This window comes from Peromyscus leucopus, chromosome 5 (assembly GCF_004664715.2).
Source record: "Peromyscus leucopus breed LL Stock chromosome 5, UCI_PerLeu_2.1, whole genome shotgun sequence".
Taxonomy (NCBI): Eukaryota; Metazoa; Chordata; class Mammalia; order Rodentia; family Cricetidae; genus Peromyscus; species Peromyscus leucopus.
Genome location: NC_051067.1, coordinates 30,444,393 through 30,516,097, shown reverse-complemented (window position 1 = coordinate 30,516,097; position 71,705 = coordinate 30,444,393). Strand labels below are relative to the sequence as shown.

General features: G+C 43.0%; 2 protein-coding genes across 5 annotated transcripts; both read left to right on the top strand.

Moving 5' to 3' along the window:
- Positions 1-16,101: 16,101 nt before the first annotated feature.
- LOC114701909 (serpin B6-like) lies at positions 16,102-38,428 on the top strand. 4 transcript variants are annotated; one of them, XM_037205838.1, is made up of 10 exons: positions 16,102-16,384; positions 17,030-17,145; positions 22,541-22,715; positions 25,444-25,596; positions 27,311-27,428; positions 29,990-30,132; positions 34,651-34,806; positions 35,100-35,381; positions 37,802-37,900; positions 38,327-38,428. In XM_037205838.1, exons 3-10 carry the CDS (start codon positions 22,551-22,553, stop codon positions 38,393-38,395), a joined length of 1,185 nt encoding a protein of 394 aa, XP_037061733.1. In that variant the 5' UTR covers positions 16,102-16,384; positions 17,030-17,145; positions 22,541-22,550; the 3' UTR covers positions 38,396-38,428. The 4 variants fall into 4 exon arrangements, with proteins under 4 accessions (XP_037061733.1, XP_037061732.1, XP_028737953.2 ...); XM_037205837.1 differs by lacking the exon at positions 17,030-17,145; XM_028882120.2 differs by lacking the exons at positions 17,030-17,145; positions 38,327-38,428 and adding an exon at positions 35,976-36,087 and having other exon boundaries at positions 16,103-16,384; positions 37,802-37,889.
- A 9,990-nt stretch (positions 38,429-48,418) lies between these two features.
- LOC114701244 (serpin B9-like) lies at positions 48,419-58,126 on the top strand. The gene is made up of 7 exons (XM_028881272.2): positions 48,419-48,487; positions 50,256-50,433; positions 51,131-51,268; positions 51,728-51,845; positions 53,674-53,816; positions 55,511-55,666; positions 57,013-58,126. Exons 2-7 carry the CDS (start codon positions 50,266-50,268, stop codon positions 57,415-57,417), a joined length of 1,128 nt encoding a protein of 375 aa, XP_028737105.1. The 5' UTR covers positions 48,419-48,487; positions 50,256-50,265; the 3' UTR covers positions 57,418-58,126.
- Positions 58,127-71,705: the final 13,579 nt, after the last annotated feature.

The following is a 71,705-nucleotide window of genomic DNA, read 5'->3' as shown; positions in this document are numbered from 1 at the left end:
CTTCCACATCACAGTTCATCATGGAAGTCAGGACAGGAACTCCAAAAGGGCAGGAACCTGGGGCAGGAGCTGATGCAGAAGCCATGGAGGGGTGCTGCTTACTAGTTTGCTCCTTGTGGCTTGCTGAGCCTGCTTCCTTATAGAACAGAAGACCACCAAGCCAGGAATGGCACTACTCACAGTGGCCTGAGCCCCCCTTATCAATCACTAATTAAGAAAATGCCTTACAGTCAGATCTTATTGAGGCATTTTCTCAATTGATGCTTTTTCCTTTCAGATAATTCTAGACTGTGTCAAATTGACATAATGCTAGCCTGCACAGCTGGACACTAGGACAACTTTCTGTTTAATTTAAAGATCTTTTTCCAGGTTTCTAAGGCCAATGTGCCACTTCACACTCTCACAGAGACATCTTTCTTACACATATTATTTTTTTTTTTTTTTTTTTGTTTTTCGAGACAGGGTTTCTCTGTGTAGCTTTGCGCCTTTCCTGGGACTCACTTGGTAGCCCAGGCTGGCCTCGAACTCACAGAGATCCGCCTGGCTCTGCCTCCCGAGTGCTGGGATTAAAGGCGTGCGCCACCACTGCCCGGCTCTTACACATATTATTATTTGTCTTCCTCCACTCCTTACCCCATTTTCTTTTTAAGTTAGCATTATACAGAGCATTATATTGCACCATGATGAATACAATGCATTAGATATCATTATGTTCTTTTCAGCAAAGTTTGAATAGATTCACCTCCTCCCCATCTCCTCCACTTCTCTCACCATTCTCCTTACAACGTTCCTCCAGTTTCCTTTATGCTTTCTCATCACAAGTGTCCTTGGGGCCCCACCTCCTTAGCACCTCTTTTTATCTGCTTCCTTATCTCTTTTTGTTTTGTTTTTGTTTTCTGGATTTACCCACATTTAAACCTATTTATATACATAAGCATTCATATTTCAAGCTAGGAACAACATATGAGAAGGAATATGTTTCTGTTTTTCTGAGACTGGATCACCTTGCTTAATACAGTGGTTTTGAGCCTTGTTGGAAGAAGTGTATCACTTTGATTAAGCTTTGCATTTTCAAAAATCCATGCTAGGCCTGGTCTCTCTCTCTCTCTCTCTCTCTCTCTCTCTCTCTCTCTCTCTCTCTCTCTCTCTCTGTGTGTGTGTGTGTGTGTGTGTGTATGTGTATGTGTGTGTGTGTGTGTCTGTCTGTCTCTCTCTCTGTTTGTCTCTCTTTCTCTGTCTCTCTCTACTTGGTGGTTTGAATGTAAATGGCCACCATAGGCCCATATGGGGTAGCATGTTTAGGAGGTGTGGTCATGTTGGAGGAAGTATGTCCCTGTGGGTGGACTTTGAGGTTTCAGATGCTCAAGCCAGGCCCAGTGTCACTCTCTCTTCATGCTACCTGCCAGTCCAGATGTAGAACTCTCAGCTACCTCCCTATACCATGTTTACCTGCATGCCATAATGCTTCCCACAATGACAATAATGGACTAAATGTTGAACTGTAAGTCAGCCCCTATTTAAATTTTTTCCTTTATAAGAGTTGCTGTGGTCATGGTGTCTTTTCACAGCAATAGGAACCCCAACTAAAACACTCTTCCTGCCTGCAACCTGTGAATCAGATGTGAGCTCTCAGCTACTTTTCCAGCAGCATGCCAGCCTGTCTGCTGCTATGATCCTCACCCTGATGATCATGGACTAACCCTCTGAATCTGTAAGCAAGCTCCCAATTCAGTATTTGATTTTTTTCTGTAAATTACCTTTGTCTTGGGTCTTTTTACAGCAACAGAATAGTAAATAAGACAGAAGATGGTACCAGAGACTGTGATATTGCTGTGACAAGTCTGTCCATAGTTTGTTGGAGAATATGGAAGTCTTTGAGACTTTGGACTAGAAAAGCAGTAGAATGCTTTAAGTAGGCCTTAATGTGTCATCTTAGTAAGAACATGGAAGAATGGAAGGCAGTAGTGCTGAGAGCAAATTTGGGTTATGGAGGCTCAGCTCAAGAGGTTTCAGAAGGGATGGAGATTAACAAGTGACCTGAAGACCATTCTTGAGATATTTTGGCCAAAAAAAATGTTTTTGCCCTTGTCCTAAGAATCTGCAGGAGGCTAAATTGAAGACTTTAGTTTGGACTAATGTCATTGGCTGAAGAGATTTCAAAACAGCCTACATTGATCGTGTCACGTGGTTATTAGTCATCACACTTATGCCGATCTCCACTGAAAAGCTTCAAGGAGGGAAAAGAGAAATAACAAATTTTACAGATTGCAGAGAAAAGTAGAACCAGAAAATTACATGTTGGATCCCAGTCTTGTACTCCCAGAAATGAAAAGTTTAAAGAAAGGCCTGACTCAAAATAGAATAAAGGAAATGGTGTCCTCAGGGTATGACCCACCCAGCTAAGCTTCCAAATTGTGAAAGAGAAGTAAAGGAAAACTTAAGTAGCAAAGGAAACATGGACAAGGGAAAGTTTATAGAAATATAATACAAGGGGTGGGGTGGGCAGGTTCCAGCTGCAGCAGTCAGCAGAATTGGGCAGCTTTGACCACAAGGTTCTAGATTTAAGCATACAGGAGTAAAGCCGTTGTGGAAATTTCCTCCTGGGCAAAGTAAAGCCACTGAGGGAAGAGTATTACATTCAGCAAATCTGGAAGAGGAGAGCTGTCTGATGAACTCTTGAACATCACAGGTGGAGTTGCAGAATGGAAATTGCCCCTCTAGTTTTCATTATTGCTTTGGTCCAGTATTTCTTCACTATACCTGTTTTATGTACTGGTTGTGTAGATGTAACCAACCGTCTTATTAAATAAGAAACACAGAACCAATGTAAAAGTTAAGGCCAAAAGATCAGAACTCAGAGCTAAAATCTCACCCTTCCTCCTGCGGTGGTCTTAGCTTCCCGAAAAAGAGCTATTTCCCTGTGTGTAAGTCGTTTCATAGTCATTCTGTCTTCTCATTGGTTGTAAACCCAAACATGTGACTGCCTCGTCACTGTCTGTATGTACAGCCCCCTAGGTCTTAAAGGCATATGTCTCCAATGCTGGCTGTATCCCTGAACACACAGAGATCTATGGGATTAAAGGCGTGTGCCACCACCGCCACATTCTGTCTATGGCTCTAATAGCTCTGACCCCCGGGCAACTTTATTTATTAACATACAATCAAAATCACACTTCAGTACAATTAGAATACCACCACAGGTTTGAATTGGAATGCCCCCCCTCCAGGTTAAAACACCATATTTTCATTATCCACTAATCTGTTGATGGCCATAGATACTGACCCTCATTTCCTTGCTATTAGGAATAGAACATTAACCTTTTAACATCCTACATGGTGTTGCAGAATTGGCATTTGTCCCACTTGGTTTCATTTTTGCTTTTGTCTAGTACTTCTTCATTATATTTCCTTTTGGGCTGGTAATTTGTATTCTATGTCATTATATGCATGAAGTATGTGATTTGCTTTTTTGCTTTGTTTTACAAAGTGTTGTAGTTTACAGATTTCCTTGAGTCCCAGAGACATGTACTTTGGACTTTGAAACAATATGGATGCTGTGAAAGACTTTGGGAAATTTTGAAGTTAGACTAAATGCATTTTGCATTATAATATGGTCATGAGCCTATGGTTGCCTAGGAGCAGAATGTGGTGGTTTGAATGAGAATGGTAGTCATAGGGTCATCTGTCTGAATGCTTGGTCTCCAGTTAATGGTATTGTTTGGGTATTGTTAGAGTAGGTGCAGGCTTGTTGGAGGTGGTGTGTCACTGGAGTGTAGTCGAAAGTTTTCTTCGGTCCCACCCAGCCCCATGAAACTGCAGCCACTTATAAAATAATCACTCAGAGGTTAAATATTATTCATAAACTGTATGGGTTATGACAGGCCTCTTGCTAGATAGCTCTTATATCTTAAAATTAACCCATTTCTATTAATCTATGTTTTGCCATGTGTTCCGTGGCTTTACTTGTCTGTTGGCATGTTGTTCCTTCTTGGGCGGCAGGCTGGCATCTCCCCAGACTCCACCTTTCTCTTTCCTATATCTCTCCTTGGATTTCCTGTCTGCCTCTAAGCTGCCTTGCCATAGGCCAAAGCAGCTTATTTATTTACCAATGGCAACAACATATATTCATAGCATACTGAAAGATATCCCCCAGCACTGGAGATTGGCTTTGAGGTTTCAGAACCCTATGCCAGTCACAGCCCCCTCTGCCTGCAACTTGTGAACTACATGTGAGCTCTCAGCTACCTTTCCAGCACCATGCCTCCCAGCCTGCTGCCATGCTTCCTGCCATGATAATCATGGGCTAATCCTCTGGAGTTGCAAGTAAACCCCCGATCAAATGTTCTTCCCCCTAAAAGTTGCCTCGGTCATGATGTCTCCTCACACCAATAAAACAGTAATTAAGACACAATATTTTCATTATTTAATTCACCTGTTGATTGTAGCTAGAGTTTTCCTGCCTTGCCCACAGTCAGGACAAATCTTTATCACCCTCCAGTCCCACAGCCGCTCAGACCCAACCAAGTAAACATAGAGACTTATATTGCATACAAACTGTATGGCCGTGGCAGGCTTCTTGCTAACTGTTCTTATAGCTTAAATTAATCCATTTCCATAAATCTATACCTTGCCATGTGGCTGGTGGCTTACCGGCGTCTTCATATGCTGCTGGTCATGGTGGCGGCTGGCTGTGTCTCTGCCTCAGCCTTCTGCTTCCCAGTATTCTCCTCTCTCCTTGTCCCACCTACTTCCTGCCTGGCCACTGGCCAATCAGTGTTTTATTTATTGACCAATCAGAGCAACAGACTTGACATACAGACCATCCCACAGCAGTTGATGGCCATTGAGACTGATCCCATTTCATTCCTATTAGGAATAAAACATTTGGGATATATACATTAAAACTACTTGAAGACACCACCTCATCCCAGTCAGAACGGCAATCTTAAAGAAACAGGAACTAGAGAGATGGCTCAGCAGTGAAGGGCATTATTGCTCTTGCAGAGAACCCAGGTTTGGTTTCCAGCACCTACATGGTAGCACATATCACCTCTAACTATATTCCAGGAAATTCAGTGGCTTCTTTTGACCACCTTGGCCTTAAGCATATATGTGGTATACATATTTACACTTAAGCATGCACATATACACATAAAATAAAATGAATTAGTAAAATGAAAAAAAATCTAATAATGAATGCTGACTCAGAAAAGAAGAGCCTTTATTCACCACTGATGGAAGTACAAACTAGTACAGCAATTATGAAAATCAGTTCAGAGGTTTATTTAAAAAAAACACACCTAAAAATAGAACTATCTATCATATGACGCAGCTATACAACCCCTGAGCAAATTCCTGTTGGGGATATTTTGGAAAATAGAAGAATTTTACTCATGACCCTAAAAACTGTTTTTCTCTATGATGATATATTCTGTCTTTTTTTCCCTCTCTCCCTCCCTCCCTCCTTCCCTCCCTCGCTCCTTCCCCCTCCCTCCCCTAACACACACACATTTGCTCAAAAATATCTAAGCCAAATAAGATATATATGTTCCAAAGCATTATCTTGTTGTACACCTGTAATCCCATGAAGCAGAAAAAGGCAAAAGGATTGTAAGTCCAAGGCTAACCTGGAGCACATAGTGAGATCCTGTCTCAAATAAACCGAAGGCTGGGATGTACCTCTGTGATAGAGTGTTTGTGTAGCATGCATTATGTGTGATTCTCCAGAGCCACAATATATACAGAGATCTGTTTTATATTAAATATTTATAATATAGAATATAAATATATAAAAACTTGGAAAATTAGAAATTAAGAAATGATGCCCAGAATACATTTTCCCTTTTATAAGTAGATGAATCATCATCTGATTTTTTTTTTATCTTTTAGATTGTTTACCAGTGAACCACAAAGTTTCCTGTCATATTTCTTTGAAGCTGGCCTTCATGATGTCCTGGCAGGCATTTTAGATCCCTCAAGGGCACACTGTGAGGAAGATCTTATGATGTGAGTATAAGGGGTTTACTGTTAGCTGCTAGACAAGGCTGTCGCCGTCAGGAGCAAAGTTCTACATATATGTACCTTCAAAGTGTCCTTTTGTTTATTTTCAGCAGAGCAGGAGAGACCCCGAGTAGCAATGGGGTAGGGTTTTTAAAGCGAAGGGGGCTTGAGGACAAATCCCAGGCTTTGTCCTTGAGCTGCCATGGAGGCTGGTTGACCTAGCACATACTGACTGTGGGGGCTGCTCAGTGGCCCAGGCTTTGTCCTTGACTCATGCACGTAGCTCTAGGTTGGTGAGGGGTCCCAGACAGTAAACAACTGGCTGAACCTTGAGCAGTCAGAGTACGTGCAGAAAGGGAGCTACTGCAAGGACTATATGTCTTTTGTTCACAGTCCTCCCAGAAACTGCTTACTCAAATCTCAGGAAACTGAAATTGAGGCCTGATCTCTGAGAGCAGCCTGTTATGGCATCTGCTTGGTCCTTTCAGTGCCCGTTGTGAGATAATTAACCTCTTTCTCTGGCTTTTATAATCTTGCTTGTTGCTGTGCTACAAAGAGTCAGACAGCTTCTCTATGTAGCCCCTTTATCGCTGTGTACAGAAGGAAGACAGCCCCCTTACCACTGTGTACAGGAGGAGGACAGCTCCCTTACCACTGTGTGCAGGAGGACAGCTCCCTTACCACTGTGTACAGGAGGACAGCTCCCTTACCACTGTGTACAGAAGGAGGACAGCTCCCTTACCACTGTGTACAGGAGGAGGACAGCTCCCTTACCACTGTGTACAGGAGGAGGACAGCTCCCTTACCACTGTGTACAGGAGGAGGACAGCTCCCTTACTACTGTGTACAGAAGGAGGACAGCTCTCTTACTACTGTGTGCAGGAGGAGGACAGCTCCCTTACCACTGTGTACAGGAGGACAGTTCCCTTACCACTGTGTGCAGGAGGAGGGCAGCCCCTTCATCAGTCTGTGCAGAGGACAGGGGCAGCTTCTCATGTAGCTGAGGGAAGTGAAGTAGTTTCTCCTGCAGCTGCCAGTTCCACAGAAAAGAAAACCCTTCCCCAGTCCCTCCGGGGTGGCAACCCTCCCATGTGGTTTTAAGGCTCTCACCCTGCTAGGAGTATTAATAAACACACCCAATTATAATTTGGATTGAGTCGTGGTCTTTTCCTTGTGGTTTTTAACTCCATAACATAACAAACAGTTCATTCTGGAACAAAAATGTTTAAAATGTATTTGCTATTGTGAAAGCCAAAAATCACATTTTATGTTTTAATTACAAACCTTAGCGACCCATGAAATAAAAATGTGTCTGATCTCTTCTTCAAGGACAGATAGTTCCTGAAATGCTGGAGGCTATTGTTTATGAGATAACAAACTACATGTTTTTCAGTCCTATAACAAGTTTATTTGACCCATCTGCACTGGATGTACTTGATCACATGTGGGCAGGAGGTTTACAGGTAAGAATATGTCAGGATGTGTGCTTATCCCTGATTGGATATAGGCTGGAGGTGCACCAGGATGTATGCTTACCCCTGATTGGATATAGGCTGGAGGCATACCAGGATGTGTGCTTGTCCCTGATTTGGCCTGATGGGAAATGCAATGAATTATGGGTTTTCCTTCTTAAGTCCTTGCCATACTTGATTCTGGGCCATTTCCCAGGAATCTGGGTATGGACCTGGCCAGAACCCATCCACTTGGCCCACATGTAAGTAAAGCTTGCTTAGAATTGGGCTTTAAATTGTGGTAGTGGTCTTATTCTTGATTAGCTGGATTAACGCTATCACTTCATAACTCCTGAAAGTCAGGTCTCTCTGCCCTTGCTCAATCTCCAGTCTCACCTCACACTTGAGAAAGGTAAAAGCATTAAAAGCTAGGGGTCAAGCAAGGCTATTTAAACAGCAGCCACTGGACCCAACAGAAGACCAGAAGATGATGGCAGAAATAAAAGAGACCCAAGTAAAGAGAACTTAGTACAATTTTGATCATAGTCACACCAGTAAAACTTAAATGTGTCGACTCTGAGAGTGAGGGCTTTGCCATTCAGGTGAGTCAGGCTTAAACCTGGGCTGGTATATACATGAGAGAGAATGTGTGTATGGATATGTATTATGTATTATATGTGAATGTGTATATGTGTGTGATTGTGTGTGTATGGGTATGTATGTGTGTGCTGTATGTGAATGTGTACATGTGTGTATATGGGCCTGTATGTGTGTGCCGCACGTGAATGTGTATGAATGTGTGTGCTGTTGGTTAAACGGTGCACTGCTCCTCGTGGCTGGCCGCTATGAAGGAGAGTACTGGAGGAAGAATCACAGCCATGGTTATCTTTTAGAGCTTTATTGGGAGAGAAGTGGGGGGGAGAGGGAGAGAGGGGGAGGAGGAGAGGAGGAGAGCGAGAGAGGGGGAGAGGGAGAGAAGAGAGAGAGAGAGAGAGAGAGAGAGAGAGAGAGAGAGAGAGAGAGAACAGACGGAAGGAGAGAGCGGAAAGGGAAGAGAGGCACACAGAGGGCCCACCCACTTTTTAGGCTGGGACACCATCGCAGGCTGATGATGTAATTAAGGACAGAATCCTTACATGTGCTGTATATGAATATGTACATGTGTGTATATGGATCTGTATGTGTGTGCTGCATGTAAATGTGTATGAATGTGTTTGTATGGCTATGTATGTGTGTGTTGTATGTGAATGTGTACATCTGTGTGAATGTGTGTGTATGTGCAAAAGCACATCATTGACAGTCTGTTAATTCTAATGTTCCTTCTTACTTTGGTACCTTCACTGTGGATTCCAGGATTGCAGACAGACTGCCTGTAATTGTCCCTCAGCTGGCCAGATAGTAGCAAGTTTGGAGGAAATTGGGGTTAGGTCCCTCCCTCCGAATCAGCAGACAGGCAGGCAGACAGACAGACAGACAGACACAGACAGACACAGACACACACACACAGACACACACACACAGAGTGTGTGCCTTTTGAGTCCCAGCTCACATTGATAGATTGGGCTTACACATGATAATGTTTCTGGAGTGTTAGGACAAATAGCACAGGTTTAGGAATTATTATAATAAGTGAACTAAGGAAGACACAGTCATGGTGAAACACAGAAAAATGGAGATTTAATCAAAGTGGCTCACTGTGGGAGGAACAGAGAAGGGGCTCCAGTGACCTCAAGTTCCTCTTCAGGGGACTGCCATGAATCCTGGTTAAGCAGGAGGAACTGTTTAAGCAGAGAACAAGAGGTCCACATACTTTATCAGTTCCGGTCTAGGTGTGTCCGGTTGATCTTTATCTCCAGTCTGCTTCTGAAGCTGCCTCCAGGAAGTCCTCATGGCTTTAGGCAGCGCCTCAGCTCCAGGCGCTGCCTCACAGGCATGGGGAATTGAGTGCTCTGTCTTCTGAGGCTCAAGATTGGTCGGGGGTGGCTTTAGTCACTTGTCCGGAAGATGTTTAGCCATCCTGCTGTTTCTGGAATCCAAGGTAACTGCAGATTTGAGACAATGACTAAAGGTCTTCAGGGGCCTTTTGGAGTTCTAGAGCAGGGCATTCTAAACGCTCACAGTAAGTCCCTGCAGTTGACATAGCTGGAGACTGTCGTCACGAAGTACTCCGTGTATTCCGTTTCAGCTGGAGACTGTCACCATGAAGTACTCCGTGTATTCCGTTTCAGCTGGAGACTGTCACCATGAAGTACTCCGTGTATTCTGTTTCATTGACTCTCTATGGTAGAAGTACCTCAAGCTAACCAATTGCACCATTGGACTTCCTCGAGTCTCTGCTGTATACAGGATGTGTGCTCCTTAGGATTGTTAATGGGAAGGCTTTTACTGTAGATGTGAGAAAGAGAACAGCCATAGGTATCCAGGAGAGCCCAAAGGAGCAATAAAGTAGTAGACTGAACACAAACACCAGACTGGGCCTAGCCATGAGAGAAGAGAGACAGAGAGAGGGAGAGTACAGGAAAGCAGAGAGAGAGAGACAGACAGAGAGAGAGACACAGAGACAGAGACACAGAGACAGAGACACAGAGAGACAGAGACAGAAAGGAAGATAGAGAGGATGTATGCAAAGATAGAGTATAGCTGAAAAACCAGAGATTAAGGGAAATGAGTAGCTGGGGTGAGGGAAGCTCCTGAGCTGGAGGGAATTTAGGGTAGGGGAGGAGGGGAAAAGAGCTGAGAAGAGCCAGGATGCCAGCATGGACTTGGAAATGTGTAACAGGTACTTGTGATACTGAGGGAGCCTGGAGGCCAGCATGCACTTTGGTATGCTAATAGGTACCACAGATAGTCATTTATCCCTTTTACCTTTTGACATTTGGGGAAATGAAATTTCCTTTTGGTTCAGCTAGAGTGACTACTGTCTCCTGTTGGTTTTTATGTCTTATTTTGGCCTATCTCTTGGTCAGTCCCTCCCACAGATAACTCCATGTTCATCACAAACAAGGCTAGAGACCATCACTTATCTGCCCTTGCAGAAAGACAAGAAAGTCAGTCTAGAAAGCCAGTGTAGCTAGAGTTTTTCTGCCTTGCTCACAGTCAGGGCAAATCTTTGTCACCCGCCAGTTCCACAGCCGCTCAGACCCAACCAAGTAAACACAGAGACTTATATTGCTTACAAACTGTATGGCCGTGGCAGGCTTCTTGCTAATTGTTCTTTTATCTTAAATTAATCCATTTCTATAAATCTATACCTTGCCATGTGGCTGGTGGCTTACCAGAGTTTTCACATGCTGCTTCTCCTGGCGGTGGCTGCAGTGTCTCTCCCCTCAGCCTTCCGCTTCCTAGAATTCTCCTCTCTCCTTGTCCCACCTACTTCCTGCCTGGCAACTTACTTCCTGCCTGGTCACTGGCCATCAGTGTTTTATTTATATAGAGCAATATCCACAGCACTTCCCCTTTTTTTCTTTTTTTAAAAAGGAAGGTTTTAACTTTAACATGGTAAAATTACATATAACAAAACAATTACCGAGCAAGAATTATAGTTACAATATTAAAGAAGATGTCCTATCTATCTTATATTTGTGAGTTTAAGGTTTTATATCTAACTTATCTTTTATCATAACTGAGGAAATTACAACTATCTAGTTTTTAACCACATCAAAGACCTGAGAAGGAACATAATGATACCTGAGAAATGGTAGATGGATGCAAGCAACTTTTGGGAATCTTGCAAAAGTAGACCAAGACAGCTGGCAGCCTGGACAGTCACCTAATGTTTCTCAGCATTGTTGCTACATTTAAATTGGCTACAGGCCTAGAGTATCTGACAGACCATTTTTAGAAGCAGGAATTCTGAGAGACCATCTTACCCTGTCTTGGCAGAGTACAGTGGTCGCTTTCCTTGTGTCCCGCTTGTCCAGGAAGAACAGCATTATATTTGTACTGTCAGCCATCAAGGCAAGGGCAGTTCTTTGCCCAGTAGGCCATTTTGTGCCAAGAAGACAAACTTCCAAATGGAAATGTCTTAGAAGCCCAACATTCTCTGTTTGAAGATTACCTGTCCATCTGACCTATGTATCTGTAAATCTGGATAACCTAACTAACGTAACTATAGAGATGACAGGCATAGGCGACTATAAATCTATAAATCTTATCTACCGAAATAACCTAAGGACTAAGGCTTCACGTAAATAAGGTAAACAGTCTATAAGCAAATGTATGGTGAAGAACGATGACTTCAAAATTGTGACAATACACAAGATATTTATAACAGAGGTAGGAATATATAGTGCGATATGCAATATGACAATAATCTTAAATATATATCAATATACCAAATATCCTAACAGAAGTAGAACATATATAAAGTATGACAGATATAAATTTACATTTGTATCAATATAAAAATGTTTCAAATAAGAGTAGAAATATATGTACATTATAACAAATATAGTTCTGTATTTGTATCAATATACAAATTATCTTAAACAGGAGTATAAAAATAGTTTACATTTGTATCAACATATAAGAACTATAACAGTACAAATTACAGTGCAAATTGTCTAAGGTTGCTATTTTACTAAGTTTGTTTACTAGTATATACAATGATTTACCATCATATCTTATACCTATCTGTTCCATTTCTTCTCCCCCCCATTATTATTTTTTTTTTTACAATACTGAGTTAATATTTTCTTCCACCCCCAACCCTATAACCGTCATCCATAACCCTGAGAATTATGAAACCTAAGGGAGAAGGGGCGTCGTTTTCTTAGAATTGCTTCCTGCCGTTTAGGGGGTGATGTTATCTCTGTTGGGTACTGTGAGAAAGCTCAGATAGTTAAATCTCAGTTAGACTAACTGTAGGTTCTGCAGCAAGTTTTAGAGTAATGAGTAAGATTGTCTGAAATTCTGGCAAGAAGTGTAATATGATGATGATTACCATGGCATCATTCTGGATTGGGTAGAGTTGTTGTTGTTGGGGCCCCATCTTCCTTCTGGAGACTTCTGAGATTGCTATTGGAAAAACTTATTTGTTATCAAAAATGGGAGGCTGGAGAGATGGCTCAGAGGTTAAGAGCACCGACTGTTCTTCCAGAGGTCCTGAGTTCAATTCCCAGCACCCATATGGTGACTCACAACCATCTGTAATGAGATCTGGTACCCTCTTCTGTGTACATAATAAATAAATAAATAAATAAATAAATAAATAAATAAATAAATAAAATTTTAACTAAAAAAAATGGGATTGAAGACTAGCAGTTATAGTTACAACTTAGTATATATAATATCTTAGATAGAACACATTAAGTATTAGATTCAGGTTCTTTAGGATAGGACACCTTTGAATGATCTTTATAACATGCCGTTTACCTATGCTCTATACTTCTCTAGATTTTAGAATGTGTTTCTTGCTTGATATTGTTTGCACTGGTTGTAGTTACATCTTATCTAGGTCATTATCCCTCATTATTTCTGGACAATATTTGATAACCATTCCTTTGTATATAGTCTTGTATTAGTTTAGAACCTTCTTATTTAGACAAAAAGGGGGAGATGTAGTGGGTAGCCATTCCAGCTTGGATCTGGAAGTTCCAACCCCCATTGAGACTCTGGCAACGGTCACGCCTACGAGGCGGGGCGAGGGGAGGTGCTGGAAACCCGAGAGCTGGATGGGCGAGCGCTCTCTCTGGGCGCGCTCTCTGCGCCTGGACCCTGGACAGTGGAGATTGACTGTGCAGAGCTCCAGAGAACACCGCTGGATTGCGATACACCTTCCCCAGACCCCCGCAACCTATCCATTCCTTCATTTGTAAGTCATCCACTAAATAAATCTTCCTTTTAACTACGTGGAGTGGCCTTTATAATTTTCCCCAATAAGCCAGCTCTGCTTTGAAGCATAGGCCACTCCTTCTCTTGGGGAATGGGGAGGCCAGCAGAACCCAGGCTCTAGCCCACTTCCCATGCACACTCCTTAGACAGCTATTCAAAGGGCACTTGTGTTACAGAGGGTTAAGTGGAGGTGCCCCAGGATCAAATGGGAAGCTCTCAGTGAGGGGACCTCACATCAATATTTCCTCGGGAGCCAGCTGCCTGCTCACACGGTGTAGCAAAAGCCACTAGATACTGAGCTGGGGGAGAAGCTTGTGTGGCTTCCTCTGAGCATGGCTATTGTGGTGAGGCCAGATGGGAAGCTGCAGACTGCTCAGCCTCTTAGGCAGGAAGATAAAAGCTGAACTGGTCCATCCATAGATCGCTGTCACAGACCACAGTCTAGACCACTGTCACAGAGCGGCAGTTGCCGGAAAGACAGTGTAGGAGAGGTAGGAAATGGGATGGTGTGATCAAGCTGTGCCACCATACCTTGTCCATGATGGATCACCACTTTCAAGTGGTGTCTTGTCCTAGGTTACTCCCTTTCAGGAAGCAGCAGTTGGATCCATGTTAGTTGCAGCAACTGAGACAGAATGACTCTGTCTTGTGTGTGTCGGTAGATACCACATTGTTTCCAGATCTCATGCTGGCCTTCCCTCAGCTCTGTGTTCCATCATGTTACAGGCCTGTAATCCCTGCACTTGGGAGATACCAGCAGGTAAATCAGAGGTTCAAGGTCAGACCCAGCTACAAAGCACATTTAAATTCAGCCAGGGCTACTTGACATTATCCTGGGCTTTGTGAATCCCTATAAAACACACACACACACACACACACACACACACACACACACACACACACACGGTGATGGAGGAGGGACACAACACAGAGAAAGACACACAGAGAGAAAGAAGGAGGGAGGGGGATAGAGAGAGATACAGAAACAGAGATACAGAGAGAGACAGAGAAACAGTGAAAGACAGAAATCTGAAAACCTAAAGAAAAACTAAGCAACCAACCAACCAAAAAATTCCTGTAAATTATTTGAGAAGATACAGTATTCTGTCATTAATTATTCTGAATTATTTGTAACATGAAAACCATTACTAAGGATCATCAGAATTAGCAATGGGGGTAAAGTGTCAGGAGACAGAGATTGGGACTCTGTTCCCAGTACATCATGTAACCTATAGCAGAAGAGTAGGTGGCTGATGGTAGGTGGAAAATTGCTGGAAGGGAACACCAGAGACAAAGGGCATCCTGGCTTCTGCTGAAGACAGGCCAGGGCGATCCGACGCTGTCTGGGAAAGCATGGTAGCTGATTAGATATCAAGACTGATCAGATATTGAAGTGTGTTCTGGTTAGCTTACAAAAATTCTTGTAAAAGTTTGATTTTACAGGTGGGCATGATGGTTTATGACTGAAGTGTCAACAATGGGGAGGTAGAGGCAGGAGGTCAGAGTTTGAGGCTCTTCTAGTTTATAGAGTGAGACTTTATTTAAAACAACAACAACAAAAATATGGATTTCTACCAGGATGTACATAGATAAGCTTGGCTGGAGGTAGTACCAGCAGGGAACCTCAGTCAGGTACTGTGCCTATGGAGGGGGATTCCATAACTAACCAAAAGATCTCTGTATTTGTTATTGTATGCCAATTGTCTTTTTAGGAATTTGTATTCATTCCAGGATATTTTTCCTTTTCAGAACTCACTTAATTGGAATGCACACACTGACACCCTCGTGGATAACTGTGTGAATCAACATTAATGGATGCTTGCTAGGTGTTAGTTATGATAGCATTTAAAATGATGTAAAATGTAAGCATCAATCAAAATGCACACAAAAGGATATGGGAATCCAGGAAGGGGAATAAAAGAGTTCTGTGCAGGATTTTAGAGAGTTCATCAAAATATTTTTAATAGCAGCTTGTAGATCTGTGGTAGCCAACAGAGAGAATGCTACCTTTTGACGGTAAGTAGGAAACCAGAGCTACACAGAGAACTCTAATATGCACATGTACACAGACTATACACACTGTAATTTTGCAAAGGGTGGGCTGGAAGGATAAGCCAGAAGCAATGAAGCTGCACTGGGAAGCTTGAAAGGGTTAAAGGGAGGAGACTACTGGGAGCATTCCTTTGTGTTTTCCAGCGTCAAGAGTGAAATCTCACAGCTGGTGGGGTGGCCTGGTTTGCTACTGACATGCTGAGGGGCCAGGGCACTGCTAGACATTCTATAAGTCGTGGCAGCCTCCACAGCCAAGACACATCTAACTCAAGTGTTTGTAAGGTCAATGTTGGGAATCCTTGGCCTAGGGTGAGGGTGAAGGAGGCAGAAAAGAATCTGAGGTTTCCAGGACTGACCAGTCTTTTAAACCTGGCCAGCATTCTCCCCACCAGGTCATCTTGCTGTTCCCTGGAAGAGATGTGAGATGTAGGAGTTTTCACTGACATTTATATAAAATGTCAATACCTGAGAGCTGGAAGAGTAGTGGAGTCTCGGACACAGCATTAACCACAGTGGCTTCTGTTTTTTTGTTTTGTTTTGTTTTGTTTTGCTTTGTTTTGTTTTGTTTTGTTTTGTTTTGTTTTGTTTTGTGCATGCTAGGCAGGCACGACTTCTTGCCGTAATCCTAAAATCCTCCTCCTTGCTTTAAAAATTCCTGTTCAGAACTGTCTAATTTATTCCCATTAAGAGCTGGCACATTTCCCCCTAGCGGACATCGTCCTAAAAAGCTCCCTCCTTGGTTTTGTAGAGCTTGTATAGTCAGAGCAGTTGGACCCCTAGTCTAACTACACTGACCTGAAGCTAGCCGCTGGCCCGGACTGGAAATTACGGTCAAAGAGCAGAGATAACCTCTCCTCTGTCCTCCTTCCTGCTGTTCCTTCTCACCTCGACAGCCCATGGCCACCTCTGACACCTCCGCTCCCCTCCCCCGCGCCCAGGGGGACTTCCTGCTCAGACCTCCCAGCCCTGTGGGTACTTGCGGCCAGGGCGCCTGCCCTTCCTCCTCTCGGTTCTGCTCTCTGCGGGCCGAGCCGGAACCTAGGATCGGGGTGAGCTCTACTGTGGTCCGGCTGTGGGGCGGGGCGCTGGGGGCACCAGAAGTGGATGGAAGGAGTTGGCATGGACAGAGGAGTGAGCCCAGAGGTCCCTGCTTCTGTTCCCTGTGCTGGGAGCAGCCCCGTGGCTGACAGGCATCAGAATCCCGGAGGGATGGGAGCCAAGAGGGACCTAGGGATCTGCTCAGGGCAGCAGGATCTGCTACCTCAGTGGCTGGCTCTTACTGGCGGCTGTGCCCTAGTCTGAGAGACAGGGTTGGGCTGTTTTCAGGTCGCCCAGACCCTCAGCACTTGTAAGTGCTTATAAATTCACATGTTTGAGAGGATTGACACCCTGAGGACAATTCCAGATTTTTTTTTTTTAATTAAGCGCATGTCGGGGAAATGTTGCAAGATTCGATGCCTGCGGGGCTAGTAGGACATAGCCAAAGTTTTGACCATGTTTCTGTGCCAGATGAGATTGGAATCTATGTTCGTTTTTCCTCCCATCCTCTTCGTTTTGTTGATGGACCGCCAGCTTTTTTCTACCGGACACGTGCTCAGCCCCTCCACCCCACCCCCACCCCAGCCCAGGCTTGCTCTTCATCCTTCCTCCTTGGATCTGTTTTGAGACATTAAAAGTATGAAAATCTGCCATAGGAGTGGTGTCAGGAAGCTGGGTGAGGTCTGGTTCTGCATTGTTTTGAGAGATCCTGTGAACAGTTGCTGTTGATAGTGCTGTACCCAAGGCTGTCCGCTTCCTCCTGTGGTTTTAGGTATGTGGTGTGGGGTCGGTAACATTTGACTTGTTCTTATGAGCAACGCTGAGGCTCAGTAATATGCATGGGGTTACAGGAAAGGCTGATGTTTGAGTACTACCCCGAGCAATGGCATCTACCATGGCTTCTGTCATCACACAGAGAGGGTGTGTTGGGTTCACAGTTGGCTCCTTAAACCAAGTTCCCTTGGCTCCCCATGTCCACTTACATGGATTTCACACTTAGCCAACGTGATTCAGCAGACAAAAATCAACAGCAGAAGGGAACTACTGAGGGAAAAGCCAGGCCTAGTGCTGGTAATCTAAGCATCCAGGAAGATAGGAGGAAGAAGGCAGGAAGATAGGAGATGGAGGTCAGCCTGGGGGTGGGGGTGGGCTATGGTCTACCCAATTCAAACATGGGTAGACTGTTTTTCCTTTTCTTCTTCTCTAAACAGTATGGTATGCAGGCATCATTTATATGGCATTTACACTGTATTGGGTAATGTAGGTTATGGCCAGACAATTTAAAGAATATGGAAACATGTATATCAGTTATATCGAATACTATGCTATTTTATTTTTAATTTAAATATTTTGTATATCATGTGGTTTCTTGAGTGGGGACATGGGGGGGGGGGCGGCTATTTATGTGTACATGTGCATGTGAGTCTCAAGGTTGATGTCTGGCATCTTCTTTATTATGCTTTCTCCGCTGTATACTTCCAGGCAGGGTCTCTTAGTAAACACAGGCTGGGCATTTTGGCTATTCTGGCTGGCTACCTTGCGCAGGGGATTCACTGTCTCTTCCTCCAGCGGGTTGGCAGAGGATGCTGCATCTGTCTTGGTTTTACGTGGGTTCTTGGGATCCAAACTCCTGACTTCCTGCTTGTGAGGCAAGCACCTTACTCTCTAACAGTCTGCCCCGCCTTCTATGTTACTGTAAGGGATTGAGCGCCTGAGGATTTTGTATCTTCAGATTTTAACTAATGGTCTTCAGACACCCAGGAATGACTATTTAAATGTATTCCAGGCCTAGTCCACTCCACTGTATCAGTGGATCACAGCTAGCTCATTGCAGAAACAGCAGATGAAATCAGAGCAGGGTTTGGAATCAACAGTTTTCCCAATATCTGACATAAGGATGTTGTCAGAGGAGCAGCAGGTGCCAATTGTGATTGGGGGCTCACCAGGAAACAAAACCCTGATGGGTGAATCTCAGATAGGCAAGGCCCAAGAGCCTGGGCCCCAGATGTTTCTTGCTACTACTGTGTCTTTACATGTTTGCTGCTACCATTTCCCCCCGGTATCTGGCATGCTATGACTGGGCATGGGGAGATCCCCACTGCTCTTGATGTAGTCTTGGAAATATTCTGTTCTACTGGGCATTTTTACCTGTAGATTATTATGAAGATGATTTTCTCCTAAGCTGTATGTATTGTTTAACTGAAGCCAGGATTTTATACAATAATAGTGTCAGTTTAAATAGGATTTTGATGATTGAGAATTTTTAATAAATATAGCAAGGGAATATGATAGAGATTATTTTAGTGGGAAAATTAACATAGGTAAAGGGAGGACAAAATGTTGCCCCTGCCTCTGATAAAGCAAAGGCTGCAGAGGATAAAAAATAAGACAAGGAAGTGTCACACAGTCAGAACATATGAGTTTCTATTGAGGAGCCATATAGACTGTGGCTTAGGTTAATGATTAAGAAAAACAGCTGAGTCCCAGTAGACCAGATAGCTTAAGTTCTTTTAATCTTAATGTTGGGAGATGTGTTCACAGGTTTTGGAGTGCATCACAGCTGAAACAAAGCTTTGAAAGTTTGAAAATAACAAGGTTAGACTAAGATGTCTTTGTCAAAGAGCTTTGAGGTGAAAAACCCAAAAAGACAATCTAAAGTTTTAGAAAGGCACATAGCTGAGCGAGGGACTCGTTAAGGCCAGGGAACAAGAACAAAGCAGTCCAATTATTATTAGCTGACATGGCTTTCTTGCTAGGATTAGTTGGTGATCAAAGATGATGATTAATTCCTTGTACCAATTTCTACCCCCAACTGCCTCTTATAAAAAAAACTGTTGATGAATGGGTATGCACCCTAAATATTTAAAGTAGAACTGACTGTTTTTCATATATAAAAGTTTAAGTCTGTGCTTCTTTTAAGATTTCTTGTAAGATTACCTTTCAAGATAAGTAATAAAGTGATTGATTCTTTCTTTGTAAATGCAATATGCAGCCTGCCAGTAAAAGAACTGACTGAGAAAAATACCCTGCTTGCTCACACTCTGTTAATCTATTACAAATTACTTAGATGTGAATGTACGTGGATTCTTGGGATGATTTTGTTTTAATCATGTAAGGGAAATGGGAAATATGTTTTTTTTTAATCTGTATTCATTATAATCATTCACTTGAAAAATAGAATGGAACCACATTGTAATTTTTATATTGTCTGAAAGATTTTATTGAGATGTATGAGCTGTAAAGAAAAAATAAGAACTAAGAAGATGTGTGAGATATATATATATATATATATATATATATATATATATATATATATATATAGAGAGAGAGAGAGAGAGAGAGAGAGAGAGAGAGATTTCCCTCTCTTGCAGGCCCTAGAGTTAATTTTAGCCCCCCCCCCTGCCCCACCGGCCGGCCGGCCTCAGAGAATTAAGTTTTACTCCCTCAGATAGAAAAGTTCTGGAAAGATGGCTCAGCTGTTCTGCACTTCCAGAGGTCCTGAGTTCAATTCCCAGCAACCACATGGCAGCTCACCACCAACCGTAATGAGATCTGGTGCCCTCTTCTGGTGTGCAGGTGTACATGCAGGCAGAACATTGTATGCATAGTAAATATATAAATCTTAAAAAAAAAAAAAAAGTCCAGGTCCGTGGACTCAGTAGGCTCCCCCTCAAGCCCTGTGCTGCTGGAGGCTGGTCCTCATGGCAGCCACAGGGTGTGCAAGTGCATGTTGCACACTCTCACTGAAGACTGCACCCCCTGTTTCCTAACTTGCTAGACTTAGGCCAAGAAGATGTTAGAAAAGACAACAGTGTATAACTCCTATGTTTACTAGTCCACCTTCCTCCCCTTGTATAGGAAAAGAAAGGAGGAAGCACACAAGGGCCTAAGCGTCCATTAAACCAGCATTTGAACGATCAAAGTTTGTGAGAAAATAAAGGCATCCTTAAGGAGGTCAAGAAGCACAGTTAAGTGGAGACTCCTGACTTACAGCTTACTAAGCCTTATGCAATGAACTCAGTGCCCAAGGGTGGTAATGATGCTGCCCATGGAAATGATTCTGAAATCAACTCATTAGGCTGCTTTCAACAGTGCAGAAAACTGCAGTACTAACACATTAATAACATGTTTTATGTCCCTGACTAAAAACTGTTTTCATTTCTTAAAAGTAATGTAGTTTTTATTGTGCAGTGCAAGCTTTGACCCAAGAGTCTGAAATGTCCCAGGGAAGTGCTTTACTACTAATCGGTGTTGCCAGCTCCAGGAATAGTATTTATACTGCAAAGTGAAAGTGAAAATTGCTTCATTGTTATGTAACAGGTTATTTTCAAATTTATGGCTATAGACAATTGAGGATTTTACTCAAGTTTTTGACAAATTTCACCAAAAAAGTGGGGACTAAGGGGAAATAAAAATATATGGATTTTTAGACATTCAAGGATTTAGTTATTCTGATGACAGAAATAGTTTGTCCTGTGTATTTTATCTCTTTGTTCTCAGAGCATGCTAAACTAACAGTCGAGAAGACCATTTTAAATCATCAGAACAAGGTCAGGACAAGAAAGGGATGAACGGGACTTGGACAGGACAGGCCTGCAGATGTTTGGAGTGAGCAGGTTGCTAGAGGAAGTTCTCAGTGTCCGCAGAGGGAAGAAGAGCTCAGAAAGGGCCACAGATGCAGTCTTGGAGGGACAAGTCCCTCAGAGTCAGGGGTGAGGTCAGGACGAGGGAAGGAGAGAAAATGATCCAGGGTCAAATGTCATCAGACATTTACAGCAAAGCTGACGGCTGTAAACAGTTAGGCAAAGGCTCCAAGATTCAGATGTAAAAACCACATCCAACCTATTATAGATCTTGCTAAAGTCTCTGTGGAATGGAAGTACAATGCTCATGCCAGAAAATCAGTAAATTGAAATAGCTGTTTGGACAGCGTGTGGCATCAGAGTGAGGGAGTGACGCAGGACGCAGCACGCTCTTTGGGCCCAGAACAGATGTTACTGGTGTTGGACCCCAAAATTTAGGGTCTCAAGTAGGCGCCCCTGGTGAAGGGGTATGAGCTGTGCAGCCCTTACAGCACAAGCAGCTACAGTGGAGTCTTGTGGATAATGTGGTCTATGAACACCAGATGGTGTAACACATCTGCATAATGCAACAGAAGAACAGAGTGCGGAGCCCAGGTGAATGCCTCCAAGTGCCACTGTGTCTCAGAAGGGTCGAGGGTATGGGAACTTCCAAGATGGCCTTTACTGCACCGTCCATTTGGGTTGTGAGGGGAAGTGTGTCTCCCAGCTTGATGCTGGTGTGCTTAATAGCATTAGCCGGGTTTTTCACTCAGTTCTGTCGTTCCAGCTGCACTCACAGCCCTTCTATCACCAGAAGCCAGGAGGTGAGCGATATGTCCCTGGACTAGAGATGTTGGCACAGCCTATAAGGATCCTTTGTTGCCAGAGAGCCAGGATGTGTGAGACCAAAAGCTCAGGGCAAAGTAACCAGTTTAAAAAGATCCTCACTAGACAAAAAGGGACAGTTCTGAGCATCAAGAATAAAAGCAAAAACAAAAATACCAGTTAGCTGAAATACTTGGAGTGCGTAAGTTCAAGGGTTGAAACCTCCATCTATACCGTCTATACTGTTGTCAGCATGCTTTCCATTCTGACATCAGCTCTAACAGGCAGGTGGCCTGCTGGTAGGTACGTGCTTTACCCTTTTCTTGTTCTACCTGCTCTCACACACTGTTCAGGGGAGTCATCGGAAGCCTCTGAGAATGATCAGGCTGTCAGGCTGCAGAAACAGGACTTTGGTAACTGTTTGTGAGTGACGTCAGAGCAGACAGGCCCTGCTCCTGCAGTCTCGTGCTTCCAGGCTCCTCCGCTGCATCTGTAGATTCATAGGCTGGTGACTCTACTGCTGCCTCTTGGCCTCTCACATGACCCCTGGCTCTTCATGTAAGGAATGACTTCTTGCACAGTAGAAAGGCAAGGCACTGGGCCTGAGTTAGCCTGTCTGCTCCCAGCAGGACTGTATCATTTAATGTATGTGACCTTCACCTTTCATGTTGTGGGTGCTGTGTTCACTGAGCCACAGCATCACTGTGTGAGCGAGACTGAAGATGCAGCTAACCCAACAGCCTGGATTTATATGACGTTGATTTTAATCCCCCATTCCAGGCTCATCATCATGGATCCTCTGCTGGAAGCCAATGGCACCTTCGCCTTAAACCTTTTGAAAACACTAGGTGAAGACAGCTCGAAAAATGTATTTTTCTCACCCATGAGCATCTCCTCATCCCTGGCCATGGTCTTCATGGGGGCAAAGGGAGACACTGCAAACCAGATGATTCAGGTAACCAGCACCATTTCACAGCAGATACATACCATGGACTGTCAGTTGAGCTGGTCCAAATCTCAAAGTGACTGCTCTTGATGAACAACTGCTGGTGACATTAGAGTGTCGGTGTGTATGATGGCAAGTATCTGCTACCCCTGCTGGGACACTGGGATGAGCACCTTGATCCACTAGTGCTGGTGGGGTGAACGCTGGTTATATTAATGGGAAGGTTGGAGATCCCTTGGGCCAGGAACACCAAAGGTTTGGCAACCCTTACCCCATTATCTGTTTTTTTCAGTCCTCAGCCTTCCTTGAAGCAAAGTACACTGGGCTGATCTGTGGTGATATTTTGTTTGTGCTCTTACAAATAAAGCTTGCCTGAAGCTCAGAGTGTGGAGCTAGCTACTAGTTAACCACAGATGATGCCAGGCAGTGCTGGCACACACCTTTGATCCCAGTATTTGGGATCTTATGTTTTTGATCTCAGTACTTGGGAGTCACACACCTTTAATCCCAGCCCTGGGGAGGTGGAGACAGGAAGTGATATGGCTGAGCAGAGAGAGGAATATAAAGTGGGAGGAGACAGGGGCTTGTCCCTTTTCGGACTAAGGAGTTGGCAGGGTAAGAAGTGGCTGTGGTTGGCTCCTTTACTTCTCTGATCTTTCAGCATTTACCCCAATATCTGGCTCCAGGTTTTTATTATTAAGACCAATTAGAATTCGCACTATACTGATCCTTCCCATGACCCTGAAGTTCTTTCCCACATTAGGTCAGGTGTGGCAGGGAGTCCAGAAACAGAACTAACTACGGCTCCTGCTGGATACAGTGTTTTAGGTGCAGAGGTATGTGAGTTACAAAGACAACCTGCCCAGAATAACATGGGGAGACAGGGATGAGTCCATTGCAGAAATGGGGAAGGGGACATGTGTTAGTCAGGTACATCTGTGAGATAGACCACACTGGCTGGGTGATTTAAATAATACACAGTTTTATTTTTACTGTTCTATAAGCTGAAATCTAAAACCAAGGGGTTGACATTTTGGTTTTCCGTGTCTTATAGATAGCAGCTACCGCTGTGTTCTCATTGTGTGTTTCCTGTTTGCTGTGATCCGATCTCCTTTCTTATAATGACATTCATCAGACTGGATTAGAGTTCACCCTTATGACCTCATTTCAACTTTACTGTTCCCTTACAGGCCTGTTTCCTAATATGGTCACAATTATTTAGACAGATACCAGAGGTCACAGGGACAATGTCTCATGTGTCTTGTCACCACAAACAAGTACTTCTGCCCACAGACGCCACACCACAGACCCTGTTCTCCAGACCCCAGTAAACACTATTTCACTCTCCTGCCTTGCCAGCTGTTAAGTCCAAAGCCAACACCATGCATTAGAGCTCATCAATTTTTTTTTAGAACAAGCCATCCTGATATGCAGTGGATAGAAGCAACACTGACAATGTTTCTCAGAATCTGGGTTCTGATGAGGAGGAGTTCCTCTGCTCATTATGAAACCAGATCAGCTGAGGTCACCATGGGCTCTTTTAGCAGCGTAGGATGATCCAGTGAATCTGATCTCGTGTCTGAGGTGCCAGCTATTGGCTAGGGCTTTGGTTCTCTTCCAAATCACTTTGTGTGGTAGTGCTGACTCCAAAGGTTTCCATGTTGCCAGCAGCAGGATAGCTTGGTCTTCCTTCTATGAGGTTGGCTGGACACAAACATGGCACTAGGTCTTCAAAGGCCCAGGCCTGGAGCCGTATTACTTCTGAATACTCTTGGTCAATGCCTTAGAGTTACCACTGCTGTGATGAAACACCATAATAAAGAACAACTTGGGGAGGAAAGGGTTTATTTCAGCTCACAGATCCATGTAACAGTTCATCATCAAAAGCAGTAAAAGCAGGAACTCACACAGGGCAGGATCCTGGAGGCAAGAGCTGATACAGAGGCCTTGAAGGCGTGCTGCTTACTGACTTGCTCATCATGACTTGCTCAGCCTGCTTTCTTACAGAACCCAGGACCTCCTTCCTGCCCAGGGATGGCACCACCCACAATGGGCTGGGCACAACCTGCAATACCCTTTCACATCAATCACTAAAAAAATGTCCTACAAGCTTGCCTACAGCCCAATTTTATGGGGCCATTTTTTCCTTTTTGTTTTCTAGACAGGGTTTCTCTATGTTGCCCTGGCAGTCCTGGAACTCACTTTATAGACCAGTCTGGTCTCAAACTCATAGAGATCCACCTTCCTCTGCCTCCTGGGTGCTAGGATTAAAGGTGGGTGTGTGCCACCTCTGCCTGGTTTAGAGGCAATTGATTGACTGAGGTTCCCTTCTTTTTGATGTCTTTACCTTGTGTCAAGTTGACATAAAACCATCTAGCACAGTTAGGCAGTGGCAGCACCAGCCTACTCAAGGGCAGAAGAGAGACTATGGAGGTCTAAGGTCAGGAGCTGCCTGCTTTGAGCCAGTGGAGTTTGGGTTGGCAGCCATGGTTTTAGCAAGATAATAGGTAGTGAGCATGAGGAGTTGATGATTTTGGAGGTCCATTTCTGCTCAGTCCAGGGCTGACAGGGTCTCAGAAAGGACCCTAGAGATGGAGCTTTCAAAACAACTTTGTCTTTTTAGGTAATTATTTGAGCGACAGCAGGGATCTGTAAAATTCTGAGCAGGAGCTTAGTGTTTACCCATTTCCTAAAGCTGCACTTACTGGAAATCTGTTTTTAATCTGTTTGATTTCAGGCACTCTCTTTGGATAAATGCAGCGGCAGTGGAGGTGGAAATGTCCACCAGGGCTTCCAGGCACTTCTCACAGAAGTGAACAAGACTGGAACACAGTACATGCTCAAAACAGCCAACAGGCTCTTCGGGGAAAAGACTTTCGATATTTTAGCAGGAAGTTTTTCCAGTTTTCGTGAAGCACAGTGAGAGAGGAATTATGTGGTACAGCAGGGAGTGTGTGAGCTGGGAGTTTCCCCAACTATGTGGGCATCAGTGCAACTCTCGTGTATGTGCGTGTGCATTTGTGTTGTTTTGAATTGTACAGAGTACAAATTAAGTCAGCAAAGCATGGGCCCTCCTCACCCTACTTCCCAATCTCCATGTTAGCTGGAATAAGAGGGTCTACAGAGTTGATGCTTGTCTTCCTGCATATACAGAAAATTATTTGTGAATATCTTCTCTGCATATAGCCATCAGAATACACATACTGTTTCACAATTTGTTTCTTTCATTCTTTGTATTTATGTTGTACTACAGTTTATCATGTCATTATTGATTATTATCCTACTATTACTTTATTGTTATGGTTGATGTTGGGGTTGGAATAATTGCCTCACACATGCCAAGCATACACTCAAACACTGAGCTAAATCCTGGGGCCTGCTCACTATGATTAGCCATCCTCCAATAGTCCTGAGTACACATGGTTCATGGCATGGAAAACCATTTTCCCATGGAGGGATTTTAACTTACACCCTGTCTGGGCCATTGCCAACCATATGTTATTGAATATGATTTTGCACATTGGTTTTTTTTTTTTTTTTTTTTTTTTTTTTTTTTTTTTTTGCTCCCGAGTGTATTTGTAGAAAGAAGAAAGTGAAGCTTTGAGATTGTAATATGTATTATTAATTGTTCTCCCACTGGACCGACAGGGACTCTCTGAGGTAAAGCCATGGCCGTCTCCTTACACCTAAGCAGAATTGTGAAGTTGTATTATAAAAGTAGTTCCCAGAAAACAAATGAAATATGTATCCGTGAGCTGTTTGAAAGACAGACTATGGAATCACTCCTCATGCTGTCAAAATAATGCATGTTTCAGCCCATTTGTGCACATCAGTTTCTGTTCTAATGTGGCAGATGCGGGCAACCGTTAACACTACTGCCATCTCATCGGCTGTGTCAGCAATGGGATTTGAACATCTGTTTGTGCTGCTGGAAATCAAACCCAGGACCTTGTGCATGCTGGGCCAGCCTCTCACCACCAAACTGTTCACTAGACTATGTCCCCAGCCCTGATGGCTTTTCTGTAAGTTGTTCACATCTGAAGCTGAGCTACCCAGTGTGGCAAGCGCCAAATACACGCAGCTATTCACAATCCAAACCATCAGTTAAGATAAAATAAATTTTGTCACCTCACCTGTTGTATTCAGGCAGTCTGAGGCCATAAGTGACACCATGTTTGAATAGTGCCAATTTCTGCTTCTGTCCTCACAGGAAGCTGTGTGGAAGGCTGGTACAGAATGACCTTCCATGTCCTGTGTTTCCTGTGACACTGTGTAGCCTTGTTGTAGGTCTTGTGAGGCTGTCACTCTGCATACCCTAGAGTTACTGCATCTGAGGATCTTCCCAGTGACCTCAGTCAGTCACAGCTACTGCCTGGAGGATTTGCAGTTTATGGCATTTTAAGACCACCCTCTTACCTTGCTCAAAAACTAAAATTCAAGAGTTGAATACAGAGAAGAAGTTTATTTTTGATTTCTCCTCCTTTTTAATAGTAAGTGCATCTGTACGTCATTGAATTCTTGCTTCTCTGCTTTTGATCATCGAGGAAGGAGGCTGTTGGTGCTAATCTCTCTCATGGCTGTGTAGTTATGTTGCTATGTCTCAGTCTTTTAAAGATTCCTGCCGCAAGTTCTATGAAGCAGAGATGGAAGAGCTGGACTTTAAGGGAGATACAGAGCAGTCCCGACAGCACATCAACACCTGGGTGGCCAAAAAGACAGAAGGTGAACACAGAGTCGATCTGTTCTGTGTGTTTGTTTGGTTTTGGTGCTGGGAATTGAACCCAGGGCCTTGAACATGCTCAGCAGGTTCTCTATTATTGAGTTATTTCCTAGTCACTGTTAGCCAGTTAGTCTATTTTTAATAGTCTTATTGATTATCTTATTCAGAAGAACATCGACTGTGAAGGGGAATATCTCTTCGCTTTTTAAGGTGATTGTCTCAGTTAGGGTTTCTATTGCTGTGAAGAGACACCATGACCACAGCAACTCTTGTTTCAGGTAGCATGAATTAGTGTTATAGGAATGACAAGATGCATAGTGCAATGTGCATATGTGTGTTCAAAACCATGGCCGCAGAGAACTCATATGATGCAATGCAGTCCATTAATGCCAGGAGCACCTCAGGCTGATTAAATGTTTGATTTCAAAGTAATTTTTGGCTGTTGTGCATTCAAATACCTTTTACGGTTGCCCATTATTTTCGCTACTGCCTCATTCAGTTACATGGTGGGACATGACCCCCTTTTTAAGAAGACTTCCTCTATGGGCAGGTATAGTGGTGCAGGCTTTTATTCCCAGTATTTGGGAGGCAGAGACAGAGACAGAGGGATCTTTGTGAGTTAGAGGTCAATTTTGTCTACAGACTTGTTCTACATATAGTGAGTTCTTGGCTAACCAGGGCAACATGGCGAGAATCGGTCTCAAGCGGGGAAAAAGAAAGAAGTGGCTTTGTTCTAAATTAATTCAACCTTTACAGTTCTGCCTTTGATAAATTAACAGTGTCTGACATGTTTTCTAGCTTTATCCTGCTCTAACCCACCTATCTGTGATGTCTGTCAGTATCTTGGATAGCTTTTCCAGAGCCCATTTCCCTCCCTTCCTACCTGTCTACCTGTCTGCCTGCCTTCTTCCCTTCCTTCCTTTCTTTTAGTCTCTTCATGAATAGAGTGAAGAACAGTTTGTACTCTGAGTGGGAGCGCCCTGCTCTGATGTGGCTCAGATTCTACAGTTCTGGTGTATCCCTCAGTCCTTTACCTGCAGTTGTGAGCTCTGCCTTATATTTGTAAGGAACACTGTATAGTTGCTTATCTACTTTCAAAGTTAATTTTTAAATCCTGATACAGGAAATTATGCATATGTTTGGGGCTCTGTGTTATTTTCAACACATATAATCTTCCTCAGATAGGGGGTTAATATTCTTAATGATCCAAATATTATTGTGTATATGTGTGTGCATGTGCAGGTCCATTTGTGTGTTCATGTGTGGGTATGTATGCATATATGTTTCTCTGTATGTGGAGGCCAGAGGATATTGGCTATTGTTTCTCAGGCACTATCCACTGGAGCATTTATCTAATTACTCTTTATCAATAAAAAATCGGAAGTCAGATATTGGGGTAAAAATCTGAATGATCAGACCTTCTACATCTTCCATTCCTCCCTCCAAAAGTCCCAAGATCCTCCCTCAGCCCCGACTTACTACTTCCTGTCTCCTATCTATCCTCAGTTTCCTGTTGAGAACAGTTAGAAGGTAAATCATTCCCAACAGATGTTTCTAGTGTTTATTCCATGACATAAAAGTACCTATGGTTACTTTTGTAACCTCTATGGTTAATTTTGATCAGCTAGTGGCTAGCTCCACCCTCTAACTCAAAGCAAACTTTATTGTCAGAATTTGATCAAAATATCACACAATAGTCCATCTCATCATCATTCCATTTTTTTTCCAAGTCAAGGTCTCTCACTGGACTGGAACTCACCAATAAAATATGCTAGATGTTCAATAAGTTCCACCAATTCATCTGAGTCTACCTCCAAAGTGTTGAGATTACAAACATGCTTGATCATATCTACTTGTTTTGATTTGCTTGTTTATGTGGGCTCTGGGAGTTGAACTCAGGTCTTTGGGCTTGCAAAGTACACAATGACTGAATTATCTCCTTAGCCCTAGTTTTTAAATTTGAGTTTATATCCAAACTATTTTTTAAAGATTTATTTTTCAATTATGTGTGTGTATATGACTGTTTGTCTATTTTTGAGTATTTTTACCTGTGGGGGTCAGAAGAGGGCATCAAACTTCCTGTAGTTTGAATCACAGGTATTTGGGAGCCACTTGACATGGAAGAAGGAAGGGTCCTTTGCTAGAGCAGTAAGCACTCTTAACCCCTGAACCATCTTTCTAGCACTTTCTCCATTTTTTTAAAAAATTCTTTAAATTCCTTCTTTAAGTTTAAGATACTAGCTACCTCTTTCTAGCTCACATGTTAAGGATTCACACTGAATGTACTGGCATTGACTCATACATTTTATGTATTCATTGGAACAATGATGTTTTTATTTCATGAACAATTTCTTTTGTTTAATTTTTTTTCTTCTCAGAACATTTGAAAAATTTTCCCTTTTCTTTGTAATGATGGTTGTGTTGCTTTAAGGACAAATATTTGACTTATATTTAATGGACAGTGAAATCCCTTAAATGTGTACTTGACCATTCAAGTAGGTGGTCATTCTGCATGTATCAGCCAACTCTCTTAGCTAACTGGTTTTTTAATTCTTCCTTTCAGATAAAATTACAGAGTTGCTGTGTCCAGGTGCAGTGAATTCAGACACTCTGCTGGTGCTTGTGAATGCCATCTACTTCAAAGGAAACTGGAAGAAGCAGTTTAACAAAGAGGACACCCGAGAGATGTCTTTCAAAGTCACCATGGTGAGTGCTGAATGGTCCCCTGTTTACACTGGCCTCTAAAACACACAAGAAGGCTGACTCGTGCAGTCTGTGCTTCATGTGGCTTTGGGTAGCTTGGCAAGGACTTCCCACTAACCTCCAGGGCTTTCTCTTCTTTTCTTCTTGTATCGTACCACACAGATACCTGCTTGCTCCCCAGTTTCTTGCCTGGACCCTGCTTCTGTGATCTGTTATGCTCTTGCTAGTGTCTGCATACGGGACAAATCTACGGCACTGCTCTCCGTTTACTTTATTTGGATCTTTGGCATTTCTCAACTTTTGAGATAAAGTTCAAAAATCTACATACAGTATATAAGGCCATTTGGGCCCCTGGATCTAGCCCATCTTTCCTGATTTCCTTTTTTTCCAGTGCTGTCTTCCACAAAACTCCATCCATTGTGTACCCTCATTCTCCAAGCTGTTACCATGCTCCTCGCTGGTCTCTACAAGACAACACAGCAATCTTTTGTCACCTTGCTGTAAAAGCAAGAGGGAGACACTTGTTTTATAGTGGCTAGTTTATGATTAGTGCTCAGTAGACAGTAAATCAGTCAGTGAAATTCAGTTTGTTTGATGGGACAGGTACAGATTTTTGCTTACAGACAAGAAAACAAAGGCATGTGTATACAGGATAGACTCTGAGTATAACAACCTCCACCTTGGAGGATATCACTTGCTGATGAATCTCTCCTGTTGTTCTGCTACCCTCAGCATAGGACCTTAGCTTTTTTATATACATAGTTAACATTTTTATTTCATGTGCATGAGTGTTTGCCTGCCTGCATGTATGTGCATTTGTCTTAAGCCCATGGTGGTCCGAGAGGATGGCATTGGGCGCTCCAAAATGGATAGTTGTGAGCCAGCATGTGGGTTTGCGAATTGAAACTAGATCCTCTGCATGAGCAACAAGTGCTCTTAAGTGTTAAGCCATCTCTCCAGTTCCAAGAGAGTCTTCCTCATCATGCTCACATCATGGCTTGGACCTTGATGCTATATGAACGTGGAAAAGGACAGAGGGAGGAAGGAGAGCAGGCAGCATCTCATTTGAGTTCCTGCCCTTTCATCCAGAGGGAAATCTTTCTCATACATTGTATTCTCTCTTCATTTCTTATCTCTGCAGTAGAGAAAGATGTGGCTGTGGCTGAGTGTCAGCTGCAAGCCATATATGTATGTCCCTGGTCTGTTGAATGAGCTATAATAACCATATTTTTTTCTTTTTTGAATGGGTGAGTTTATTAAGTACAGACAGTTAAAGTAAAAGAATAAAAAACAAGCGATAGATGTAGATGGATGAATGGATGCATGGATGGATGGCCACCATCCAATCAGGAATTCAAAACATCATGTAGTAGTTGATTGGGAAAGTGCCATTAAATAAAGCAATCAGCTGGCACTCCCAAGACAGAAAGCCCCAGGTGGAGCAGAGTGTCTGCTCTGATGAGGCTCCAGATAAAAGAACAAGAAACAGAAAGGTAACATCATCCAACCCTGGTCTAACAAACACTCAGCAAACCAGCCGAGGATGCCGCATAAGACAGCCAACTAGAGCTCCCCATTGAGAGTCCCAGACGGAACAGAGGCTGTCTGTGAGGCTTTAAAGTAAACCTGAAGAACAACAGATGGCGACGACACCATCAGACTGGAGCTGACAACACCCATAGAAACCTACTGGGAAGCTGAGGCAGTCATCAGAACCCCAGCTGAGCTTTCTCTCCCTGGCTGAGGTTCCCATGGCAGAATTTCCAGCTTTTCTTTCCCACTGTAGGTACTTTCATGTCATGGAATAAACACTAGAAACATCTGTTGGAAATGATTTACCTTCTAACTGTTTTCAAAGACAGTATTTATACTCTTAGACTGTTTTGAATTTCCTGTCAGAGTTGGGAGGAGGGGGGCAGCTGATCCTAGACCAGGAGCCTAGGAGAACATTTGATATAAACATGTTTGATTTGGAAACATGTGTGGAGAGGAGAGGAAACCTCTCTTCCAGAGAGAGCTTCTCAGTAAACTCAAACAATACAGGACACTTAGCAGTAGAATGTACTTGTGGTAGCTGGGGGTCCAAAACCACAAGGTTTTTGTGTTGATACAGACTTTTATTTAAATTCCATATTACTAAATGGATAGGAATTACAGACACGAATCAGTAAACTATTAAATTACTAAGAGTGGGTCTTTTTATATTACATGATTGGATGCTTTGGGTGCTGGAGACATATTGGGAGAAATTGCTCAAGGCAGAAAGCAAACCTTGCGGATTGTGCCCAAAAGTCAGCCCAGGCCCGTTTTCCCAGACAGAGTTTCTTGAGGACACACTCCTGCTTGTTATTGACAGACGCTCCAGCAGCAGAACAGCACAGTTGTGACCAAGTGTGTGGGCCACAGGCTCAAGAATCCAAACATCCTGGTCTGGCTAAAGCATCCTAGTCATGGGCCGGAGACATGCCTGAAGAGACGAGGCCAGGAAGCTGCTTGACTTGGGACTAGTTTAGGCAGACATGACGCCGTGAAGACGGGCCAGGACGACAGAAAGGTCTTCCTTTTGCCCCACTTGATTGAGAATGGTGTACTGGGCAGATAACTGCGACTGCAAAGGGCCTTTTGCTGTGTTGGTCACAAGACACTCAATACATTCTGCAGTAGCTTCTAGCATTAAAACCACAAGACCGGTCAGGAGCCCGGGAAGATGGTTAGAGAGGAAGCGCGCACACGGTGGCTCCTGGCTAGGGCTGTGCCGGCCACAGCTACAGTTCTTTTCTAGTAGGGTGTTCATTGTGCCTAGCCCTCGGTATCGCGGCTCCCTCGTTTGTCTCTAATGTAGTCAGCAGGTGTGGTTTGAGAGTCTGCTGTGCTCCGGGCACTAACTGGCTGAGTGTGCACGCATACATGAAGTTCTTGTTCCTGAGGCAGAGCAGTACGAGATAAACATAGGAAGAGCACTGTGGTTGGTGGAAGGGCTCCAGAGACATACAATGGAGCTACTAGGATGCTGTACATGGGCTGTCTACTGGCTTGCTTCCCCTGACTTGCTCAGCCTGCTTTCTTACAGAACCCAGGATCACCAACCCAGGCATGAAACCACTCACAATAGGCTGGGCCCTCCCCCACTGATCACTAATTAAGAAAATGCCTTACAGCTGGATCTTATGAAGACATTTTCTCAATTGAGGCCTCCCTCCTCTCTGACGACTCTAGCTTGTGTTAGGTTGACATCACACTAGCTAGTACAGGGTGTGGTTTTATGGACGGAAGATACCAAGGAAGCCTTCCTCGGAAGATGGGATGTAAGCAGACACCAGGACATAATGATCTGAGGACCAGTTTGTTGGGAAGAAAGAAGTGGAACTAGTTTGCCACCGAGCCACACAGTGCCCCATGACTCTGGTGGAACAGTGAAGGGAAAGTGGTCCCGGTGAGGGGGAGTAGAAGCTGGGCAGGCTCCTGTTGTGATTCTGAGTTGTACTAAGGTCATCAGCTTTTGCTCCTGCTAGAGCAGTGGTTCTCAACCTTTCCAATGCCATGACCCTTTAATTCGGCTGCCCATGTTGTGGTGACCCCCAACCATAAGTTTTAAAAAAGGTCAGATTTTGATTATATTTCAAAGGGACAGATGATATAATATGGTAATGAGGCAAATGCAGGCTATGAGAAAGGAATGATCTCTGCATATCAGATATTTACATTATGATGTCAGAAGTTCTTTGTTTCATAAGACAATCAAAGAAAGAAGGTCACTCCAAGATGAACTTTAGGACTTGGCAGCAGGTAGGAGCAGCCTCTGATGACTGAACCTCGAACAGCCGTTCAAAGGCATATTTATTGATGGTTACACAAAGTTGTTTTGGGGATGAACAAGTTCCTCATACAAAAGTCCCTGATCTAATCTGTATGTTTTTCTGAAGGAAAACATCACACCCTTTAATCTTTATTGTGTACTGTTTGTAGTACCCAATAATCCAAGAGATCCAGGTGTGCCAGAAGTATCTGGCACGCAGCTTTCTGACACTGTATTAACAGATATGGAGGTAATCAGCTTAAGAAGAGAACAGGTTCATTGGACTCATTTTTAGGGCTTCCAGTTTTCGATGAGATGACTCTATGATTTAGGCCTGTTATGGCGGTGTTAACTGGTGATGGTGGGGTCAGATGAGGAGCAAAACTGTTCATCTCAAGGCCAGAAAGTGAAAGAAAGGAAAAAGAGGCCAGGGTCCTAAAATCCCTTTCAAGGATGCATCCCAATGACCTAAACACCCCCTACTAGGCCCTACATCTTCAAGATTCTACCCCCTCTCAAAACCGTACTCTGAAGACCAAGCCTTAAAAAAAAAAATGGGTCTTTGAGGCACAGGTAAGTTCTAAATCACTCCAGAGGCTGAGGGGCTGATGGAATGTTCAGGGAAGTTTAATCAAAGTGCTCCTAGAGGCAGAGAGTGGCTGCCTCTGTTGCTCAAAGTATTCCTTGTATCTTGTTTTGACTTAATATTTATCCATCTCTCACAGAATGAGGAGAAACCTGTGCAAATGATGTTTCAGAAGTCTACCGTTAACATGACCTATATTGGAGAGATATCCACCACGATTCTGTTGCTTCCCTATGCTGGCAATGAGCTGAACATGATCATCATGCTTCCAGATGACCACGTTGAACTAAGAACGGTAAGGAGCGTGGGGCCTTGATGGGGCTGTGAGAGAAAAATTGAGTGGCACTTGGGTTTCTGCTGGGGCAGCCTCCTAGGCTCCCATGATCATGTTTTTGTCTTCCATTCATTTGTGAGCCTGGGCTGGAACCCAGGGTCTGGAGCCTGCCTGACAAACACCACTGAGCTGTACTCACCCCTATCAGGTACTATATTAACTTACAGCCGCCCTTCCCCATGCAGTGTAGAGCCTCCCCATCATCTCAAGTGCCCTGTGACAACACTGTCCTGAAGTCTTCAACTCTCTTCTAGGTGGAAAAGGAAATAACTTATGAGAAATTCATAGAGTGGACAAGGCTGGACAAGATGGACGAAGAAGAGGTGGAGGTTTTCCTCCCGCGGTTTAAACTGGAGGAGAATTATGACATGAAGGAATTCCTGTGCAAGCTGGGCATGACTGATGCCTTTGAGAACAGGGCAGACTTTTCTGGAATAGCATCTAAAGAAGGCTTGTTTCTGTCCAAGGTCCTTCACAAGTCCTTTGTGGAGGTCAATGAGGAGGGCACCGAGGCTGCGGCTGCCACTGCCGCCAATGTATGTTTTAAGTGTATGTCCCCCTACTTCTGTGCCGACCACCCCTTCCTTTTCTTCATCCAGCACTGCAAGACCAAGGGGCTGGTGTTCTGTGGCCGGTTCTCCTCTCCCTGAGAAAGGGTGTTGCTGGGTCAGCCACGACCTTTGCCTATCTCCCCTCCCATGATCCTTGATTTATCTGTGGATTAATAAATGTTGTGACAAGTCTGTGCTTGGTGCCACATAACTGTAAATCCAGCCCTTAGCTGATGAAGTTGAAAAGATCAGAATTCAAGCAAGGGCAGTCTTAGGTAAATAGCAAATTCAAAGCAAGCCTGGGCTACATTAGACTATTAAAAACAAAAACAAAAACAAAAAAAACAAAATGAAACAAAAAGAGAAGAAAATACCTGAGTCTGGACGCTTTATAAAAAAGAAGTGTTTAGTTGACAGTTCTGGAAGCTGTAGAAAATAGTTGGGGCTTCTGTACTGCCCTAGTGAGGCCCCCTGGTGGATGGCAGTGCACAACAGTTTGTGAGGTTCAGATTTGTTACTAATAAGCCATTCTCACAGGACTGATCCAGTCCATTGATACCTACATTAATCCTTTCCTAGACCGTGACCTTCATGACCAAAGTGACATGGGAAACCACACTTCAGCCTGTGAACCCTCAGAGGACAAACTAAATCCAAGTCAGCACCTCTCATCCTCTCTGTAGCACTCCTGGTATTTTAATTTTTGGTTATTGATTGAGGGATTGGTTTTTACAGTACTGGAGATTTACTATATGGCCTTACATATACTAGGCATATGCTCTACATTTAACTATATCTACAAACCCCCTTTTAGAAATGTTTTTTCCTTTGAGAAAGGGTCTCATTGAGTTGCCCAAGCTGGCCTTAAACTCTTTCTGTAGCTCAGGGGCATCTTGAATTTGAGACTTTTCTACTCAGCCACATGTGTAGCTAGGATTACAGGTCTTTGCCACCATATCTAATGTTCCTGGTATTTTGTAAAACATTTGGGACAAGGAGATTCTGGGTAGAGCAACTGGTTTACAAGGCAATTCTGCTGCAGGGAGTGCCTTTGAGATCTACAAGCCTGAGGTCTACTTCCCAGGGAATTCTAGTAGTCCCCAACAGTCCCCTGATGCACCTGATTGAGCACTCAGGCCCTGAGGAAGGAGGGCAGCCCCAGACCCCTGCTTTCCAAGCCTGAGGCAACCTTGAATTGTAACTCTACTCCTGTCTGGTGCCTTTCTGACTTCTACCACCCCTATCTCGCATTTGGAGGACTCCTAACAATAAGCTAATTAGTGTAAGGGCTACTTACTAATTATATGGCATGGAACCTTTCCTCATGCCCTACCCCCACACCACACTCAGCTCCAAAAAAAATTCCTATAGCAGCAAGGGATTCCTTTGTTTCAGAGGACTGGATGCTTTCCTTTAGAGCCCCATCTCTCTCTCTCTCTCTCTCTCTCTCTCTCTCTCTCTCTCTCTCTCTCTCTCTCTCTCTCACACACACACACACACACACACACACACATACACACACACACACTCTGTATGCATGTGCATGTGTGTGTCTGTGCCTTGAAGTGATGCTAATTACTCCCCCACAAACCTCTCAAATAAAACATTTAGGAGGTGGGACCTAGTAGAAGAAACTTTGATAACTTGGGCATGCACTTGACGTTATGGAACACCTTTTTTTTTGAGCTCTCTCTCTCTTTGTCCCCCTCCCCTCCCCTCCTTGAGGTGAACTGAGCACCTTCCTCTACTTTGTGCTGCACCATGATTCTGTGTCCCAGCTGATCATAGACTGAGACCTCTAAACCATGAACCAGAACAAGCTTTTGTCTTAAAGGTGACTGCCTCAGGTATTTTGTCACAGTGAGAGGATGCTAACTAATGCACTTATATACAGTAATCTCAGCCTTGACAATCCAAGGATCATATAAAAAGTGTGAGTTATACAACTGATACAACATGATGAAATCAATGTCATATTTCTGTTTTACAGAATAAAAGCTCAAATCATTTGATTAATTTAACGGATGTCAAAACAGCTCTCTCACCCTAAAGAACTCTGTGGTTGACAGACATACAATAGGGGCACTTATTTTATTTTAATTAATTAAGTAGGAGCTAATTCTATAGCTGCTTTACCCACCTGTGTTCCTTCAGGGTGACATTCCTTTAAGATTTCCCAGGGTGAGGACCTTCACATACCCCTGACACATTAAAGATGACTCCCAGAAATTGCTTCTGATGCTCCCACCTGAGTGCCTGCATCCATCTACAGTTCCTAGGTGGTCTCTCTCTTTTTCCGAGCACAGCAGCGTAGACATTGGGGTTGGTGGTACACGGGTTCAGACCACATCTTGACTCTTTGGTCATCTACACAGGTGTCAATGGCATCACTTCCTATATTACAGAGCTGCGTGCTGGTGAACTTGCCATCCAGAGAAAGAGAGGAGAGAGCAGAGAAAGAGAGGAGAGAACAGAGAAAGAGAGGAGAGAACAGAGAAAAAGAGGTATGCCAGGTTGCATGGTGCTAATGGTAAATACTGGGAGAGGGAAGAGACCCAAGATGGGCATGGAGAAAGCGAAGGAGGTTTGCTGTCCTGCACAAGACTAGCCAGGAGAGCAGCTGGTGACATGAGTACTCAGTTGGTTTTTTTCTGTCACAGAGGAGTGAGTTATTGGCTCCTTTTCCAGAGACTCACTGGCTTTCCTCTCATATTTTGACCTTTTCAGTTAAAAAAAATACCATCTTTAATGTTGGATATTTGGCTGATAGATCACTAGCCTGGCTTGTGCAGGGCACTGAGTTTGAACACTAGCACTGCAACAAATACCCCCTTCCCTCCAAATCTTTCACTTTCCTTCTTACTAGCCTCCCTGTTCAACCTTGAAACCTGTTTCTGCACTCGGTTGACCTTGGTTCTCATGTTTTCCAGGCTCTGTCGCTGTGCCGGTGGCCCACATACACCATGTCTACCTGCCTGCCACCATGCTTCCCACCATGATGACAATGGACTAAACCTCTGAAAATATAAGCAAGCCCCAGTTAAATGCTCCTTTGTAAGAGTTGCCATGGTCATGGTTTCTTTTCACATCAATAGAACACTAACTAAGACAAATACCAACTTCACTTAACACTGAAATAATGTGGGGATTTAATAAGGCAACTCCACGTAGTTAAAAGGAGGTTTATTTTGGGGTAACTTACAGCCAGTAAAGGGGTTGATTACAGGATCCGGGAGAGGTGAGGTGCAGTACAGAGGGGTTCTCTGGAAGGCAAGTAATCTCGTGTCTTAAGGGTTCCTGTCTCGGCCACACCCCAAGGGCAGGTCTTAGTTAGGTGTTGCAGTTACTGGCTGCCTCACTGGGGTGGTGCTTCAAGGTCAAAGCTGGAACAGCTACCCACCACACTGAAATTGTGTGGTCATGACCTTTATCAGCCCTTTTTTTAAAAAAAATTTAATCACTAATATTAATTCAGATCACACATTACACTATATGAGATATTTGTGTATGTTAGAGTGGCTACAGATAGGTTAAAGAGACTGAAAAGTTAGTAATATTAAAAATCGCTGAATCACAGCATGTGGTTAAAAGAGGTATTAAGAAGCCCAACTGGAAAGATGAGGTGTCCTTAGTCACAGAGGCTTGGAAAGATTCACAGCCTGTTTGATCCAGGAAAGTGGAGAGAGAGGGTCAGCTGGTCATTTCTCTGCTGCTTTCCTGATCTGTCAGGTTTGTACCCCAATACCTGACTCCAAGTTTTTATTAATAATAGGACAATATAAGTAAACACTTCAGCTGGCATCCAACATGTGGCACAAGCCACTGTGGCTTTTAAAGTTGCAGCTAGTGTTGGTTACGTGGTGATGCTCCTGGCTGGCCACCTGGGGCGGCCATGCCGACGGAAGAGAGCACTGGATGCTGCGGTGGCAGAAGAATCATGAGCCATGGTTACCTTTCGAGAGCTTGATTAGGAGGGAGAGGGAGAGGGAGAGGGAGACGGAACTGAGAGGAGAGAATACGGAAGGAGAGAGAGAGTACAGAAAGAGGGAGCACAGAGAGGACACACCCGCTTTTTAGGCTGGGTTGCAGGCTGGTGACATAATAAGGACATAATCCTTACATTCCAGACTTTCATTTATTATAAAAAAGCAGGTAGATGGGAATAGGGGCGCTGTTTCTCTCAAAAACTGCTTCCAGCTGACTGTTGGACGTCGGTTGGCTCTTGGGGGAATGAGGAAGGGGAGTCTTCTGAGGTAGACAGGCGTTGTGGGATACTGTCTGCCATCCAATGTTCTGGAGACATGTATCCCTCTTGGCTGTGGCTGGGAACCTTCTGTCTGACAAGATGTTGGTGACACAGAAAAAAAAGCTTAGAGAGAAAAAGAATCATTATTATTTTATGTTGGCACTTATCTGAGGTAGATCCAGCCTGTCCAGATGGATTTTGAAACATGTTAAGCTTTATCAGAGAGATTATTTTTTAAAGCACCTGTTTCTTTTACTAGTTTGGCATCCAGGAGACAGGTGATCAATTATTAAAAGCATCTCACAGTAATAGATGTTTGCATTTAAGTCTTTTTTGTAGCACCAAGACACTTTTGGGTTTGGGGGGATGAATACCTTTTAGATGTTACAGTTTCTTATTTGATGATCTCTGGACTACGGTTCTGGGGTGGTCCTGTGTCATTGGCTGAACAGTGAGTTAGAACAGGGAACTGGGATAAGAAAGGCTTGTGGTGCATGAGAATTTACTTTTTTGAATTAGGGACAAGGCAAAGATTAGGGCTCTGTTTGCACGTGAGAAACACAGGCAGTAGATCTGGAGTGAGACAATGAAATAAAAGCTCCTATCTTAGCTGGAAATCTTTTTCCATTAAGTAACTCTGAAAGTGTAATTAAATCTGGTGAGGTGGGTAAGGCTGTCCTCTGTACCTGACAATAGGGAAACGAGGAGAGGTGACATCCCCAAACTCCCAGGACTGAGTCAGTGGTTTTGGTGTCCAGAAGGAAAGAAATGGATTGCTTCCCTGCTCTGTTCTGGGTTCCCTGCCATGTCTGTAGCCAAGTCTAGGTCTGCTGGAGGTGTTAGCTTGATGTACCCATGCATGGATATTAAATCCATGCCTTACCATCTACATTATCTCTGTGTTCTTTTCTCCCTTGTCATGCTGTTCTGTCCTACAGAAAATGCCTGTTCCTTCTTCCCCTCACCACATGGCCACATGGTTCCCTGCCTCCTCAGGAAAGTTGCTCTACCTTCCACCTTGATGTGTAAAAACCTCTTTTGTTCTCAGTCAGTTGCTCTGGAGAGCCACTAGACCTCAAGGCAAGGGAATGGTCTGAGCTTCCTTTGTACAAGAAGCAAAACTATGCATCTCCAGTCAGCTTGTCTCCTAGGCTGGGGGTGGTGGGGGGAGTTAGTTACCTAGAAGTTCAGCAGGTCTGAGGAGCTGAACTGTTTGCCAATTGGTCTGGGAATATTTGGGCACGCAAGAATTTCATAGCAGAAGACAGATGAAATATTAAAAGCTGGATAACACCAAATATTCATAATAAATGGCTTGCCTTTTGACAGACCCTTAGCTAGTCAAAGTATAGCTTTAATACATAGCTGAATCTCTATAATATATTCTTGTGGCCCGCCACACTAACTGGAGACCAAGCATTCAGACAGATGACCCTATGACTACCATTCTCATTCAAACCACCACATTCTGCTCCTAGGCACCCATAGGCTCATGGCCATATTATAACACAAAATGCATTTAGTCTAACTTCAAAATTTCCCAGTCTTTCACAGTCTCCATACTGTTTTGAAGTCCAAAGTACATATCTCTTCTGAAACTCAAGGAAATCTGTAAACTACAACCCTTTGTAAAACAAAGCAAAAAGCAAATCACATACTTCACACATATAATGACATAGAATACAAATTACCAGCCCAAAAGGGAGCATGATGAAGAAGTACTAGGCAAAAGCAAAATTGAAACCAAGTGGGAAAAATGCCAATTCTGCAACACCATGTAGGATGTTAAAAGGTTAATGCTCTATTCCTAATAACAAGGAAATGGGGTCAGTATCTATGACCATCAACAGATTAGTGGATACTGAAATTGGTATCTTAGCCTAAGAGGCCATTCCCATTCAAACCCTCACATATGTCAGGAGTGATGCAATGAGCTATTGTGGGCCATGACACAGTTACAGCAGTTAGCAATTGATAATTCAGATGTCAACCCACTAGACGAATGGTTCTCTGATGGAGGAACCCTGTCTAGCAAGGCTTGCAAGGGCCACAGACTCTGAAAAAAACTGTTGCTTCTGTCTGCAATTTCACTTGTGTAAAAACAGCGGTGGTATCTCCCCATTACCACACATTTTCATGTAATGTGTATATGTAATCTCATGATTACATCTCAATCTTATGGGCACACATCTTTGTGGATGGTCAGGAGGATGGCTTCTCCTTACACTGTGTTACTCGCGTAAATAAAACAAGCTCTCATAGTTCAGCCTTTGTTCCACATTATGGTGAGAGATTTAGAAGCCTGTTCTCTATCATTAGCCCCACTGACAGGACAATTTAGCTAGATGTCATCTCTTTATGGATAGATCACAAGCAGTACTTTCACAGATTTTACTCAATGAGTGGAATTGCAGGTGTCTGGCATTGTTGTATCAAAGTCCTTCAGTGATCAATAGCGACCTATATTGCCCTAAGCTTCCTCTGCTGGTCCTGCCTTATCAGAACCGCAGCACCTACCCGTTCTGACTCAAAAAAGCAATTAATAGTTTGTATATACTTTCATGCCAGTTTTTGATGCAAGATTTTAGGCTCAGTAGACTGATTCATGTGACTAATAGAAATGAAAAGTCTGTTTACTGACTAACCGTGTCTGGATATTATTAGTTACACTTAAGAAATGTTAAATAGTACATGTATTCCTTGCCTTCTCCTTGGATCTCTCAATGGTTTAGCTTCTTCCCTTTGTAACCCTTATAACTGCCCCTTTAAGAAATAAGCCAGAACTTTTATAGCTGCAGCTGCTGCCAAGTAAGCTGACAAGATATTGCTATGTGTGACTCTTTTCATATCTACAAAGAATGCTTGTGACCCTGAGAAATAACCATGTTGCCTTTTTTATTACACACAAGTTGCTAGTGAGTGGATATATATGCTTGGGAATTTGTAATAGAGGGAAGAAAAAAGAACAGAAGAATAAAGAGCACAAAGAATAAAGACCATTTGCCTGTGTGTGAAGTTATTATAGAAATCTTTTTGTTCCTGCTTCTGAGAAGCATTTCTGTGAGTAGCCCTGGAACAGTTCTGGGAGCTGGCCTCCTGGGCTGCAAAACACATAAAGGGAGCATAATGAGGAAATACAGAACCAAAAAATAAAGAAACCAAGTGGGACAAACTCAAAATTCTGTAACTCCATGTGTGATGTTCAAGGGTTTATTAGATGGCTCTTCCCTTCCAGGTTTGTTGAATGCAATACATTTCCCTCAGTGGATTCACTTAGCCCAGGAGGAACTTTGCACAATCATTGTATTCCAGTATGCTTAAATCCAGAACCATGTGGTCAAAGCTGTCAAGTTCTGCTTCCTGCTGTGATTTTAACTTGGACCCTCCCCCATCCCCTTGTGTTACATTTGCCAAAACTTCCCCTGTGCATGGCTTCCTTTGCTACTTAAGCTTTCCTTTAATTCCTTTTACAAGTTGGAAGCTTAGCTGGGTGGGCACCATTTCCTTTATTCCCTTTTGAATCAGGCCTTTTTTTAAACTTTGCATTTCTGGGAGCACAAGACTGGGATCCAATATGTAATTTTCTGGTTCTCTTTTTCTCTGCAATCTGTAAATTTTTTATTTCTCTTTGCCTTGCTTGTTCCTTTTCATTGGAGATTTGCATAAGAGTGACCACTAATAACCATGTGACATAATCTGTAGTAGAATATTATTTTAAGGTGTGTTACTTTTGTTTATGTTGCATTTGTTTAATTCTGTGAAGCTGTGTTACTGTGCCTGTCTAAAACACCTGATGGTCTAATAAAGAGCTGAATGACCAATAGTGAGACAGGAGAGAGAAATAGGCAGGTCTGGCAGGCAGGGAGGATAAATAGAAGGACAACTCTGGGAGAAGAGGGAACAAGTAGCTAGAGAAGGAGGACGACTCCAGGGGCCAGTCACCCAGCTACACAGTAAGCCACAGAGTAAGAGTAAGATTTAAAGAAGTAAGAGAACAGGAAAAACCCAAGGGAAAAGGTAGATGGGATAAGTTAAATTAAGGAAAGCTGGCAAGAAACAGGCCAAGCTAAGACTGGGCATTCATAATTAAGAATAAGTCTTTATATGATCTGATCTATGTTTTGGAACATCATGAACATATCCCTGCTTACTGAATTCTGTATAAATAAAGAAGAACTCTGGCTGCTAGTCAGTCAGGCTGCACCATGGTCTGGCTCACTTCCTTCCCCCACCAACTCCTTACATCCTCTGCTGGGACCCTGTCCTGCAGGAGATGGCTCCTGTCAGAGTAGGACAAGCCATACTGAGATGTGCTTCCTCTCTGTCCATCTCTCTTAAAACAAAACTAAGCAGCATCCTGTGTCTGATTCCTCCCATTGCTGCCCTTTCATCCACCCATCTTCAGACGCTGCCCTCATCTGGAGCTGGACTCCAGCACCTGTCCCTCACCACCTCTGGCAGGTGGGATGTAACCAACCGTCTTATTAAATAAGAAACACAGAACCAATGTAAAAGAGAAAGCCAAGAGGTCAGAGCTCAGAGCTAAAACCTTACCCTTCCTCCTGCAGTGCTTCTACCTCTCCGAAAGAGAGCTACTTCCTGTGTGTTTGTCTTTAATGTAGTCTTTCTGTTCTGCCTTCTCATTGGTTGTAAACCCAAACACATGACTGCCTCGTCACTGCCTGTAAATACAGCCCTCCAAGTCTTAAAGGCGTGTGTCTCCAATGCTTGCTGTATCCCTGAACACACAGAGATCTATGGGATTAAAGGCATGCGCCACCACCGCCACACTCTTGCTAGGGCTCTAATAGCTCTGACACCTGGGCAACTTTATTTATTAACATACAATGAAAAATCACATTTCAGTACAAATAAAATACCACCATATGGGAGGACTGGCCCTGAGGCCGTGAGAACTAGAGAGCTGTCCCTGCCCCTCACCTGCTGCAGCATACAGAGAGCAGGCTTTGCACATCACCAGGGCAGCACAATCGAGCTGACCCTTTGGCAGGGGTGTGAGTGAGCCAGTCATGAGGGGTACAAATGGAAGAGTGGGCTGCACCCCCTTGTCTGCCATGTGATGATGAAGGGGAGGGAAAGATGCCAGACCCTCCTCACATCTCTCCACGTGTGGTAAGCAATAGAGTTGACCCTTTCCTTCACCAGCTGCAGCACTCTGGAGAGTGGGCCCTGACCTTACCTGCACAGCACAGTAGAGCCAACCCTGTTGGCAGGGGCCCGGGTGTGCCCATCCCAAATGTGAGCAGGCAAGATCTGGCCCTACTCCTCATCTGCCATACAGTGGCATGGGTGAGGGAGAGATGTATCCCCCTCCCCAATCTTTGCTACCTGTGTCAGGTGGGAGAGCTGCCCCTCACATCATGAAAGCAGGAACACTGGTCCTGCCCCTCCCTCATCAGCTGCAGCACTCGGGAGAGTGGTCGTGCATGTCGTGGGATATTTGTACACTGTGTGAAGATGCATTGCTGTAACTAGTGTAATAAAGAGCTGAATGGTCAATAGCTAGACAGGGAGGATAAGTGGGCTTTCTGAGGAAAGGGAGAGGAGGAGGAATCTAGGTGCTTGAATTATGGCAGCTAGATGCCAATGAAACATAGAAGGAGTAGACATACAGAATAAAAGAAAGGCAAAAAGTCACGTGGTAAAATGTAGATTAATAGAAGCAGGTTAATTTAAGTTATAAGACCTAGTGGGACAAGCCTAATCTAAGTCTGAGTTTTCATAATTAATAATAAGTTTTCCCTGTTGTTATTTGTGAGCTGGTGGCCCAAGGGAAAATCTGACTATACCTGCACCTCTCCCGGGCAACACAGTAGACCTGGCTGGTCCTGGTGGTAGAGGTGTGGGTGAGCCCTCCCTGAGGGCTTGAGAGCAGGAGAACCGGACCACCCCTTGCTGCTTGTTGCATGGGGTGAGCTAACTGGAGATAGTTCTGGAGAGCTCACTCTGGTGGTGAGGATGAGGGAAACGAGGGGGACTGACCAACCCAGCTACCACCCCGTCCCAGAATCAGGATTATGAGCTGGCCGACCCCAACATCCAACCCATCTATGATCTGCTAGAGCCCATGAAGGGGCTGATCCTGCAGAGCCAAAGCTGCAGGATCTCCATGACACAGGGCAACAACAGAATATTCAAGAAGAGTCCTAAGGAGGGTCCAGTACTGAAAGTGTTGCAGGAACCAGGGGCTTCGAACCAGACCAATGACTCATTACAATGAACACTTGCAAGTAAAGATGTATGGACTAAAGATTAAGCTGTGTGGTTTACTGTGATACACTACAGCTTCCATGACAAGATTTTTCTTTCTTTCATTTTGGATTTTGTTTTGTTTTGTTTTGGGGGGCAGAGGTTGCAGGGGCAGAGGATAGATGCAGGGTGATAGGTGGGTGGATAGGAAGGGAATACATGGTATAGGATCTACAGAAAATCAACAGAAAGTAGAAGAGAAAAAAGAGAAGGAGAGAAAGAAAAAGAAGTCTTTCTATGAACCTGATGCATACCTTCTGCTGATATGGCTGCTCACCTAATGGAGACTTGAAAAGTTGAGACTGGAACTTTGATGCATTTATTTCTTCCTTGGTGGATTTTTGATGTATGTAGTCACTTTTGACTGCCCTTTAGAAGAAGAACAGGATTCACTACAGTACTGTGGGGAGACCCCCACAACTCTAATAAAAAGAAAGGACAGGAGATGGTCAGAAGTTGTTGGTCAAAGCAGAGGAGCTGGAGAAGCTAGAGGAAGGGACGGTTGAAATCCCCCTGGGGTGGAGAACACAGGGTGACTGAGGAAGCAGATTCTGTACATAAGCAAGCCAACCTTCCTTCAAGCAAGATGAGACAGAAATCCAGAAGCCTCTGTCCCTTCAGCTGCTGTCACTCCGTGCTGGGTCAGGGGTCAGAAGACAAGGGGTGTGAGCAGCCTCTGTGGAAACATGGAGCCAAGCAACAGAAAATGAGCACCCTGGGGAAGAAATGGCACCAGGAAGCTTCTGGGAGGAAGAGATTGGTGAAAAGTTGCCGTCCATAAGCCAGGAAGGAGAGCACATAGAGAGGAAAGCTTTTTAGACTGAGTGTGTCACAGATAGTGTGAAATTGAGTGAGCTCTCAGGCTCAGCCAATTGGAACCTTGACCTTGGGGAGAACTACATGTGTGATCCTGTAGACAGTGTGAACTTTCACTATGACTGTGAAGACTCTAATGGTGGTGATCCCCAAAGTAACTTACTATGCTGAAGTTCTGTTTATGTATCTTCGTCTCATATATCTTAAATTGTTGATGTTTTAAAAGCTTGTCCTTAAATACTCCACCAGTTAAATATTAGACTTCTATTAAGTAAAAAGGGGAAAGGAAGGTTTCTTAGCAACTTTTTATGATCTAATTTTGGAGAGTCACCAAAGCCACATTGTAGGAACTGCTAAAACACTGAAGCCATGCTCTCCCTGGAGACACCTGCATGCTTAGGTGTGTCTCATCCTTTTTTTGCCTACTGGGCTCCCTCTGTATATTATTATTGTGTTTAAATATATATGTGTTTGTTTCTTAATAAATCCAATTCTACTTCATACTGGGTCATCCTGAAATTCCTTTCTGTGGCAGAGTCAAAAAGTGTGCCTTCACATGAGTCTAGGTTTCTGAAAAGAACTCAACCCACTCTGGGTGGTACAATGTAGCATGTTTGTGGCTCACTCCCAAGTTTCTGACACCTTGAACCAATAAGCAAAGGTATAAAAAACAGCAGGTTAGAAAAGAAGACCACATATTTCCTTCATAAGAAATGCTCATAACTGGGAAAAACATGCAGAAAAAAGATTAGTGTTTTCCAGGAAAGAAGGGTGGGTGTGGAAAATAGACACTGATAATGGGCAGTCCATTTCTTTCTGTCACTTACCAAAAGGATCTAGAACTGGATGGTGATGACTGTCACATAGTTCTGTAGGTAAACTAAAAGACACTGAATGTATGCTTTAAAGGACAAATCAGTTCCTTGAGACCAAAGGTTTCAGATATAAACGTGTGTGTCTTGGGACATAGTTCCTAAGCTGACATCAGCATGGTCAGGAGCAGACATCCCAAGGATGTAAGCAACACTCTAGTCTAGGAGATCAGTCTTCTGAACTCTGTGGGTACCAAGCACGCAATTGGTGCACAGACATGCATGCAGGTAAAACACCCACACACATAAAATACATTATTTTAATTATAAAAATTAGAGAAGCTGAGACACTTAAGAGACCAAATTTAAGGAAGTCTCTTCAGGGCATGAAAATAGTGATCCATGTTCAGGAATAGAGGACATGATTTCCTCTACTAACTTGCCTCAGTGTCTATTTCTGTTACTTTGTAAGGAGAAGTCTTCAAATGGAGCAGTCTGCAGTTAGAAAAGTCCCTTCTAGAACTTAGCACCAGGATTCTGTATGTGGGTCTACACTAGTGCAGACCTAACAGGAAGGACTCCAGGAGCCACCCCTTCACAACTGAGTCCCTTCTATGGATGGAGACTTGAGATCAGGAACAACTCTCATGTGTTCTTGGCATCCTGGGAATCCTTCTCCCTTGGCGACTGCCAACCAAAGACTCAAGATCCCACTAGTTTTTCTTTCTCTAGGACCTAGGTGTTCACTAACCCCCATCCATCCCCACCCTGCTGAGGACAGAGCAGGAAGAGGTCAGGCCAGTCCCTCTTCCTCTGGCCTGAGGCTCTGAGCATGATGTCAGCCTCCTGCAGTGAATAAAGGGCCTTCCTGAACAGGACAGGCTGCTAAGCTGCACTCCAGGAACATCAAGCCTTGAACACTGCACTGGGAGGCTGCAAGTTGGCAGGTAAGGGCTACTGGCTCTGTCCAAGGCTGTGAGACCTACAGGGTCTAGGATTAGAAGGTCCAGCCTAAGTCCAGGGGAAAGAACCCTAGGACCTGAGTGTTAGTAAAAGTGACAGAGGGCAGGTGGTGTCTGGTGGGCATTCACAGAGGTGATTTCTCTAAAAACCAGAACGCCATTGGCAATGAGGCTGGTCTTAGAGGTGGGGTCCTGAAGTTTTATTGACTCTTCTCTGTCAGGCATATGTGCTGCAGGGGGGATCTCAGGGGCCTTCTCCACTGTCCTCTGTCCTGCTTCCTCTCAGGTCCTACCACCTAGTCCATTTGACTATGTCCGCCCTCTCCTCAAGTACCTGTGAATTCATGTCTCTCTTACCTCTGTGCCCTGTAAAGATCAGAAGGCTCTACTCCAATCTGAGCACTCTTCATTCCAATCATAGAAATGAATGACTCCATATTGACTGGACATGGCCCCAAACCATTCTTTATGCTGAGCATGCTCACAGATGATTAGAATTGGTGTGCCAGACATCTCCTTTTCATTCAGAGAGCACTAACTGTGGTGAAGACAACAAACTGTAACAGAAAGAATTACAATCAGAAGTGGTAAAGAGATGAGGCCCTGAGGTGGTCCTGTCCCAATGAAGGAGGGAAGGGTGAGTAGTTTGGACTCAGTGACAGAGAGGGGGTAGATGACCTTCTGGGTGGAATGAACAGCACTTCAAGGATTCAGAAGCCATTTTAAAGGGACATGAGGATGAGCAATAATGTAGAGGTGGGAGCTGGGACAGATGAGAAGACCAACCAGAAGGTCAGTCATTTAAATAAAGCCGCCCCAACTTTCCTCAAGAACCCTGTGTGACATAAGAGGAGAAATCACAGGATCTATGCACACTTCCAGGATTATGTGCCCATCTCTCTGGGGAGAGAGAAGTATGGGTTATGATGATCTGAGACTCCCTAGACTATTTGATCGGCATTAAAGCACTGTAGGAAGTGCTCCGGAACACACTTCCAGTGTTCAAAGGTCATATGACAGTCAGAGCACAGCCATGGGATGTGCAAGGACTCAGATTTGGGATATAGTGACAGGGGCGGTCACTAAGTCTGGGCCAAGCTGCCATTAATAAGGGGTGACGTATGCTCCACAGAGAAAGAGCCTGGTGCCATTGGCTGATCAAGGCCTCCTGAGCAGCCACTGCAGGTGGATGCTCCCTGCTGCACAGCAGAGCTGGTGACACCAGCCTGTCTTTGGGTCTCATTCAGCATCTCCATGTCTGTCCTGTAGCAGCTGCAAATGCAGAGACTCTGTCTAATGCACACCTGGACATCTCAGAGGAGTCTTCACAGACAGACACAGAATGCAGCTTTGCTGAAGCCAGGCTAGAGGACCTGGATACTCATGTCTGTTTTCTTTTTCTCTTTCTCTTTTCCTCCTCCTCCTATTTATCTTTCACTCCATCATCTTCAGAGAGAGGAGCTGGTGTGTATGGAAGGAGACTGGAGTCCACCTCTCTCAGCTATGTCCTGTGTGCAGTCCTGATGATCTGACCTCTACCTATGCAGATGACACAGACACTAGTTTGGTCTGTTGCCATGACCACACTTAGATAATAACCTTAAGATTGGAAGGAATGTGACCAAGAATGAATTTTCAAATCCAATTTTAAGTACTTTTGAGCTTTGAATGAGAACCAAGAGTTCCACAGTCCCCTGAGTCAGGTCAATGAACCTTCAGTGTATATTGAGTACCATTTCTCCTTTGTCTCCAGACCCTGCATCATGAATACTCTGTCTGAAGCAAATGGCAACTTTGCCATCCACCTTTTAAAGATGCTCTGTGAAAACAACCCTTCAGAAAATGTTTGTTATTCTCCCATGAGCATCTCCTCTGCTCTGGCTATGGTCCTCTTGGGGGCAAAGGGAGACACTGCAGTCCAGATGTCTCAGGTAAGCTGTCTGTCACCCCTCACCTGCTTAACTTGCCTAAGGGCTGCTGAGAAGGGAAGGTAGGAATGTGTTCACACTGTGTCTTGGGGCAGGGGCCAAAGAGGAAGGAAACCATAGTCTCCTCAAGTATGACTTCTTAAAAGGGCAAACCATTTTCTGAGTAACATTTTGGAGGGAACTCTTCAAAATTTGTCCAGACTTCACTTAGCAAATGGTGCTAAATAATCTCATGCTAGGCTTGGTGGAATGGACCTTTAATAGCAGCTGCTAAGGAGACAGGAGGATCCCAAGTTCAAGGCTAGCCTGGGAAAGTCATTTTCACATGTAAAGGTGTTTGTGTTATTGTTTTATTTCTTTTTTAATTATATAGGAAGGGTGTTGGGTTTATAACTTAGAGCTCTTGTCTAGCATGACTGAGGACCTAGGTTCAGTTCTAATAGTGTAATGAGAAAAAGAGTTACTGAAATTACTGGAAGCATAGGTTGCTGAGATCTGTCTCATTTTTAGAGCAATAGACTTTGTAAGTATTCACTGGCAAGGAAGGTTAATTTCTCATTTTATTTGTTTTGATCCCAAACTGCCTTGCATCAGAGTCTCATGTAATTTACTTCCTGAGCCATCTCTTTAGCTTAAAAATTCCTTTTAAAATCCAAATGTTTCATCACTGAGCTCATAAAGATTCATTCTTCCTTCACAGGCACTTGGTTTAAACAGAGAGAAAGACGTTCACCAAGGCTTCCAGGGGCTTCTCCATATACTGAACAAGCCCAACAAAAAGTATGCGCTTAGAACTGCCAACAGGCTCTTTGCAGAGAGCACTTGTGAATTCCTCTCAGTAAGTTGTATCACTAGAATGACATCAATTATATTCAAATACTTGTTGCTATAGATCACAGGAGAAGGACCCTAGAGAATGTGATAAAATTAAGGATCAAGTTCTAGCCAGTGTGATGATACATACCTATAATATCCACATTTAGAAGGCTGAGACAGGAGGGTCACGAGTTCTAGGACAGGGTTGGCTATATAGAGAGACTCAATTCTATTACCTTCCCCAAAGACCACAATTATATAATGATATCTTGAAACATTTAAAATCTGGCTACTTAAAATTTTTATTTATTCAAGTCTGGTCATTCAAACTTACAAAGACCTAGTACATGAAGATGCTTGTTGCTTAAAATGACATTTATGATCATTTTAGTTTTGTTTTTTAATGCCACAGTATCAGAAGTTTGGGAAGCTTACTGACACTATTTTGCAATGTTGCCTCACTGAACATGTTTCTCTCCAGACCTTTAAGGAGTCCTGTCTTCAGTTCTACCACTCAGAGCTGGAGCAGCTGTCCTTTGTCAAAGCAGCAGAGGAGTCCCGGAAACACATCAACACGTGGGTCTCCGAACAGACTGAAGGTCAGGATTTCAAGTTATTTCACACCCACATTCTTGTCCTTTCCATCCATCCCTCCCTCCTCTTCCCTCCTCTTTCTCTTAACTTCCCTTCTCCCCCTCTGACTAATCTCACTGTTGTTTCAGAGAGTCAAACGGATGCAGACCAGCTAGGCCACATGGTATAATTTAGACCTCAGTGAATTCATGGAGATTTTACTCAGACACTTAGACTTTAGAAACACAATTGTTCGTGTATTTCTCTAAGAGAGAGGGGCTGATACAAATGTCCTGATTTCCGGTCTAACAGATTGCATTAGAAGACATGGATGGTCTGCAGTAATGGTAGGCCAGTTGACTCCACCATCTCTAAGATGGAGATGCATGGGTAGAAGTTCCCCATAATCTTGTCCTGGCCTGGATCTTCCTGCAGACTGTTTTGCCTGAGCCTGTACCACCTTTATTCTGACGAGGACTTCTGTTTCTGCTTCCACAGTTCCTGCCTCTCATCCCTTACTTGTATTTGGTGAAACTAGACATCATTTCCACTGAAAACACTCTGTCATGGACATTCAGTTACATTAACCTAAAGGAGCCTCCCATTTGGGGTTGAACTTTATTTATTTTTATTTCAGAGTTGGCATGTTCCAGTATTGGTCTTTGAGATCATTGAAATCACTTTCTAATATTTGAACCCCACAAATGCCTCTCTACCACTAGGTACATTTTTATTTCTACTAACAGAGATATTATAGAGTGAGAACCTTTTCTTAAAGACTCATCAATCATTTGCCAATTCTTGTTGGAGTCTTCACCTCTTGTGCACTCTTGATCTTGTAAGTTAGCACGGATTCTCTTCTCCATTGATGAAACTCATTAATACAGAAGAAGGGATTCTGTCCTTTCACCTGCATTATTTCTTCCAGGGATGGATTGCACTCCAAAGTATGTAATAACAATATTTCCTCCACAAGCTACTTTCTGCTTTGAGTTTCTGAACATGGAATGCTAGGTGAGATGCTGTATTAAACAGTCATGTATTAGTCAGTGTTCCCTAGAACAACACAATGAATGCATATTACAGAGGTGATTTAATAGATAGGCACACACAATACAGGTTAAGTAGTCCAATAGTGGCCATCTGCATGTGGAGAGGCTAAGAATCTGGTATCTGGCCAGTCTATGAAGCTGGAGACTTCAGCAATCTCAATCTGGCCTGGAAGGTCCAGAGTATTCCAGAGAGCCACTAGTCTTAGCACACATGAAAGTCTTAGCACACGTGAACTTCAGTGTCAGCTGAAAATGCAAGGTACAGTGGTATGAACAGTGTCGATGCACTCACCAGCAGGGACTGAGGCAGGCAGAGCAAAGCATTACTGCTTCTCTCTTGGTCTTTATATCAGGGCAGCACAGGAAGCTGTTGCTCACTTGGGAGAGTGTCCTCTCCATTAGTTACTCTTTCTGGGAAATGTCCTCACAGTCCTGCCCAGAGACAGTTCTCTTGGTTGATCCAGACCCAGTCAAGATGGCAACCATCAGTAGCAGGTGGGGAAACCCTGGTGCCCTGTGATCCCTTCCACATTTCCAGCTTCTTTGTTTTTCATCCTGGAGTCATTTTTTTCTGCTTTTCTGAAATCTACTTTTCTTGAGAGACTTGAATGTCTTTCACCATCCTCACCTTGGCCGTGTTCCTCCAGTGTCTATGACCTTGAGTCAAAAAGGGCGTTGGTAAGTTGTTTTGATTTATTTGTTCATATGTTTATGCACATTCAGCAATTGGTCCAGATGTCATATCAGTTCATTACTCACACGTGTATAGCATGAACCTGAATGAATCTCTGCTTCTCAAAAGGGAAAATTCCAGAGTTGCTGTCGAATGACTCAGTTGATGAAGCGACCAGGCTGGTTCTTGTCAATGCCTTATATTTCAAAGGGAAGTGGCATCAACCATTTGACAAAGATAGCACAAAGGAAATGCCCTTTAAAATTAACAAGGTAAGGAACAGTATTCAAAAGTTCATGCCAGTGTGATGAAGAGATTGCATGGAAAGGTGTAGTCATGAATGTGTAGCTCTGGGGCTCAGTAGTAGAATCCCACCCATGTCCTGTGTGGGTGCCAGGCTTGATCCTCAGCCCAGAAAGAGAGAGAACAGGAAAGCACAGAAAACCAATTGGAACATTTATTTTGAATGATGGTTAAACTCCATAAAAATGATAGGAATATAGAGTATTTTCTGCCTGTATTATTTTGCATTCTGTTGGTGGCTATTACTGCTTTTGATAATTTCTCATGTGACCATTGCTTCTACATCATTCCAGAAAATTTTCCTATAAGTTCCAGAATGTCAAAATTGAGCTGCTAAAGTAGTATATTGTCTGGACAGAGCATGATAGATAGAAAGCATGATAGATAGCAGGCTAGAAAGACATATGCAAACATTTATTTAGTGGTATAATTTTTAATCAAAAATCATTTGAAATTATTGGACAATTTGTCATAATTAAGCAGTATTTATACATTTCTAATACCGTAACAGGGTGATTAAGGTATCAGTCTTAATTGGAGTATAATTTGAATTAAAGTAGATATTAGGATAGCTTGCCCAAAGCATATAAAATACAATTTAATTCACTTTGGAGTCTTATGAATGTTAAACTCCTCATTCTTTTTTACTAGCAAAATTTAAAAAATATTATAAATGAATGAGTTCTTTTATTGGCTCCCTCACTTGTAAAGGGTGGATAAGAATGTTTTGCTTTGTATTGGGTCATCAGACTGTAATACATCACAAAGATACATGGAGTTTTGTTCAGAGGGAATGACTAACACATCAGAAATAGGATTTTTATCATTTAATATGCTCATCAATTATATTTAAGGAAACAACATGTAAGTAACAGAATAAATTTCATCAAATGACTGGATTACTGTCATAGTCATGTGAATGGGACTACAGACAGGTATATCCTCTCAGGAAACAGTCTGGAAACAGGAGCACGCATGCTCAGAGGTTCATGATGGGTCACAGCCTTCTACCCCACCACAGAGCAGAGAGCTCCAGAGCACAGACACTCACAGTCATAGAGCAGAGCTCCATCCTGATAGCCCATTAGGGAGAAGGAAAATCTCAGTTAAATGGCTACAAATTGGGGACCCTCTGGAAAGACCTCCATGTATCTTTGTGATGAAATTACAGTCTGATGACAGACAGAAAAATTTTATCAACCCTTTAAAAGTTGGGGGGCCACCTGGACAGAATCTCATGAATCTTTCTTTGATTTAATCCAATTGTTTTGGTTCTGATAGCCCAGGGGTATTTTTTAAAATACGGAAGTTGAACACATGAGAATATTTTAATTAAAATGATGCGTTAAATTTCAAAATTTGCTCTGATTCCACTTGTTGATGGAATATGACCTGAGAGTTGTAAGATGAAATAAACCCATCCTCCCCATATTGCCTTTGGTCATGGTATTTCATGACAACTATAGAACCCTATCTACAACAGTCCCATACTTGCTTACAACAAATATTTTTAATGAAAGCAGGAAGAGGCTGGCAGACATTAAGTGGTCAATGAAACATGAATAGTGTTTGCATTGTATTAATTGATATTAACTGCAGCTCATTTGGAAACCTTCTGAACTCTGTCAATAATGTCTTTTATGTCCTTGATTTGTCTGTTCAGAGAGAGCAAAGACCAGTGCAGATGATGTGTCAGGAAGACACTTTTAAACTCACCTACGTGAAAGAAGTTAAGGCACAGGTGCTGGTGATGCCCTATGAAGGCATGGAGCTGAGCTTTGTGGTCCTGCTCCCAGATGATGGTGTGGACCTCAGAAAGGTGAGGCGGGAAAGTCTGTAGCAGTTACCACTCTAAATGTCCATGAGAAGAATCCAGTGTCCCCGGTGTCCTTTCTCATTAGAGTAGAGCTCAATGTTTTCAACTTGGCACCAGTCATATGAGTATGTAGTTCTCACACACTCAGCTTCCAGCTAGGTGCAGTCCCTGTGTTTGAGGATCAAAGCTGTGTCCAAGACTTCCACTGTGGATTGTGAGACCTTGCCATATGACATAACTTCATCACTAGAATGGGAGAAATAGACCTGATAGGATGAAGTGAGGACAACCCAAACAAGAAACTTGGCACAGTGGTTGGAAAATAGTCCCCCTCCATAAATACAGCCCCATAGCATGATCTTTGTTAGTATTTTGTTTTAATTTCTGAGAACACAAAATAACAGAAAAATATTGCACGTTTACCCAAGAAAGAGGAAGAGGAGGGAGGCAGTTGGGAAGGGCAGAGTCAGGCACATCATAATGGCACATCTAGGACTCCCTTGTAGCAGGACACCCCATCCTCTGAATGGAGAGCAATGGAATATGCATGACCAAAGGAGTCTTTGTGAGCAAAACATCTCCCCTGGCTCATTCCATCCAGCTCCCTGACTGTGGCATCATTTCTCTAGTGTGTTAGTTTTTCATCATTGGCAAAATGCCTGACATCAACAATCTATGGGAGGAAGGATTTATGTTGGATCACAGATTCAAGAGGCTCATTTCAAGTTACCTTGCCCATCCATGGGTTTGATAGTGGTAGGTGCTTGTGGAAGAGACTGCAGACCTCTTAGTAAACAGGAAGCAGAGAAAGGAGAAACGACAAAGGACCAAGGATGACCTTCATAGGTACACCTCCAGTAACTACTTCCTTTATTAAGGGTTCAGAAGTGAGGCTTTCAGTGTAATTTTATATTTAAGCCACAACAGCTCAGAAAACACAAAGAATATCCCTAGATAAACATTCATTCTGATGTGGCCCACACCAAGTTCTATGTTTTTTATTAGTAATGATATACTATCTTCAGAGCTAAGTCTAGATTAAGAAAACAAAAGCAAACATAACCTATTCCATAATCTCCTGCACATGAACGCCTGTAAGAATTAAAGATGTCTCAGAAATGATGCAGAGGACAGCAAGGTCTTCCCAGTTCTGTGCTGCTTGGCTTCCATGCTTATCAGAGAAGCCTCATAAAAGCTAGTAAGACAGTGAGACCCTCATACTATCTGGCCCTGTGAATAGACAGTGCCCCCTGCAGGATGATGAAGGGAACTGAGAGCAGGTTGTACCCAGGATCCTCTCTGTAAGACCTCAACTGTGAATCTGAAAGTCTCTAATTCTGCTTTGCCAGGTGGAAAACAATCTCACTTTTGAGAAGTTAACATCCTGGACCAAACCAGACTTTATGAGGAGCACTGATGTTGAGGTTTTCCTTCCAAAATTTAAACTGCAAGAGGATTATGACATGAAGTCCATGTTTCAGCACTTGGGAATGGTAGATGTCTTCCAAGGGGGCAAGGCTGACTTGTCAGGAATGTCTCCACAGAGAGACCTGTGTCTGTCCAAGTTTGTTCACAAGAGTGTTGTGGAGGTCAATGAAGAAGGCACCGAGGCTGCAGCAGCCTCAGCTGGCATAGATGTGCCTTTCTCCTTAAGTGAAGTCAGAACATTCTGTGCAGACCACCCCTTCCTTTTCTTCATCAGGCACAATAAAACCAACACCCTCCTGTTCTGTGGCAGGTTCTCTTCTCCATAAAGGCACATTTACTATGTGGGAAACAGTTACTCCTACAGCTCTGTGAGGATGGGCATGTGGGGGACACCATGTTCCAAGATGAGGGCACTTTCCTCCTGGCAGCCTGATCTTAGGATGCCCACATTCCTCTCCCCTATCCTGACATTCATCAGTGCCCTTTGCCAGGTCACAGGATCACAGAGTGGTTGGGTTTCCTGTTGTGTAAACAACAAAGGAGACAAACATTTCTCACAAGAGAGACTACAAAGTTCTCGAGGGTGACCCCAAATAAACGCCCCCTCACTGCACAGACAAGCCATGCCAGCTCTACACGCTGTCCTGTCCTGGCTCCTTGACTCTCGCCATCACTCGCCTTAACCTGCTTACATCAGAGTAAATGCTTCTGTGGATGATGACAGCCACTGCAGTTTACTAGTGATTGGTCCTTAATGTTCCTTTTAACTTTATCTTCTTTGCTGTCCACCACTCACCGGGAATGTGCCCACCACTGTGTTAGGCTTGGGGACAGGTGTTGACAATGTGGTCCTCTAACAGCTGGCCTTTACTATCTGCTTTCAAGTTATCTAGCTGTCGTGAGAGCTGTCTTGGACTATCACATGTTATCCTTGTAGAAGTCATACTTCTGTAGACTATTGTGTTTGTCCACCATCAACTGTAATAGTTAAATTCTATGAAGTCCTTAAAGGTTATTTCAAAATAAATTTATTTTTCTGACCAACCATGTGTGCACTTTGAACATTAATTGAACCACGTAGAGAAGTTGCTTTATCTGTTAACCTTCTGCATCTTGAATAATCCCCCAACTAGAATCCATGGTCCCCAGGGGCCAGGGTTATGTCTTTCTATGCCATATGGTCCAGGCTGTGCTACTAACAGGCAGTTAGAAGTGATTTCAGCATGTAAGAGTGCCATAATGGGGCTGGACAGATGGCTCAATGTTAAGTCAGCTTGCTGGTCTTGCAGAGGACCCAGGCTTACTTCCCAGAACCCACATGACTGCTAACAACTTCCTGCAACCCAGTTTCAAGGAAGCTTATGCCCTCTTTCCTCTTCAATGGGCTTCTATACACACAGGGTCCACATATCCCCACTCAGACCCACACGCATACATATAAGTTTTAGAATAAGGACATTTCAAAAGAGAAGTTCCAAAAGTTTCATTAATGGTTGGATAATACCTACTATTGCCTTTTAAGGACTTTTTATTGCAATTATTCCTGTAACAGAAATCAACAATATGTGGATAAGAACTCCAGTGCCTGTCAGGGACATGCCATCTTCACCTTCAATCGCCTTTCAGACACATTGCATAACCATCAGGCACTGATTCTCCATTCTTTCCCACTTTGTAACTACCACTCTTCTCTGTTTCTGAAGATTTACCTAGTCTGTATATTTTTGTAGATTTTCACTCTGCTTTCTTAATAATGCCCTTTCATTCATACAAACTGAGTATTGTCAATGAAGTTCCTCAAATTTAATATTATTTTTATCATTCAGTCTATCCTTGCCACCGCAAAGAAACCCACTGCCATGCTCAAGGTCAAAAAGAACTGCCGCTATGTTTTCCTCCAAGGCTTTCATGGCTTGTGGCCATAATATTATTTCACTGATCAAGTTTAAATTATATTTCATGTATGGCATGAGGTAGGAGCTCAATGTGATTCTTTTATATATAAACATCCAGTTTTCCCAGTCTGTGTTCATTGCTTTTGAATTGAAGATAGTGTTGACGACCCATGAAAAGGACAAGTATTGCTTTAACTTGTGTGGTAGTGTAGAAGTTACTCATTTACATATACTGAACAACATCGTAAGACTGAAGAAATATCAGAAATCAATGCTAAATGACGAAAAACAGATAAAAATGTCTGTAAGTCAGGGATCTGAGAAATGGCTCAGTGGGTGAAGATTTTTCCTGCCATGCCTGACAACTGCAGTTTGTTTCTCAGAATGCACCTGGGGAAGAGGAGAACCGTGTCCAGCAAGTAGTCCTCTGACCTCTCTGTGAGCACCACACACACACACACACACACACACACACACACACACACACACACACATACACACACAGTTCAATGGATAAATAACCATATAAATCAGATAAAATCAGTCAATAAGTTAATAATCAGGAAAATACACATAAAATACCATCAATTTGCTGTCAGGAAGAAATCTTATCAGGGGAAGCCAGGGAGTAGTGTAACAGGGGGCCATGGGATTACAAAACTGATAATGCTCTCCCAGGACATACTCTGGTCATATCTTTAGTCAGCTGTGTGTCCAGCATTTTCTAAGGTTCACTCCAGCACATATCTTAGTGATGTCACCCACTAGTCCACGAAAGGAGAGTGCCTTGGATGCTCTCTGTAGACACATTTGTAGCAGTAAAGAAATGAACCCAGGTGTCTATCTCATACAGTAGTTAAGAAAGCATGCTGCACACTGAATACAGAACAGGAGTTAGAAAGTTGTGCCGTCTCTTTTTAAGACAACCTGAAAAGATGGTGAACCACACTAGCTGGCTTCCTCTTCAATGTAGAGTTTCATATACAAGATTGTTTTGAAAAACCTGAGGAAAATCACAAGCCACCCCTAACACCTGCTGCCACCTTCTTCCCAAAAAGGGCCCACACCATCTCTTCTCTTCAGGTCACATTCTCTCTCTTCTGGGTCCTCCAAGACTTGCTGATCCATTCCAGGGCCAGCTGAATGGAAACTCCACCCCTTTTCAATTGAACAACGAACCAGAGACATAAACAGAAATCCAGTAACATTTTCCCTTTTTTGGCTAATAAAAAGGGAAAGGTTCTAACTCTAACATAGTAAAACTATATACAATAAGAATTTTTTTTTTGTTTTTTTTTTTTCAAGACAAGGTTTCCCTGTGTAGTTTGGTGCCTATCCTGGATCTCACTCTGTAGACCAGGCTCTGCCTCCCGAGTGCTGGGATTAAAGGTACAATAAGAATTATTATCAAGTATTGTCCAAATAGAAAAGAAAGTTAATAATCTTAATAAAAAAGAAACTACATACAACAAGAACAATTATCAAGCAAGAAATACATTTTCAATGTCCAGTCTATAAGTACTTGGCAAATTTAGAGAGATTATTCTGTTATTAACCTGAAGAGTGCAAAGTTTTGTACCTAAAATATCTTTTTACCATGACTCAGGGGAACTACAACTGTCTAGTCTTCACCCTTCACCCTTTTTCTTTTAAGAATGAGATCCCTGAACCTAATCTCATATATATATATATTACTATACTCAAAAACAACTTGTTACTAACCCCCTTATATGATGAAAAATATTGATAACCCAGTGTAAGACCAAAAATCAACCACTCCACCTTTTGAAATGTGGGTGTCATGTTCTGAAAATTACTTCCTGTTGTCTGGGGAGCAGACAGGTTCTAAGGAACCCTGAAAAAATTGAATCAATGGTTAAGTCTTGGGAGACTAGCTGTATCATTTGTTGCCAGACTCTGTGGAATGGGAAAGTGTAAGGCTTATCTGAAGTCCTGGCTGGAGTAGTACATGAGGGTGGACCATCTCAGCTAGCTACCTTGGAATTGTCCTGAGCAGTTTGTAGTTCAAAGCATAATAGTCAAACTTATAATTAGGTTAGGTATGTTCTCAAAGTCATACACAGATAAATTTAGACAGATAAATGGTCTTCAAACACTTCAAAGACCTATAGAATATGGCATCTAATATGTGTAACCACATAAGGCTTTTTATGACAGTGATACATGTCTGCTTGTGACAGCACTCATTTACTTCAAAAGATGATGGCCTTCGAAAAACCTCCATATGGAGTTTGCTTTCTTTATGTAAAAAGCTAGTCATTTGAGCAAAGAAACTGTCCTTGCCTCAATTGCTGACTGTATACTATACAAACTGGACCAGCAGGAGGCAAAACAAGGTGACTGTCAAACTTTGTCAAGACAAGGTAGGCCAGGCCTTGAAAATTCCTGCTTCTCAAAAATGTCTGTCAGATATACTAGGCCTATAGGCCAAAGTTGGATACTCCAACATTACAAAAGAAACTAGGATTACTATTTAGGCAGCCAAATGTCCCTGTTGTTAGGCAACATATTACCCTTCTGGGGTCTTTGATGGAGTTAAAGACTCGATAGTCATAGTTAAACTTTTCCTTAGTTATGACAAAAGGTAAATTAGGTATAAAACTTTAGAGTCATAAAGATAAGATAGATAATAGAGTATTTTCTTTAAGTTTGCCAAATAAAATGGACTTTATAGTGTAACTATAATTCTTACTGGATAACTGGTTCTTGTTGTATATAATTTTACTCTGTTGAAGTTAAAATCTTTTTTAATTAGAAAAAAAAGGGGGAATATGGAGTATTCCTTTATACTGTGTGATTATATGTCACTGTGACTGGTTTAATAAAGAAGCTGACTGGCCAATAGCTGAGCAAAATAAGGTTAGGCAGGAGAGCCAAACTGAGTGACTTGGTTGGGAAAAGAAAGGTAGAGTCAGAGGAGTTCCAAGCAGATGCAGAGAGAAGCATACCCTCCTGAGAAAAGGTACCAAGCCATGTGGCAAAGCATAGATAAGAAATATATGCTAATTTAAATGAAATAGCTAGTAACAAGCCTGAGCTATTGATCACATATTTATAATTCATATTAAGTCTCCATGTAGGTCATTTGGGAACTAGTATGAGAAAGAAACATCTGCCTATGAACACTATTGACAGTTCAAGGCATGTCTTAACAGACTTGTAAAATACCGGGAACTACCCCCGGTGGTAGACAGGTCCCAGGAGAAGATGTAAGGCGTTGGTGTGAGTGGAGTGAGCCAGGCCATGGTGGTCGGGAGAATCTTGCAGCCTGAGTGCTCCTTTATTTATACAGAATTTAGTAAGCAGGGATACATTCATGTTGTTCTAAAACATATCATTTCTGTTTTTGGACATATGTTTTACTTCCTCTTGCTCATCTTTTAGTTGTCATTGTGACTAAACTGTGACAGAAGAGAGTTATCATTTCCAATCATTTTCCCTCAAGTTTTGACATTATTAATAAACAGACTTATCATTTTTATTCATTAACCCTATAACCCAATTTTTAAGAATCTAGAGGCATATGACAGCCTGTTTTCAAGCTGGTAGCTTTTGTGGCTACAAGGACATTAAACCAGAACAAAATTTTCAAGCCAGCCTGGGCATATGGTCATGTCCCAAGCAGTGTATTATTAACTCTTAATGGTCTGAGTACCCCAGAAAAATCCTCAGGCCAACGCTGCTACAGTTATTATTCAAATTTTGCCATAATACAATGTTGACATTTATATCATTATAAAATTTGTTTATAAGTCTAATCCTGGCATTGTTATGTTCCTTGTTCATATGACACCATAGTGGCTCTGCATGAGCAAACTTTCCTAAGAGAGGGAGGTCCTGATATCTCATTCTTTTATTATCTTTCCACTCCATACTGTGTTCCTCAGTATAAGTCTCTGTGTAGGGCTGAAGTAAATTCAGCTAATCTAACTTTGTTGCTGTATATGTATAGGAAGGCTCTTTAGAAAATCATGCTTCTCTGATGAGTCTGTCAGGTATGCTAAGCATGTAGGCTGAAGATGATGCCCCAAAGTTACAGAGAAACCTCAGGCGACTGTCCAGGCATCTGGCTGTTTCTGTCATAACTCACATTTTTTAGAAGTTGCTTGTTTACACTTCCTATTTTACTAGGTAGTATTATTTCCATCTCGGGTTTCTGAGGGAGTTGAAGATTAGATAGTTATAGTTTTCCTTGTTAAGAAATTCAGAGCCGGGCGGTGGTGGCACACGCCTTTAATCCCAGCACTCGGGAGGCAGAGGCAGGTGGATCTCTGTGAGTTCGAGGCCAGCCTGGGCTACCAAGTGAGTTCCAGGAAAGGCGCAAAGCTACACAGAGAAACCCTGTCTCGAAAAAACAAAAAAGAAAAAGAAATTCAGAAAAGAAACTCACTAAAGAGGTGTAAAGTGTATAAGTTTGAAAGATATCAAAAGATAGTTTTGATGATGCAAATTAGGATAGAAGGTAAATTAGATACAATCCTTTGGATTCACAAAAATAGGATAGATAATGGAATATTTTCTCTGAATTTGTCAAATGCAAATGGACTAGACATTGTTGAAGTATTTATTGCTTGTATATTTTGTATATAGTTATTGTACTTATTGTATATAGTTTTTCTTTATATTAGTTATAACTTTTTTATTTTAGACAAAAAAGTTTAAATGTGGTTGTATATTGTGTTCCCCAATATATTGTGCACTCTAATAAAGCTTATCTAAAGATCAGAGGAAAAAGCCAGCCACTATATTAAACATAGAAGTCAGGCAATGATAGCACATGCCTTTTATCCTAGCATTTGGGAGGCAGAGAGCCATCCAGATCTCTGTGAATTCAAGGCCATATGGGGAACAGAGCCAGGCACAGTGTCACATGCCTTAAATTCCAACACTAGTTAACCATAAATGTCTCAAGGTCTGGACAGAAATACAGGAAGTGACAGAGCTGGGCAGGAAGAGGAATTGTTGTAGCTGGGCAGAGAAAGAAAGTGAGATGGCAGGGAGAGAAAGGCATATGGGCATGGGTATACAGGAAGTAGGTCTCTTTGGAAGCTGAGGAGTTGGTGAGCTGAGGTTATCTTTGGCTTGTCCTATTCCTCTCTGATCTCTCAGTTTTTCACTCCAATATCTGGCTCTGTGTTTTTTATTAATAAGACCTTTAAACTGCTTCAGTGATGTGGGACCAAAGTGACAAGTGTCCCCAAGAACACAAGTTAAGGCAGGAGATGGTCAGAAGTTGTTGGTCAAAAGCAGAGGAACTAGAGAAGCTAAAGGAAGGGACAGTAGAAATCCCCCTGGGGTGGAGAACACAGGGTGACTGAGGAAGCAGATGCTGCACGTAATCAAGCCAACCTTCCTTCAAGCAAGATGAGACAGAAAGCCAGAAGCCTCTGTCCCTTCAGCTGCTGTCACTCCCTGCTGGGTCAGGGTTCAGAAGACAAGGGGTGTGAGCAGCCTCTGTGGAAACATGGAGCCAAGCAACAGAAAATGAGCACCCTGGGGAAGCCAATGGCACCAGGAAGCTTCTGGGAGGAAAAGATTGGTGAAAAGCTGGCCATCCACAAGCCAGGAGGAGAGCACATGGAGAGGAGAGATTTCTAGACTGAGTGTGTCACAGATAGTGTGAAATTGAGTGAGCTCTCGGGCTCAGCCAATTGGAACCTACACTGAAGAAAAAGGAGAAGATATAAAAATGACAAAAGGTAGACTACTGAATGTATTATGAAAAGAAAAAAGAGAGAATATGAATATGATAAGATAAAAAGGGAGATTATGGAATCTACTTTTAAAAAGGAACTATTTGTTTTAAATAAGATAAGTAATGAAAATTCTTTGGTCTGAGTTTATCAGATGTTACTGGCCTAGACGTTGTTAATATATATAATGGAGTTTTTATCTGAATCTGTCAAATGTTAATGGACTAGACATCATTAATGTAATTTTTGGCTGTATAGATTGTATATACTTATTGGATAGTTTTTCTTGTATTAGTTATAAGCTTTCTTTAATTTTAGACAAAAAGAGAGGAAATGTGGTGGTATTGTGTTCCCCAAAATATTGTGTACCTTAATAAACTTATCTGGAACCTTGGGGAGAACTACATGTGTGATCCTGTAGACAGTGTGAGCTTTTAGTGTGTCTGTGACATCTTTAATGGTGGTGTTCCCCAAGGAAGTTTTGTTTATGTATCTTGGTCTCAGATAGCTTAAATTTTTGATGTTTTAAAGGCTTGTCCTTAAATACCCCACCAGTTATATATTGGACCTCTATGAAGTAAAAAGGGGAAAGGAAGGTTTCTCAGCAACTTTTTATGCTGTAACTTTTAAGAGCCACCAAAGCCACCTGTGTAGCTACCACTAAAACACTGAAGCCATGCTCTCCCTGGAGACACCCGTATGCTTAGGTGTGTCTCATCCTTTCTTTTCCTACTGGGCCCCCCTCTGTATATTATTATTGTGTTAAATATGTATGTATTTGCTTCTTAGTAAGTCCAACCCTATATCATACTGACTCAACCTGAAATTCCTTTCTGTGGCAAAGTCCAGAATTGTGCCTTGACCTTAGTTGAGGTCTCTGGAAAGACTCAACCCGCTGCAGGTGGCATTGTATAACGTGTCTCTGGCCCTTACCTCCGTCACTGTTACCTTGAACCTGTAAGGTTGAGCCTTGAAAATATTGGGTCAGGAAAGAAGACCACACACATGGCCACATAATTCATTCACAAGAAATGCTTATAAACTGGGAAAACAAGCAGAAAAGAGATTTGCCTTTTCCAGGAAAGGAGGGTGGGTGTGGGAAATAGATATTGATAATCGGCAGTTCATTTCTTTTTCTCAGTCACCATAAGGATCTAGAATTAGTGATTATTGTCATGTAGCTTTGAGTAATTATACTCAAAGCCACTGAAAGTGTGCTTTAAAGAACAAATCACTACCTTGAGACCAAAAGTTTCTAATATAAATACATCTGTCCTGGGACATAGTTCCTAAGCTTACATCAGCATGGCCAGGTAGACAAACATTCCCAGGATTTAAGAAACACTCTAGGGGATCCCAGGCTGTCTTTCGGCCTCTGTGGGCATGAGGCAGGCAATTGGTGCACAGACATACATGTAAGTAAAACACCCACACACATAAAATGCATTATTTTGATTAAAATAATTAAAGAAGGTGAGACACCTAAGATGCCAAAGTTGAGGAAGTCTCCTCCCTTTGAGGCCTGTGGATAGAAGTTGTTCAGGGATGGAGGACATAATTTCCTGTACAAATTTACCTCAATGTCTATTTCTGTCACTTACAAGGAAGAGTCCTCCAGTGGAACACTGTACACCCCAGCAGTTGGAAAAGTCTCTTCTCAAAGTTAGCATCAGGATTCCCCATGTGGGTCTACGCTAGTGGAGACTTAACAGGATAGCCGACTCCCTCACAGCTGAATCCCTGGCATGGATGCAGACTTGGTATAAGCTACAGCCACCAGGTGTTCTTGGCATCCTGACGAACCTTCTCCCTTGATGCCCTGTTAGCCAGAGACCAAAGGCTCCCACTAGTTTTGCTTTCTCCAGGACCCAGGTGTTCCCCAACGCCCACACAATCCCTATGCTGCAAAGGACAGAGCTGGATGAGGACAGACTTGTACCTCCACCCCTTGCTTGGGGCTTTGAATATGCCAGCACCCTGCAGTAAATAAAGGGCCTACCTGAAGAGGGTAAGAAGTTAAGCTGCACTCCAGGGGCATTAAGCCATGAATGCTTCCATGAGGGACCACAAAGGTGGAAGGTAAATGTGCATCGCTCAATCCAGGGCTATGGGATGGGCAGAGGCCAGCTTTAGAAGGTCCATCCAGAGTCCAGGAGAAGGAACTCCAGGACCTGAGTGTTAGTAAAAGTGACAGGGGGCAGGTGGTGTCTAGTGGGCGTTCACAGAGGTGATTCTCTAGAAACCAGTGTGGCCAGTGGTAGTGAGGGTGTTCTTAGGGCTAGATAGAGTCCTGAAGCTGTATTGACCCATCTCAGTCAGGCATAGGTGCTGCAGGGTCTCAGGGACCTTGCCCACTGTTCTCTGTCCTGCTCCCCCTCATATCCTACAACATAGCCCATTTGATTTTCTCTGACATCTTCTCAGGATCTGCAAAACAATGTCTCTTACTTCTGGGCCCTTTTAGATCAGCAGGCTCTACTCCAATATGAGCATCTTCATTCCCATTTTAAAATTAAGTGATCCTGTATTGACTGAACATACCACCAAACCCAGCTTTAGCCTGAGCATGCTGCCAGGTGCTTCCAATTAGAGTGCCATAAATCCCCCTTGCCTTCAGAGATCTCTGGGTATGGTGGAGACAACAATCGGTAAGAGAAAGGAGTGCACTTAGAAATGATGAGCAGACCTGGGTTGAGGCAAGAGCATCGGAGTAACATAGCAGAAGCCCTGAGGTTGTCCTGTCCATAACAGTTGAGTAGTTTCAACTCACTGACAGGAATGTGGTAGATGACCTTCTAGGCAGTATAAACACCACTTCAAGGATTCAGAAGCAACTTTAAGGGGACATGAGGATGGGCAATAATGTAGGGGTGGGAGCTGGGTCAGATGAGAAGACCAACCAGAAGGCCAGGCATTTAAATAAAGACACTCCAACTTTCCTGAAGAGCCCTGGAGTAGGTAAGGGGAAGAGTCATAGGATCTAGGCACACTCTCAGGATGCTATATTCTTCTTTCTGGGGAGAGGGAAGAAGTACACGTTGTAATGTTCTGAGGGTCCCTAGGCTATTTGATCTGCATTTAAGCATACTAGGAAGCACTCTGAAACACACTTCCAGTGTTCAAATGTCATATGACAGTCAGAGCACAGCCATGGAATGGGCAGGGTATCAGATTTGGGTTAAGATGTTAGGAGCAGTCACTTAGTCTAGGTCAGTCTGTCCATTCATCTGGGAGTGAGGTATGCTCCACAGAGAAACAGCCTGGTGCCATTGGCTGATCAAGGCCTCCTGAGCAGCCACTGCAGGTGGATGCTCCCTGCTGCACAGCAGAGCTGGTGACACCAGCCTGTCTTTGGGTCTCATTCAGCATCTCCATGTCTGTCCTGTAGCAGCTGCAAATGCAGAGACTCTGTCTAATGCACACCTGGACATCTCAGAGGAGTCTTCACAGGCAGACACAGAATGCAGCTTTGCTGAAGCCAGGCTAGAGGACCTGGATGCTCATGTCTGTTTTCTTCTTCCTTTCCTCCTTTCCTCTTCCTCCTATTTATCCTCCAGGCCACCATCTTCAGAGAGAGGAGCTGGTGTGTATGGAAGGAGACTGGAGGACACCTCTCTCAGCTATGTCCTGTGTGCAGTCCTGATGATCTGACCTCTACCTATGCAGATGACACAGACGCTAGTTTGGTCTGTTGCCATGACCACACTTAGATAATAATCCTAAGATTGGAAGGAATGTGACCAAGAATGAATTTTCAAACCCAATTTTAGGTACTTAGGAGCTTTGAATGAGAACCAAGAGTAGAGTCCCAGATTCCCCTGAGTCAGGTCAATGAACCTTCAGTGCTGTGTTGAGTACCATTTCTCCTTTGTTTCCAGACTCTGCATCATGAATACAATGTCTGAAGCAAATGGCAACTTTGCCATCCACCTTTTAAAGATGCTCTGTGAAAACAACACTTAGGAAAATTATGTTATTCTCCCATGATCATCTCCTCTGCTCTGGCTATGGTCCTCTTGGGGCAAAGGGAGACACTGCAGTCCAGATGTCTCAGGTAAGCTGTCTGTCACCCCACACCTGCTTCACTTGCCTAAGCGCTGCTGAGAAGGGAGGGTAGGAATATGAACACACTGTGTCATGGGGCAGGGGCTCAAGAGAAGCTAAGACAGAGTCTCCTCCAATAAGACTTATTTATTTGTTTATTTATTTATAATTTATATACATTGGTGTTTTGCTTGCATGTGTGTCTGTATGAGGGTGTCAGATACCATGGAAAAGAGGTACAGACAATTATGAGCTGCCCTGTGGAATGAACCTTTGTCTTCTGGAAGAGCAACCAGCGTTTTCAACTGCTGAGCTATCTCTCCTGCCTCCCCAGTAAGACTCCTTTAACAGTAATACATTCTCTTGAGTAACAACTCGGAGGAAACTCTCAGAATTTTGTCCAGACTTCACTTACATAATGGAGCAAACCAAATTTCATGCCAGTCCTGGTGGCACAGGCCTTTAATTCCAGCTACTACAGAGACTGAAACAGGAAGATGCCAAGTCCTAGGCTAGCCTGGACAACTTAGTTTCAAATGCAAAAAAAAAAGTAATGGAGCGAGTGGGCTATGATTATAACTCAGTGATAGAGCTCTTGGCTCTTATGCTTGAGACCCTAGGTTCAATCCAAATAGTGCAATGCGCTAACAGAGAGAGAGAGAGTAAGACTGAAAATCTCTTCTTAAAGACTCAGCATTTATTTGTGAATTAATTGTTGGAGTCTTTACCTCTTATGCACTCTTGATATCATAAACTAGCAAGGATTCTCTGGACCATTGAAAGGATACTCCTTATTAAAGAAAAAGGGAGTCTGTCCTTTTCCTGCATTATCTCTTCCAGGGATGGACAGTACTCCAAAGTATAGAGTAGTAATATGTCCTCCACAAAGAACTAGACATGACATGGAGTGCTCAGTGAGACACTGCATTTAACATTGGTATGTTAGTCAGAGTACTCTAGAAGAACAGAATGAATGTATATTACTAAGGGGATTTCATAGACTGGCACACATAATACAAGCTGAGTAGCCAGACAGTGGCCATCTGCATGTGTAGAAACTGAGACTGGGGTAGCTGCTCAGTATGTGGTTGGAGACCTTACCAGTCTCAATCTGAAGGCCAAGAGGATTCTAGAGGGACCCTACTCTCAGTCCACATGAAGGCCAAATCCATTGGGTTCCAACATCAGCTGAAAATGGCAGGTGCCATGACTTGAACAGACCAGATGCACTCACCAGTGAGGACTGAAGGCAGGCAGACCAAGCCGTGCTGCTTCTCTCTGTCCTTTATATCAGGGCAGCACAGAGAAGGCGTTGCCTACTCGGGGAAGCGTCCTCTCCATTAGTTACTCTTTCTGGAAAATGTCCTCACAGACCTGCCCAGAGACATGTCTCTCAGTTTATTCTAGACCCAACCAAGCAGGCAACCAACATTAACCACACCAAGGGGGTAACGAACCCCTTCTATGCCTTTCCACATTTCCTGTTTGTTTTGTTCTCCATCCTGGACTCACTTTTTCTGCTTTTCCCAAACCTGCTTTCCTGGAGAGACTTGGAAGTCTTTCACCATCCTCATCTTGGCCATGTTCCTCCTGTGTCCATGACCTCCAGTCATACATGGATGGTGTTGTGCTGTTTTGATTTGTTTTTTAATATGTTAATCCACATTTAGCATATGTGAAAATATGATGCTTGGATCTGCCCAGATGTCATATCAGCTTATTTCTCACATGTGTATAACATGAACCTGAATGAAGTCTCTGCTTCCTCAAAAGAAAAAATTCCAGAGTTGCTGTCGAGTGGCTCAGTTGATTCCGAGACCAGGCTGGTTCTTGTCAACGCCTTATATTTCAAAGGAAAGTGGCAAAAAGAGTTCGACAAAGAACGCACAAGGGAAATGCCCTTTAAAATAAACCAGGTAAGGAACAGTGTCCAAAGGTCCACGCCAGTGTGGTGGAGAGATTGAGTGCAAGGGTGTAATTGCGAGCTCTGGGGCTCAGTGGTAGAGATTGTGTATCCTGTGTGGGTGCTGGGCTTGATCCTCAGCCCAGAAAGAGAAAACGAGAAAGCACAGAAAACCATCTGAAACATATATTTCTGAATGAAAGGCTAAGCTCAGTAAAAAATGATAGGAATAAATAGTATTTTCTCCCTATATTTTTTTTACATCCTGTTGGTGGCTCTTACAGCCTCTGATAATTTCTCATAAAAACCATCATTTCTATCTCATTCTAGAAATTAAAATTTGCATAACTTCAAGAATGCCAAAACTTAAGGGAGTACAATTTATGTATGAAACATGATTTAGAGTAGAAAGGAATATACAAACATTTACTTGATACAGTAATTTTAAGTAAAATAAGCATTTTAAATTATTAGTCAATCTATCATTAGTAAGTAGTATTAATAGCTTTCTAATATTGAAGCAGAGAGAATAAGATCTCAGTCTTGATTAGAGTATATTTGAGTTAAAGTAGATATTAGAATAGTTTGCCCAATATCTACACAAATATAATTTAATGCAGTTTGAAGACTTATGAATGTTACAATCCCCATTTCTTTTTTATTAGCAGTAGTATTTTTAAAACTTTGTAAAAGAAGTGGTTCTCTTAATTGGAAATTTAATCTTTATTATGGATTTTCTCTATCAAATTTTGATATTTAGTGTACCACTGTAATTAAAATCTTTCCATGTGTACCACTTCTGTATTTAAAATATACCATAGGTCTCTCACGACTGAAAGAACTTGAATAAAATACAGGAAGATACATAAAGTTCTTCCAGATGGCCACTAACTTTTAAAGGGTTGACAAGAACTGTATGATTATGATGGGTCATCAGACTGTAATGCATCACAATGATGCATGGAGATCAGTCCAGAAGGTCCCCAACCCGTAGTTGCCATGGACTGGCCCACTGGGAGTACCATGACTGTAGGAGAATCAGGGCTTGGGTAGTCAGG

Coding starts and splice junctions, on each gene's coding strand:
- LOC114701909 (XM_037205837.1), top strand. CDS start 22,551: ATGGATCCTCTGCTGGAAGCCAATGGCACCTTCGCCTTAAACCTTTTG. Junction 22,716..25,443: donor CTGCAAACCAGATGATTCAG/GTAACCAGCACC, acceptor GTTTGATTTCAG/GCACTCTCTTTGGATAAATG. Junction 25,597..27,310: donor AGACTTTCGATATTTTAGCA/GGAAGTTTTTCC, acceptor GCTATGTCTCAG/TCTTTTAAAGATTCCTGCCG.
- LOC114701244 (XM_028881272.2), top strand. CDS start 50,266: ATGAATACTCTGTCTGAAGCAAATGGCAACTTTGCCATCCACCTTTTA. Junction 50,434..51,130: donor CTGCAGTCCAGATGTCTCAG/GTAAGCTGTCTG, acceptor CTTCCTTCACAG/GCACTTGGTTTAAACAGAGA. Junction 53,817..55,510: donor TGCCCTTTAAAATTAACAAG/GTAAGGAACAGT, acceptor TTGTCTGTTCAG/AGAGAGCAAAGACCAGTGCA.